At 43.0% G+C, this 71700-nt stretch overlaps 4 protein-coding genes across 8 annotated transcripts; all 4 read left to right on the top strand.

Moving 5' to 3' along the window:
• Positions 1 to 37511: 37511 nt before the first annotated feature.
• tlx1 (T cell leukemia homeobox 1) lies at positions 37512 to 43035 on the top strand. Its single transcript, XM_056436162.1, has 3 exons — positions 37512 to 37977; positions 40196 to 40433; positions 42825 to 43035. The coding sequence occupies exons 1-3, from the start codon at positions 37512 to 37514 to the stop codon at positions 43033 to 43035; spliced, it is 915 nt and encodes a 304-aa protein (XP_056292137.1).
• A 5488-nt stretch (positions 43036 to 48523) lies between these two features.
• sdhaf4 (succinate dehydrogenase complex assembly factor 4) lies at positions 48524 to 50195 on the top strand. Its single transcript, XM_056435763.1, has 3 exons — positions 48524 to 48685; positions 48998 to 49111; positions 49761 to 50195. Exons 1-3 carry the CDS (start codon positions 48607 to 48609, stop codon positions 49868 to 49870), a joined length of 303 nt encoding a protein of 100 aa, XP_056291738.1. The 5' UTR covers positions 48524 to 48606; the 3' UTR covers positions 49871 to 50195.
• Positions 50196 to 50754: 559 nt separating this feature from the next.
• On the top strand, positions 50755 to 62554 carry cep68 (centrosomal protein 68). 5 transcript variants are annotated; one of them, XM_056436032.1, is made up of 10 exons: positions 50806 to 50822; positions 52811 to 53017; positions 53929 to 54022; positions 54124 to 54417; positions 56107 to 57090; positions 58376 to 58610; positions 59291 to 59490; positions 59568 to 59690; positions 60770 to 60866; positions 60973 to 62554. In XM_056436032.1, exons 4-10 carry the CDS (start codon positions 54157 to 54159, stop codon positions 61134 to 61136), a joined length of 2064 nt encoding a protein of 687 aa, XP_056292007.1. In that variant the 5' UTR covers positions 50806 to 50822; positions 52811 to 53017; positions 53929 to 54022; positions 54124 to 54156; the 3' UTR covers positions 61137 to 62554. The 5 variants fall into 5 exon arrangements, with proteins under 5 accessions (XP_056292008.1, XP_056292007.1, XP_056292009.1 ...); XM_056436034.1 differs by lacking the exon at positions 50806 to 50822 and adding an exon at positions 50837 to 50989; XM_056436036.1 differs by lacking the exon at positions 50806 to 50822 and having other exon boundaries at positions 52145 to 53017; positions 54124 to 54247; positions 54365 to 54417.
• A 933-nt stretch (positions 62555 to 63487) lies between these two features.
• Positions 63488 to 71423, top strand: LOC130207056 (ras-related protein ORAB-1-like). The gene is made up of 6 exons (XM_056435456.1): positions 63488 to 63882; positions 66744 to 66816; positions 67132 to 67227; positions 67834 to 67929; positions 68530 to 68661; positions 70163 to 71423. Exons 1-6 carry the CDS (start codon positions 63869 to 63871, stop codon positions 70361 to 70363), a joined length of 612 nt encoding a protein of 203 aa, XP_056291431.1. The 5' UTR covers positions 63488 to 63868; the 3' UTR covers positions 70364 to 71423.
• The last annotated feature ends 277 nt before the right edge of the window (positions 71424 to 71700 follow it).

Raw genomic sequence — 71700 nt, 5'->3', positions numbered from 1 at the left:
TCAAAGCATCAAGCTACACACAAATATTCAAATCTCTAAACATTCAAGTCTGTTGAGCAATTTGCAGTCAATAAAGAGCGGATCGACCACGTCGTCATCTGGGACAATGTGAGAATATAAGTGTGTGATGGTTCCAGAACCGCCCACATGTTCCCATTCTACAGCTTCCACCTTATTCTCCTTTCCTGAATCCCATTGAGGGGTTCTGTTCAGCTCGGAGGTGGAAGGTATATGAACAGAACCCACAGGGCCGGGTCCCACTGCTCCAGGCCATGGAGGAGGCTTGTGGCAACATGAGTGTAGGCCTACACTGAGGCGTTTTCAATGCTGCACTTCAGTGTGTTATAAATGCTTAGTTGTGTGTACTCAATGAATGGTATATGTCATTTGAAAATATGAAAACTCAAGTTCCATTTTGTGAACAGTTACAGTTTTTCTCGATTGCTTAAACACATTTTTTGAAAGCATGCCTCATTTTCTCAAAACTCTAAACACAAATCCCAAAACCACTCACACAAAATGCAAAACGCTTTATATCTCCTGCAAAATGCTACTTTGTTTTCAAATGACAAACACAGCCCATTATATGAGTAGACATTCTAAGCATCGATAGAACACTGATGTGCTCAATGGAAAACACTACGATGAAATGGGAAAACACCATGAAGGCCTTATCAGGAGCATTATGCCTTTTCATGTCCAGTGGTACTGTACGCTTTCTCCTGTTGTCAAATATTGTAAATGTATAATGTTTTAACTCAAAATATAAAACAACACACAAATATACAACACAAATATTTCTTTCTTTTTTATAATTGTTTCACAGAATAAACAATAGAAAATAGACCACAACAGTCAACAAAAAAAGAAAGAAAAGTGTAAATAAAAAAGGACGAAAAAAATGTGTCTTCATCCTGTCGTCGGTTCCTGTCTGGCCACAGGACCTCATCAACATCCTCCTCCTCTTCCAACTCTTCCTCCTCCTCTTCCACCTCTTCCTCCTCATCTTCGTCCTCATATAGAATAGAATAGAATATACACTTTTATTTATCCCCAAGGGGAAATTAGTTCTCTGCATTTAACCCATCCTTAGTTATTAAGGAGCAGTGGGCTGCGGTGAAGCGCCCGGGAAGCAACTGGGGGTTCAGTGCCTTGCTCAAGGACACTTCGACTTGCAACTAATGGGGAGAGCGGGGATCGAACCCACAACCCTGCGGTTGCAGGACGGCCCTCTTACCCCACTGAGCTAAAGCCGCTCATCCTCGTCCTCTTACCCTTACTCCTCTGCCTCTCTGGTCTCCTCTACCTTCCATGTTTTCATCCATTCTTCTTCAAATCAGGAGGTCACCTGTGGCCCTTATATTGCTAAAGCCTTGATTCCAAATTGCACAACAGCCATGGAAATGGAAGTTTTGCCAATTGAATAGCAGTGTGTTCTGTCTAAACACAAGGAGGTTTTGGCATTGATGAAGTGTGCAAAGTAGAGAGGATGGTGTTTAGTGTTTTGAATAAAGTGTGGCTCACAATTGAAATCTGTGTCTAAAGCAGATACTTGTGCTTATAGTTTAGCAGAATTGGTTTAGGGAGTTGGCACATGAGTTACAGGTTGTGGTCATTGTGTTATAAGTTCCAGTTTTTGTGTGTAATCAATCGATAAAAACTGTAAGAGATTTGACAGGAAAGAGTCATCTTGCAAAGGGAGTGTGAGGTTTAGTGTTTTGTGTGTGAAGTTTTCAGTTTTGTGTGTGCAAGCTTTGAGAACGCCGTTATTGATTTGAGAAACGTGTCTTAACAATTGTGAAAAACTGTGACACAACTGTGACTTATTTTACCGTAGTTTTGTTTATTAACTTCCGTACTTCGCGCACACTTGTTACGTGAATTGCGTAGTTTACAAAACACACGCAATTATTTGAAAAAACTAAACTCAGAAACTCAGTTATTTTTACGTAACAATCAATTTTACTTTACGGAACTCTTACTTTACATAACTCACAATATTATTTTACAGAACAAAATAGTTATTTTTTATATAATAGTTATTTTACATAACAATGTTATGTCACGCAACAAAAATAGTTATTTTAAAATAACTATATTTGTTCAACTTTTATGCAACACACAATGTTGTTTTACCCAACACACGTTTTGTATGTAGGTGTGAAATAAGTATGTTAGTTACATATTAAAAGGTAAGGGTAAAATAAGACATGGTTGACATTTGGTTTCACATCGGACATGAACATGAGTCTCCAAAGTGAGAGTCATGGAGAGTTTGTTGCTCTTTATACACATCACCTGACTTCCTTTGCGGCACCACATCATGTCCAAGCGCACTATTACGTGGGTTGCTCAACAGTGCATTACTTTTCATAGGTTTGAGTAGGAGTAGTGGTTGAGGATAGCCTGAGCTTTTCAACGTAATACAATGTGTATTTTCAATAGTATGTGCAAAGTCAAGTGTAAATACACAGGTTGGTGGTGGTTGAATTTGTGTGAGAAAAAATAAGAATTCATGCATTTTGAAAGATGTGTTTATGTGTGTCAAAGCGAGAAAAGTGATACACAGTTTAGTCGACATTGACTAGGTAACCCATTTGGCCTACAAACTACAAACGGCCTCCAAAGAACTATGAGTCCTTTATCATCAGATAAAGGACTCATCTCTGTCCTGGTCTTGTTGACCTTAGTGCTGCATTCGACACCATTGACCATGACATCCTGTTACAGAGACTGAATCAGTCGATTGGCATTTCAGGCACGGCACTAAGTTGGTTTAAATCCTATTTATCAGATCGATCTCAGTTTGTATTTGTAAACGATGACGCCTCGATAACCACCAACGTTAGTCACGGAGTTCCACAAGGTTCTGTGCTTGGACCAATCTGATTTACCTTATATATGCTTCCATTGGGAAATATTATCAGTAAACACTCCATACACTTTCATTGTTATGCAGATGATACTTAATTATATCTATCGATCAAACCAGAGGAGTCCAACCAGCTCACTAAACTTCAAGCATGTCTTAACCCTTGTGTTGCCTTCGAGTCATTTTGACCCGATTCAATATTTAACCCTCCTGTCGCCTTCGGGTCAATTTGACCCGATTCAATGTTTAATGTCGGTGTTCTTTCGGGAGTCAACAAACAAACATAAAGTACCTCACACTTAAACTTGGAAATCAATATTAATTCTAATAATTTTCTGGAGATTTTAATAGCTGGGGTCATATTGACCTCAAGGGTAAAATATGTTAGTAAATATAAAGGTAACAGGAGGGTTAAACATTGAATCGGGTCATATTGACCCGAAGGCGACAGGAGGGTGAGACATTGAATCGGGTCAAATTGACCCGAAGGCAACACAAGGGTTAAAGACATAAAAACATGCACTGATGTTAAAGTTAAATTCTTCTCACTACTATGAGAATAATGACTACCTTTAACTGTATTTTACTAAGTAAAACGGTAAGCAACTTAAGTACAACTGTGGATACACTTAAAGTAAGAAATAGTAAAGCAAGTGTGCAATCAGGATATATGACAAATATATTAAAGGCTTCGCGATAGTCATGAATTATTTGTTTTACAGCATAACATGTCAATGTACAGACGATAAAGAGAAAACCCTTGGGTTCAGCCTGTTGTTGAGCGGCTGGTTTCTGCTAGTTTTTGTTTCCAGGGTTTCACCTTTTGTCTTTAGTAAAAGCTAAAGACAAACACATTGAATGACAGCGACCAAAAGGGTACACAGAGAATGCGATCTTTGAAAAGTTCTGTCACAAACAATACTGAACCAAACCAGATATAGAGGCTATCAGTTGTCTGTTGACTACAGGTTTTCCTTTAAGCCTTCTCACACATTTAGTCCAGGTGAATGCTACAACTTGGGCCCAGAGCAGCAGAGTTTGGGGCCACACCACATTTTGCTCTATTATGTATTTACAGACCAGCATCAGTTTGGCTCACTGAGTGTGTGAACTCTGTGCTTTCCAGCTCATAAATATCTGTGAACGTGACAAGTCTGAGAGGCACGCAGTCAAGAGCTTCCGACCGGCCCCAGGAAGCTGGAGAAACACACTCACCCCGGAGTTATGATAGCTTCTAACCCTCGACCTTGTCCTGGAAACTACGTTCCAAAACCATGTATGCCTTTTTTGTCTCTGTGACAGATATTTCCAAAGTGAAGACCAGAAACCGCCAGGGCTCCTTGAGAGGACTTCCAGAGGGTTCTCAGGGAGTAAAGATCAGTTTTAAACCGTTCTGTTTTCGTTCAGAACATAAGTAGAGTTCAAATAAATGGCCTGAGCTTAATGGACACATTTTGGAAAGCCTAAGTGTTGTATGATTGGGCGTTGAGAGCATCGCGTGCATCTCCTTTTATCACTACATGCATTACCAATATATTTAAGTGAGATACTAGCTGAGGGAAGGGAGCTCACCAGTCGAGTGTCCTCAAGTAGATCCATTGAGGACAAAAGAAATTATAGTCCAATGTTTGAATTCCTGCAAAGATCCCCAAAACTCTGGTTGACTGGCAACTCTGTGCTCTTCTTTAATGTAAGGGCAAAACTTACGAGTTTAACTTTTAAAAAAGTTAAACTCGTCAATCAGAGCCCTCGCCGTTTGAGACCGACACACCCGGCTTTCAACCGACTGTAAAAGTAATTTGCATATTATAAAGAGTTTGCACAAGCTGGACAAACACAGACTTTCACCCAGGGGACTGATTCTAATTTATATTGATAAATATCCACCTTTAGATCCCAGGACTGACTACCATCTCTTCTTAGGTAAAGACAAGACTTGACAATACTTCCTTCCCCTACTTGGTACATTATAATGGGAATGAACTACAGAGGATGTCTGTAATGTGTCTTCCCACTGGGCGAATTTTTTACTTTAAACTCTCAATCTGTGAAGGCCGTAGCGTATGATTCACCATTTGCATACTCATTTCACCATTTGGTGAGCTCCTGTGTCCTTAATGGAAGACTCTTTGTCCATTATGTTTTTACACTCATTTATTCACAATGTCCCTTTAATTTGCCGAGGCAAATGTTATGCCACTGACTTGACTTGAAAAAATGTGTTTATCTCACCCAGCAATACCTTCACCATGTGTACAGACTTCTGGGGAAGAAAAGAGGAAGAAATGCAAGTAGACATTGAAATGTGTGGACTTTACCTCACTGGCTTGCCATTTTTAGTGTCCACACAACTCAAGCTAAAGCTTCTGGTGATGTGGTAGTGGATACAACTTTTTTTTTAACCCCGTGCCACATGTGTACCCTGGTCACAGATGGCACATTGCCAGAATCACTAAGAAATAAACCTACAGAAATCAAACAAAAAATAGTGCTCTTGAAACATTTTGGGAAAACTTGCTTTCACTGCCTGACATCCTGAATATATATATATATATATATATATATATATATATATATACACACTACCGTTCAAAAGTTTGGGGTCACTTAGAAATGTCTTTATTTTTCAAAGAAAAGCACTGTTTTTTCAATCAAGATAACATTAATCAGAAATACACACTTTACATTGTTTATGTGGTAAATGACTATTCTAGGTGGAAACGTCTGGTTTCTAATGAAATATCTCCAGAGGTGTATAGAGGCCCATTTCCATCAACGATCACTCCAGTGTTCTAATGGTACATTGTGTTTGCTAATCGCCTGAGAAGACTAATATCTGATTAGAAAACCCTTGTGCAATTATGTTAGCACAGCTGAAAACAGTTATGCTGGTGATATAAGCTATACAACTGGCCTTCCTTTGAGCTTGAAGTTTGAAGAACAAAATGAATACTTCAAATATTAATCATTATTTCTAACCTTGTCAATGTCTTGACTATATTTTCTATTCAATTTTCAATTCATTTGATAAATAAAAGTGAGTTTTCATGGAAGACACAAAATTGTCTGGATGACCCCAAACTTTTGAACGGTAGTGTATGTATGCATATATATATATATATATTTAAATTTAAATTTTTTAAATATACACTTTTATTAATCCCCAAGGGGAAATTAGTTCTCTGCATTTAACCCATCCTTAGTTATTTTGGAGCAGTGGGCTGCGGTGATGCGCCCGGGAAGCAACTGGGGGTTCAGTGCCTTGCTCAAGGACACTTCGACTTGCAGCTAATGGGGAGAGCGGGGATCGAACCCACGACCTTGCGGTTGAAGGACGGCCCTCTTACCCCACTGAGCTACAGCCGCCCCAAAATATATATATATATATCCTTCAAATGCATATTGTTAACCCCTTTGTCTGCTTTGCTGGGACATTAATTTTGAATTTTAGGGAGTGCAGTTGGTGACAGTGTGGGCTCCATGGTAATGTAGCTCGGAAGACTTACATAGGATGTACCATACAGTATTAGTGTATAACATGGAGTGGATACTATACAGGTATGTGCATTTATTTTATATTGTATTCCTCTATTATTACTGTGATTCACATGACTAATGACCACTTTGGAAATTAATTACGCAATGCTGAGCTTTAATGTGAAGCATAACTGCCCTACTAACCGTGTGTGTGTGTGTGTGTGTGTGTGTGTGTGTGTGTGTGTGTGTGTGTGTGTGTGTGTGTGTGTGTGTGTGTGTGTGTGTGTGTGTGTGTGTGTATATGTATGTATGTAAGAGTGTGTGATAGAATTATGATTTGTTTGAGTCAGTAATAAGTAGGGGCAGCACGGCAACACTCAACAACATAAACAGTGTCAGAGTTTAAAATAGTCCAGACCTCTTTCTGCCTCACTGTCCCATCATTGTCTCTCTAGGTCTCTCTCTCTCTCTCTCTCACGCACACACACACACATACATCTTGTCTCCACCTTTGGCGGCTGGCACTTTTTATGTCATTGTCATTCTCCCACCCAGGGACAGCAAGTGTGTGTGTGTTTTCCTTGTAAGTGCAGCATATGCACAGGGTTGTCACACGCATAAGCACACACACACACACACACACATACTTAAAAAAGCACTTTGTGCACAAACACTGTGGCGTGTGTTTGTGTGTGTGTGTGTAGGTGTGTGTAGGTGTGTGTGTGTGTGTCTGTGTGTGTGTGTGTACGGGTAGGAGCTGTAAGTTTAACAACCTTTAATTGAACAAACTTTTGTTCGACATGCGAGGGAAACATGGCCACATCAATCTAGCGGCAATTACACGCGGCTCCATGCCGACCGGGCCCCCAGTCACCGTGACAACCTGGATGATTGATCACCAACAGCAACGATTCTCTAACCTGATCAGGCAAATTACCACAGCGACCGCCGGGGCCATCTGAGTCCCGCATCGCAAAATTAAATCCACTGAGCTCATCACCCCGACTCAGTGACACTTACAAAGACACACACACACACACACACACACACACTCATGCGCAGTGACGGAGAGACTGAGAGAGAATCTCTACCGGGGCCTCAAGAGGCCCCAAGCACCAGGTGATAGCAACGGTAGGGGGACATGAAGACGTATTAATGGACTAAAGACTTAATGAACCTCCATCCGGAGGAGGAGGAGTGGAGGAGGAGGAGGAGGAGGAGGAGGAGGAGGAGGGGAGGAGGCGGAGGGAATGGTGTTTACTTTATTACTTTACAGCAGATTAATGGGGATAATCATTTAAGTGATGGAGATGGATTACCCTCTCAAAGCTGGCCACGGCTAGGCACAGCCGCCCACCTACAGCCAGCACACACACACACACACACACACACACACACACACACAGCTGATGAACCAGGTGGAGGCAAGATAGGGATCGGAGATGCGGTCCGTGTATGTGTGCGTGGTCTGGTCTTCACATATGCGTCAGGTTATGGTGGCGTGTTGCCGCAGGTATATTGTGTTTCTATTGACGGTCTCATCAGGCTCAGTCAGGGTTCTGATGTGATGCAGTTTGATTGATTGCTTATTTATTGTTTCCGCGGGAGGACCTGAGCGTGAATAGACTGTAATGTAACCATAACAGCGTTTTTTTTTTTACAGTATATGATCATTATTGTTTTCTAAAGTTTCCCTCTTGGGTTAGGGTACCCACAGTGCACCCACAGTGGGGGCAAAAAAATATATAATGTGTGCTTTAAGAATTCAAATTTGATTGGACGATGGTCCATGAACCACTTCTCATGCAATCCAAGTACACCCCAAACCGTGTTGTCTCACCCACCTTAAAGCACGGCATGTTTCTTCAAGATTCACTCTTGATCTCCTGAGAATCCAGCTGCAGTGCGAGGTGAAATATCCCGCGATCCACGCTCAGCGGTAATGTTCAGTGCTATTGCAGAAAGAAGTGAGCCCTTCAAGTAGAGGCAGAGCCATGGATGTATAAAGAGAACTGGATACAACATTGGAGGCCATTCCTCGGAAAATTGTTAGTGGAGCATGAAGCAAAAAACGTCTTGACTTCTGAAATAACCAGGACTTTTCACCAACTCTCAATCTCGATCCGTGGGGCCAATAGATCAAAAACACTAGTGTTTCCAGGGTTGTGCAGAATAGACCAGAGATAAGATGAAACCATGTTTATAGTCAACGATTAATACTACTTAGCATTACACATGGAAAATTACGTTTTCAAGAAAAATATGCCAAACATTAGACACATACTAGTGGTTGATAATATAATTGGCACACTAGTGTTTCCTTTACTCCAGCTCCAGCCCTTGGCATCGTGCTCATTCACATACAAAGTTTGGCTAGTTTACATTTTATTTAAATTTATAGGAAAAATATGTTAAAAGTGACTGTCATGCCTTAAATTCAATTCAGTTTATTTTATATAACCCAATATCACAAATTAAGAATTTGCCTCAGAGGGCTTAACAATCTGTACACATACGACATCCCTGTAAATAAGGGCTATTCAAGTGTTTCTTGTTGGAAGTTGATTCAACTCAAACAGACGTCTCTTTCCCAATGTAAGTCTGTGGAAAAAGTTAGTTTGGACCCAATGAGATGGCGTGACGGAAAAAAGAAATTGTAATCCCGCGATTTGGCCGCGATGTAAAGTGGTTGTCTCCTATAGACCAGCGATTAGCCACAACCGCTTTCATAACCACAGTCAAGTGTTTAGATGCCCAGCTATAACCATACCTCCACCATAGTGTATTTACTGTAACCACAATTCCTTCATCTTAACCCTTGTGTTGCCTTAGGGTCTTTTTGACCCGAATCAATATTACACCCTCCCCCCGCTTTAGGATTAATTTGACCCCATTCAATGTTTAATGTCGGTGTTCTTTCGGTAGTCAACAAACAAACATAAAGTGCCTCACACTTAAACTTGGAAAACAATATTAATTCTAATAATTTTCTGGAGGTTTTAATTGCTGGCGTCAAATTGAACCCAAAGGGTAAAATATGTTAGTAAATATAAAGGTAACAGGAGGGTGAAACATTGAATCGGGTCAAAATGACCCAACGGCGGGGGGAGGGTGTAATATTGATTCGGGTCAAAATGACCCTAAGGCAACACAAGGGTTAATACTGTATCTGCCATATGCAGATATTGTAGAAAACATGAACACTTTATAATTAGATGGAACAAAACATCCTTGAACGTAATCCAGGGTTGTGCAGAATAGTCGAGCGATAGGATTAAACCATGTAGGTGAATGATGACATTGTTTGAGGGGTTGGAAGACTTAAAAAGTGCAATACAAGTCCACTCCATTTACTCAAAGTGTACTTGGGCAAGAAGCTGAAGCCCAAATTGCTCCTGAAGGCCGTCCCCTCGGAGCAGTCGTCTCGATCCTGATGGGCAGGGGGCACCTTGCATGGCATGAGTGTATGCATGTGTGTGAATGGGTGAATGTTGACATGTAGTGTAAAACGGTTTAAGTCCATTAACCATTCCACCTTTTACCAAGTATTCACCCTTCAAATAAAGTTCAGTCCCCACAATGTGACTGTTATCAGAGTAATGCCCCTATAATACAAGTAAAACACACGACCACACACACACACACACACACACCAACATGTTCATAAAAACACAAACTGATTGCCAATGACATCATTTACCATTTTTTTTAAATTCCTTAATAAGTGCACTTATTTAATAACTTTAATAACTTATTTAATAACATTTCGATGAAAACATTAAATATGCCACGTAAGAACTGTTCACAGGTAACTCTAGACCTAAACTTAATTAGATTAATAAATACAAAAACGCTGAACCTGTTTCACACACTTGTTTAGGGTCCAGCCTGCAGCGCTGAGCCTCCATCTGGAGCCCGAAGCGACAACTCGTCTTCATCTTTAATGAAACCTAAACAAATTCCAACACTCAGCCTCTTGACGTGGCTTTACGACGCTGCGCTCCTCGACTTAACCCACACACGACTTCATTAAAGTCATTTGGGATGAATCGGGATCGGGCCTCAGTAACGTAGAGAAGAAAAAAAAAGAAGAAGAAAGGCTGCTCGGGGTTTACGGCTGAGAATAAACATGAGGCTAATGGAGACGTGGAGCGTGGCGGGGGGGCCTGTCGCTCAGCCTGCTGGGTGATTGAGTTTAGCGCTGATGTGGAGTTGATGGCTCCCTGAAAGGAAATTAAGACGCCATTTTGTCACCTGCGTCTGGCCTTGTCGACGAGATATTGCTTCTATCCCGGGGCAATAAAAGTGTCAAACACACGCACACACACACACACACACTCACACAGGCTGGGTCACTTATTCTGACGCTCTAACATACACACACTGTGTTGTGTACGTATGCAGAGACATGCATGTGACTGCACACAAATGGTGGAATGAGTTTACTTCAACATCACACTGCACCCAGTAAAAGATAAATATGCATTTGCAGAGACAAAAACACACACACACAAACATGCATACACGCACCATGCACACGCACACACACACACAAGGTTTAATTACTGTCCTCTCTTTTGGTTTCCTTCTCTCCTGCCCACTGCTGCAAGATAGATCTCAGTGTCAGCGCAGCGGACAGATTGAGACAGAGCACAGGTACCACTGTATATGCACACACACACGCACACACACACACACACACACACACACACAAAGCATATGCACATGTGAGCGAAAAAAAGAAAAGCGTCTCCCCCTTTCTGTTCTTCTGTTTTCAGCATCCCCCCCCCCCCCACACACACACCCCCCTTCTCTTCCCCAAAACAAAAGTCCTTGCCAGTCCCCTCCCCCTCGCCATACCTCTGCTATGTCTCCCGTACTTCCATGGTTACGGAGGGGTGAGTGTATACTGCTCCTGAGTCATTATGGATGGTTTGGATGACTGCAGGGTCCACACACACAATTGCTCCACGTAAACACCACTTTAAAGTGTAAGAGGTCTACATACGTCGAGCTCGCTGTTGGTGGAGTGGACTGTAAAAAAGAGTCTGGGCCCCCACACACACACACACACACACACAGTTCTTCCAAAAAAATATGAGAAGGGGAAATTACTTTCTGAAAATAATTAGATTTTGATCAAATGTTTAGTCATTTGATGCTTTGGTGGTTAATATTGGGGCACTTTCTTGAGAGGAAGTTGTGGTTTAATGAGCTTTTCCTCATCTTTATGGTTGAGTTAAACCTCAGTGGGTGGAACCAAATGACTATATTTTGTCCAGGGGCGGCTTGTCCATAAGGGCGATTGGGGCGACGCACTGCCTCGGGGGAAAAGAAAAAAGAAGAAAAAAAGAAAAGAAAAAAGTCGCATTCTACCACTAGACGTCTGCTCTGCCTCTGTATGTCATTGTCCAATCAGGTAACAGTCATTCAGTCAGCCTAAAGTCGTGCTTCAAATGGCCCCGCCCCTTCTGGGGCGACTTTGGGCGAAATGAAAATCGCCCCAGACCTCTCCCATTGACTCCAATGTTAAACCCATTTTTTTCACAAAACAGAGCTCTCAATGCATTCTCTATGGCTTCCGGGAGGAGTCGCCCCTCCAGGTCTTGTCATAATTAATCGACGTAAAAGCGTCTCAGTGCGTCATACAGCTTCGACAGAGGCGTATTCAGTCGGCCAGTGCTCAGGGCAACAGCAGCGATTCAATTCTTTCTTTGAAAGAGACTCCTTTCGGTCGGCGTAACATTGAAGACACATCGGCAACAATAGAAGTAGGACCTCCTAGACCAGTGGTCACCAACACGTCGATCGGTCGACCTCGGAGACGTTCCCTGTCGCTCTCCAAAATAAAATGAAAATAAAATCAGAAACACATTGTTCCTCATTCTCGAACATTTTCTGAGGTGTCTTCTGAAACGTTTTCTTCCTGACTGGAAGATGGACGTCAGAAAAGATCTCCGCCTGATGTTAAAGAACGCCTGTAAACGGGTTCTCTGACAGCCGTGTTGTCAGCTGTGCTCCTGAAAGAGGAACGTAGGACTACAGGTGAGGCGCAGGGGAAATGCAGAAAGACCTTTATTGACAACTCCACATATTACACACGGTCAAAGTACACCGACATAAAACTAAGTCATGAATAAATAAATGTTGAAATGCCTGTACCTTAATGTAAATGTTTACGTTACGATATTTACAAGTTGTGCCTGCGCATGCGCGACAGCCGAGATTCTTGGCGACTTGCCAGGTCTTACCTCCGTGAGTTTGGCTTTTCTGCTGTTGCCCTTCAAAACAAAAGCTCAACATTTAGCTTTTTCTTGTCTGGTGGAGCAATCTGGTTTCTTGAAAGTGATTGCAATTGTATTTCTTCTATTATTTGAAAAAGCACAGATGCAGAAATCACAAATGGGGATCTCATATTTATTATTATTATAATTATTTAAATCTTGTTGAAAAAAATCACCAAATCAAAGACCAGGAGCTGGATTACTGACAGACAGCTCACAGACGGCCTCAGACTGTCTGTCTGCTTATGAACTAACTACAAGCTCACAGACAGAGTTCAGTCACAGCCGTCACACTGACTGGAGTCACATGACTTGATGGCATTGTGAGAAAGCTACACATAGACAGCTGTCTGAAGGTCTGTGGTTTTGGGAGGGTTAATCATTATCAAAAAAATTGCCCCCCCTGAGAATTTTTTCAGGAGCCGCCACTGATTTTGTCTGGTTAACGTATTAGTAGAAATGTAAAAGTATGGAACATTTCTTAATGGCATTTATGATTGTGGATGAGGAAAACTATAGACTCGAGCATGTGAGCCTTCATCGGGTTTCAGGACTGATGGTAGTTAATGGCGTCCATGTAGACAAACCCCGGAATTACATTCTTATTATTAGACAATTATTAAAGTCACCATTGACGACGTCTTATGTCAATGTTCACAGCCAATGCAGGAAGTGGTGAACCTTTATGTAGCAAGGTGGCACGTCAAGGTGTGTGGATTAGTGTCGCGCATCGGATTTCATGTTGTGTTGTCGGAACACATTTCATTGAGATTAAGGGATTATGAGGTCATTACTGTTTCCCCTGGGCCATTTGTGAATTTGTTGCGTATCTACGAGAAAGTTCTTCTCGCACGAGGCCTGCGTTTTGCTGACGTGCAAATTTCTTTTCTTTTTTTCACTTTTTTTTTTAACAGATGTTGTAACATTTGTTTATTTTGATAATGTACTATTTGACAGTTGTAATGAATATTCTAAATATTGAAATAAGATATTCTGATTCGCACCTGGATCAATTGTGTTTGCAGAAATATGCTACTGTAGGTCATTTGAGGTGCACCTTTTAATTGACAAATTACAGATTTGGCAGATTAGTACTCGACTAAAATCACAGATGACCACCGAAATTAAGAGTAAAAAGACTTTTCCGAAGTTCCCGGGAAATGCTAGACCTGTGTATATAAGTCCTAATAGGCATATCAAAATAAGCAAATGTTGACTTTTGATTTCATACGAGTGAGAGTCCTGTGTTTGTTTGACCCATCCATCCATCCAACCACAACCTCCTCCCTACATGGACAGACAGTGATGAGAATCATATTTGTGACATGTCAAAAACATAATGCCTGATTAAATATGCTTTCCCTGAAGAGTGACTGATAATGCAGTTTTGTTGTACACATCATTTTTAAAAGACCAGTCTGGATGTTGAAGATTGGCACTGGATGTCATTGAACATAATCTAAGGTTTTTGCAGAACCGTCCAATATCCCTGTTGTTTTCTGGTAATAGGGGTGTTGCAACATACCGGTATTGATCATAACTGTGAGTATTAAAAAATGAAATATTGATATTTTGATAATGTTAAAGGGTGCAACAAAGATGAGTAGATAACCAGATGACTTCAAAGTAATAAATAGGCACATATATTTTAAAGTACAACAATATCCAAGCAAAACAAATGTGGAAAACCAGTAATTCATTTCAATTCAGTTTATTTTGTGTGGCCCAATATCTCAAATTACAAATTTACATAACTGTGAATTTCCAGATTTTTTTCTTTTCTTAATTTTTAAATTGCCAAATCCTGCCTTTTCTATTCATCCTTCACTCTATTCAGGTAAGATAACAGTTGATGCTGTAACTTTGATTGCTGCATACAGTTAAGAGACGAGTTAACTAACAGTGGTTAGTGCAAAGTCCATGATGAGAACATTTAATTAAATTAAATTCAGTTTATTTTGTATAGCCCAATGTCACAAATTACAAATTTGCCTCAGAGGGCTTTACAATCTATACACAGACGACATCCCTGACCTTTGACCTCACATCGGATCAGGAAAAACTCCCAAGAAATAGAAAAAAAACGTTTTCACAGGGAAAAAATGTGAAGAAACCTTCAGGAGAGCAACAGAGGAGGATCCCTCTCCAGGATGGACAGAACAATAGATGTCATGTGACCAGAAGGAGTCATTACAGAGTTACATCACATTCAATGAGTAGAGTGTATATATAATAGTTGGTAGTAGGCATGGACCACGATCCAGACCTCCATGATCCATCAGGCAGATGGAGGTAGAGAGGAGGAGTGGGCGGGGCATCAACATGGCTGGGTTGTGTAACTAGGTGTGGATGGGTGAAATTGTGTGGCGCAAACAAAAACCATAAAGGCAGCAGAGGAAATGAACCCCATGTTGAGGTGGTGAGCTTTCATAGCTGAAACCTCATGTGGCTGATAACTATCGAGAAAAGATGAGGAACAAGGTAAAGTCTCTCTCTCCACCTCCCTAAACTCATATTTTGTATGTAGTTCATTTGCCAAAATAGAAAACAATTGATAAACCTCCACTCAATTATCAACCACCTGCACCCAGAGTTTCTCAAAAAAATAACGGCGTTCTCGAAACCTCACACACAAAACGCTAAACCTCCCACTCTCTTTGCAAGATGACTCTTTGCCGTCAAATCTCTGATCTGTTCACAACATGGAACTTGAGTTTTCATATTGTCAAATGACACACACATACCATTCATTGAGTACACACAGCTCAGCATTTATAACACACTGAAGTGCAAAATGGAAAATACAATCATAGAAATGGAACACACCATATAAATGACAGTGATTCTGGAGAAGGCCTCAGTGTATGAGGTGACTGTGTCTGCCTCCTGGACTGAAGCTGGAAGCTGGTTCCATAAAGAGGAGCTTGATAACTGAAGGCTCTGGCTCCCATCCTACTTTTTTTTAACATGAAGTGAAAGTTGTGCAAATTGTGCAGAATCTTCGCTTTTTGTGTGAAAAACTTTAACTTTAATGACGCGGGTGGGTTTCTATTGGAGTTAGTTGAAAGCCGTGTGTTGGGTGCCTCGATATCAGACACCGTTACAGGTTGGATCAAGACGTCTGTCTGAGTCCACACAGGGAGCGGCTCAGTAACTCTATCTGGCTGCTGTGTGGCAGTGTTGTGTCTAACGCCAACCTGTTTACTGGTTTGTTGCTCCTCTCAGTTCCCCTCGGCCTCTGATCTGGGCTGACTTGAGATCTGCTTTGTTTTGGGTCGGGACAGTCCATTAAGCCAATTAGAGCTGACCTTTGACATCTGGAAAACCAGGGAGTGGGACAAAGGGAAAAGTATATTCATCCATTCACTCACCACACACACACACACACACAGACACACACACATTCTTTCAACTCTCCCCTTCTAATCTGTGTGTTTCTTCAGTCTGTCTTCACCTTTTAGACACTCGCCACTTCACTTGTTGTGATGCTGAATTCTGAGTCCCTGACACACACACACACACACATACTTTGGATGCAATATTTTCCAGTTTGCACTGGGCTCAGTGACACGTGCTGCTCATTTTGAATTGTTTCTCTCTAATGCAACACAAGTGCATGAACTGTTTAACTGAAAACCATAGAAACCACAACCTTCAAGACAATGGAAAAACAGCAGTGACTGCTGCACTTGAGTTTGTCAGTGTGATTGCAACTTAATGACGTGACAGAGTGGGTCCTGGCCGGACTCTGAAAGATCTGTTAAAATGGTTTAGAGGAGAGAGAAGAGGAGACGGGATGAGAGGAGGAGGAAAGGGGGAGGAGGGGCGGAGTAGGAAAGAGGGGATTTGCACGGAGAGCAATGGAGGTAGAGGGAAAGGAGAAAATGGGGGAAAGCAAAAAAGGAGGAGAGTTGCAGCAAGAGGAGGAGGAGGAGGAAGAAGAGGAGGAGGATGTAGCTGCAGCTGCAGCTCATCTCTCCTCCCCGAGCGAGGCTAAGGAGACGCCGCAGCTCGATCTCGATCTGAGCACGTCATTAAGGCCGCTACACACACCCCTGGGGCTACGCAGGCACCAGCCAGTCTGTGTGTGTGTGTGTGTGTGTGTGTGTGTGTGTGTGTGTTGGGAAAAATGTTAAGCTTTTGGATCACTGCCCAACGATATGACACATTAGGTTCATTCATGTCGTGTTTATTTGGGGAGACACATTTAAACATATACAGAGCAAATTGCACGACAACTATCTGATGCAGTGTGTGTTGAATGTGTTGCAGTTCAAGGTTATTATAAACATGATTTGTTTTTTCACTGTATATACTAAACAAGTCCAATTAAAAACCTAGTTTCTAGCCTTAATGTCTGTATTTGTGTGTATGTGTGTGTGTGTGTGTGTGTGTGTGTGTGTGTGTGTGTGTGTGTGTGTTAGTGTCTGTGTGTTTAGGCTGCAGCTTTGTTTAGGTGTGTATTGCTGTGTAATTGGGAGTGAGGCCATGTACACACTGGTACTTGTACCATGTGAGGACAGACCTGAGTGTGTGTGTGTGTGTGTGTGTGTGTGTGTGTGTGTGTGTGTGTGTGTGTGTGTGTGTGTGTGTGTGTGTGTGTGTGTGTGTGTGTGTGTGTGTGTGTGTGTGTGTGTGTGTGTGTGTGTACCGAACCCTTTAACTTCTAATATCATTGTAATTTGTGTGTGCGTATGTGAGTATGGGTGGGTGCGCATGCATGTGTCTAGGTGTGTGTGTGTGTGTGTGTGTGTGTGTGTGTGTGTGTGTGTGTGTGTGTGTGTGTGTGTGTGTGGGTGTGTGTTGGCACACACAGTCAACACGTCCAATACATCTTCATTCGCCACAGCCTGACGTACTTTCCTGTGCGGGATCCGGGTAACAATTCTGGAATAAATCAAACACAGTCTCTCTAAAACAAATGCTAATCTGTCCTGTGTGTTATACACTCAGCAGAACGTTTAGCACCCTTCCATAGTAGCAGTGGTTCTCAAACAGGAAGAACAATGTTCATGCCCCTGCGCCCCATCCAAATGGTCTACGCTGACTTTGTATTGAAATAACTTTTTGTGACTCTTCCATTTGTGCTTTTTCAAATAATAGAATAAAGAAAATTGTAATCACTTTGTTAGAACCATGCAAATAAAGTTAGACATGTGCAAAAAAGCACACTGGCAAAGAAATGGCTTTTTGTGGCTGCAATTTACCTGTTTTACACTGGATATATTTTCAAGATAATAACAATAAGTGCAACCTGTGAAAAACTAAACAAAACAAGTTTTACACTGCATACATTTTCAAAACCGTAACATGCAACCAGTGCAAAACAAAATGAGTGCAGTGTGTCAAGTTGTATTCGTATTAGTGGCTGCAATGAGCCTGCTTTCCACTACTAATCTTTTTTAAACCAGCTTGATACGGCCTCTCTTAATTCATGCTCAATGTTGAGCTTTTGTTTTGAAGGGCAACAGCAGAGAAGCCGATCTCACAGAGAATGGCTTTTGGCAAAACACCAAGAATCAGATAACCTGTTAACGGCGTAATGTAAACATGTACACGGAGGCATTTCAACATCTCTTTATTAATGACTTATTTTTATGTCGGTGTACTTTAAACTGAAGTTCTTAAAAAAAGCTCTTTCTGCATATCCTCCATGCGCCTCACCTGTAGTACCACTGCGCCCCACTGGAGGGACGCGCCACACAGTTTGAGAACCACTTAGACTGGAACACTTCCTGTTTACGGACTAATTTCAGTATGGAACTGGATGACTGATGACTTTTTATATAATAGTAATAATAATGACAACAATAACTACTCTATACTCTTACCAGAAACCTTCTCAAGCCAAGCTCAAGACTGAAGAGAGTCGTACGTCGTGTGCTGTGGAGTCAGTCAGGGCTCTGGAGTCCAGCATGATGAACCCATCTGTCCCGCGGGAGGCTAACGTCTCCCAGCTGCCAGTCCTGGGTGGATGAATGAGAGCTGGAAACCAGAACAGTTAAGCACTCATCCCATACAAATTTTGACGCGAACCGCAGGAAGCGTGCACTCGACCCGCCAGGGCCTCGAGGACAGGACGGAGGCACCCACAATGCACCAGGAGGGATGGTGGGGGTCCTTGTGGCCTCTGGGTGCTGACAGGGGCTACCGTTCCACCCTGACGCAGTCCACCTGTTTTGTGTGCGTGTGTGTGTGTGTGTGTCGGGGTGAGTGTGACATCAAGATGTAAATCCAGAAGCTGGTCATCCTGAGTGATTTCTGTTGAAGCCGTTTGCTCTTCTGAAAAATGACGCTCACACACAGCTTCACTTTAATCCACAGTCAAACATTTGGATACAAATATATTTGAAGTAAGGGGATTGTCAAAAATGTATTCATGAGTTCTTGATAATTAAGTGCGTAATCTTTCGAATGTGTGTGCCGAAACCAAACCAACAGTGAATGCTTCCACTAACAAGTACAGTGTGTGTATCACAGCCAGATATCTCTTCTTCTTCTTCTTCTTCTTCTGTCGGAGGATATTACAAAGAAGGCCACTTCCTTTGAAATGCTTTAGAAACGGGAGGTCTTAAAAACTGGGGGGTTTTTTGGTCAATATTTTACAGCCAAATGTAATTGTCGACAAGACATTCAACCTTTGTTTCTTGATAATGTGTTTAATACTTGGCTACCATCTTTACAGGGCTTGTACAAAGGCAATAATGGAGGCCGTGAATATGAGAGTGAAGTTTACAGTTAATTACCATCCCTCCTCGGCCTTGTGGAGGTCAGTTTACGGTCTTTTGCCCCTTAAGGTGCGTTCACACCAAAAGCGATGAGGGACTTATCTATTCTCGTCTCCGTGAAGACCGTTATCATTTCCTTCATCCACCAGAATAACTAACCACTAGTTCTGCTTTATATTTGTCGTGGACGTCTCACACACTAACGCCCTCGTGTTTGGGTTGATGACATCACCCGTAGGCTCACTCAGCTCGGTCACTTTCACCGATGAAGTTACTGTTACGTCTGAAAGACTTCCGCTTCCAGCGCTACGAGAGCGGAACTCAAGAGCTGATTGGCCCGAGTTGCGAGATGACCGCCTCAAAGTTGAAATATTTCAACGAGGGACGAAAATTGCGCCGCTGTAAACGCGCCGCCCCAAACACACCGCCCGGAAAAATATCGCGTCTATCGCAGCCACACGCGTCTGTACGTTGACTTTGCATGGGATTCGGTCTCGCGAAAAAATCGCATCGCTTTTGGTGTGAACGCACCGTAACACTCGTTGTCTTTCTTCAGTGCATTTGGTTTGTACGCCCCCTCTGGCGTTTCAGAGAACAATAAAAATGATTAGCGCGTGAAAAGCATAAAAGCATTTTGTGCGTGCTCATAACTCGCGAGGCATCTTGTGGAGGAGGCTCGCGATGCGTTGAAGTATGAACAAAGCTTTACGGTCCACGGACTGTTAGAAGCACATCAATGAGCCACACCGTTCCCACTCACACTTTATTCATGAAAAGTATCATTTTGTATTTTATGCACATAATAAATTGGTAAAGCAACTGTGAGTCGGGACTGGTGACGTGATATAAAAAGAGTGACAAAGTCTGCGTCGGGTGGAGGACGAGGAGCACCGGACGTTCACCTCGGTGACTCGTCTGAAACCAGAAGTATTTGACTTACTATTTCAGAGAATTCTGCACTTAAATAACGTCGTTTCTGTATTTATTAACTCAAAACACGATATTCTCGTAAACCTAACCAAGTATTTGTGTTTCCTAAATTCTGCAGGAGCTAACGCACTAGTGCAGTGACATATAGGAAAAAGCATTGCTTTTCATAAGATATCATACGAACAGTTATATGATTGCACTATTCTACTGCACATGTTCATACATTACCATGAACAATCTTTTGTTTATTTTGAGTCAATCCCACATAAACCTTATGTTGTTGGGATTTTCTGCCCAAATACTAACCGGACTACCAAATGTGCATTAATCTGCCGCTGAAAGTAGTCCCCAACAAATGTGCTATTTCCTCTTTTTTTTATATAATTCTGTTAGAAACCACAGTGACCAGCTGTCTCGGAAATTTCTGGGCCATTTTTTTCTTTTATTTTTTCTTTCTTTAGTGGGAACCAATGGGCTTAGAGCTCAGACTCACGGACAGGGAGTGGAATTCAGACAGTAGCCAATGAGATTTGTTGATATTAAGAACAACTCTAAATAGTATTATCCTTGAGGTGGAATTTAACAACCTTAGTTAGGGTCTGTGAAGAGTTACATTGGCATAAAGAATTACGCAAAACTTACTCGAGTTTCTTGGAAAGATTCTCACACACTTAATATTTTTATATTTTCAGTTCAAACACAAATCAAATGGATAGTTACCCGTTTGGTAGGGAGTGAGTATTATAACGGCTGTCGTTGACACGCTATTAAAACACCTCATGACTGTGATGGATTAAGACTACAATTGTGTTGACTCAACGTCCTCAAACACATCATCACCACATCCAATAATTACCACCATGTGTCTGCTGCCAGTGGGAAAAAAACATATTAGAGAGAACATTTTATCCTCCACACGATTAAGAAAACAAAACCAGTTGGCGTTCAGTTCCTCCTGCGTAAAGGTTATTTGTGATCACCATGGTGGCCTTTGCACACACACACACTCACACACACACGCATCAGACTGATGGCCCCGTGATAGATTGTGTTTGGTCTAAAAAGGGCCGTTTCTCATCGGCTCCAGCGATGGACCGCAGAATCCCGGCTCAGTTGTTGTGTCTATGACTTCAGCTCTAATGACACATGTTGCTCTAATTTGGAACCACAGAGCTGAGTGTGAACAGGGTTGACAGATTGAGTGCCGATAATTATATTTTATAATTCAAACTGCCAATTTTTTTTAAATATGACCGTTTCTAATCCATTTATACACTATACATCTCCACTGTAACCCATCCAGATTCTTATTTTCAGTTTGCTGATGTAGAATCACACTGTGTGTTTTGATACAACAAGTTTCCCCCCATATAATGTCTAATAATGGTTTGTACCTTTATACATTTTAGCCAGAAACTTCCATCCATTTTTTAAAGATGGATGAAATTATTTGTAATCCAAAGCAGGTATCTATCCAGTGTGAATCAGTTTGAGATATGCTTCTCCGTGCAAAAGATAAAACATGTTGCTCAAGCATTACACACCTATTACCTTTGTACAATTACAAAATACTCTCAGATACTCAACAGTATACAATGTGATCTCTCCATTCTATGCAAGTAAACAACAGAACATGATTTAGATTCACAGAAAGACTTAAAATTAATGACTGAGAAGTCAAGTTTTTTAATTATTTTCCTTTTAATTGTGCTTGTGCTCAGGTTTCTATCATTGCAACTCAATGGATATATATATATATATACTGTATATATTCTGGATTTTGCAAAGAAATCTTCTGGAATCTTAAATAGAATATCAAATATAAAAAATATTTTGGGAAGCGCAAAAAGGACTTCTGCATTTGCAAAAAAAAATTATAGAATCACAAACAAAACTCCTGGATTTGTAAACAAACCTTCTGGAATTGTAACCAAAATTTCTAGAATTGCAAACAAGACTTCTGATTTCGAAAATAAATTTTCTGGAATCGCAAAAAGAGCATCTGGAATCTCAACAACAATTCCTGGAATCGTAAATATTACTTCTGGATTTGCAAACAAATCTTCTGGAATCCTAAAAGTTCTGGAATCGCAAACTAAAATGATGGAATCACAAACAAATCTTCTGGAATCCTAAAAGTTCTGGAATCGCAAACTAAAATGATGGAATCACAAACAAATCGTCTGGAATCGCAAACAAAACTTCTGGATTCGAAAATAAAACTTTGAGATTTGCATTAATACACATTTAATCGCAAATTGATGTTACTCCCATTAAAATAACCTTTTCGGTTTGCGTAATGGAGACACAAAATAAATGCTGTACGGTCCTTGTCGGTTTTTCTGAATTCATCAAGACAAAGTTACACACAGAGGACGTGTTTACTTGAACAAACGAAGAGTAAAGGCATATCTTTGGATTCACCTTTACAAATAAAGGCTTCGTTCTCTCTGCATGGGGTAGATAAAACAGATTAACTATTTCAGGATTCATATTTTTATGGAAGTTGCTCATGAAAACAAAACGATTGTTCGCGATGACACGCCAAAGAAACATCATGGCTCCCATTCCAGGCCAGCATTTAGAATTCAGTCAGTTTGATGAAAAGCCAACATTCAACTTACTGAGTGGAAATTCACACAGCAACCATCTATAATCCCACATGAGAGGAATCACAGTGAAATCATATCTCTTCATTAAAAAGTGTCATCTTCCATTCCCAAAGCTCGGGCCAAGCATCAAGCATTCCCAGTTTCCGCCCCATTCCTCCCATCAGCCTTTCAATCTGTTCTCCTCTAAAGATCAACGACACTGAGCCTGACTGACTGGAGGCCTTATATGGGGAAAGTATAGCAAGTTGTGGGTGAGAGGGTCTATTACTGTAAGTCTGGGTTCGAGGCAAAAAACAGAGAGAGAGAGAGAGAGAATTTATTCTGTAAAAACCTTTGAAAACAAGAATTTAGAACCTGGCTTCATCCGATGTTCAGATATCTGTTCTGGTTGTGTTTACAAATTAGGACATATGCATATTTAAGAAATATCCGAAATCTTTCACACACAAAAATTATTGTCTTAATGTAAGTAATCAACAATGGGAATTCCATGCTAATATCTATCAGTTAAATTGTTTACCATATTTATTTTGACCTACATATCTAAAATCATATATCTCAAGATCATGTCGTTCATCTTCACATTACTGCAACTGACCAGTTGTATTTATGCCTATAGAGTCTGCCAAGTTTATTACTTGAAAGTCTTTTTTTATTGGATTGTCGAATTATATACAGTAATATTAGGGTCCAATAAAATACCATGTAAGTTACTTTTAAGAAATATGTGAGCACGTCATATTACCTTGTGTTTTCAATGTTAAGCATCTTTTGGTAGTCGTCTTTTTGTTTGTGACAAAGATAGTCAAATGTGAATCTTATACTTTCCTAGTTCCTTATTTGTAATCTATATAGATTCATAAGGTTTCATATATAAGTGTACCTGGGACCTGCTTCACATTTAAATACTGCTGTAATAACAATATGTTGAACTTACACATAAAAAAATTCCTGCCCAGATTTGAATCACTGTCCCGGAGCTTCTCTGGTCCCCGATGCATTTGGGAGAGTTGTCTGCTTTTGCTTTCTCGTTGACCCACTCTTTCACTCTCTCTGTCTCTCCATTCGCTGACTGGCTTCCATCAATCACCCGAAAATGGGATTTTCTGGAAGTCCCTGACATTCGGATGATAAGTGCACTGATAGGGAACTGTCAATCACGCCGCAGGAAGGAAAACAGCGGTCCTTTGCCTCGGAGGAGAAGAGGACTGTCACAGTGCCAGTGTTGTCCACACGAGACGGTGGACACGCTGGGTAAAAATGTCAAGTGGGAAAGAGAAGGGGAGACAGACAGAGAGAGGGGGGGGGGGGCACAGTAGACCACACTCCCAGAGACCTATTGGAATAGTTCTTACTCAAGCCATGTTTTTTTCTAAATAACAGGCCAGACCATTTCAATGGTCAAGACCAACATTTGACTTATTTCTAGCTGCTTATTTCTAAGACAGGGCTAAACTTATACGGTTGGGTCTAAGAAACATGGACTTTCAATCAGGACATCTGATAGCCGAAAGTGTAATTACTTTCCATAAGGAAGATACTTATTTCAACCCGTACCACAACCTTTTTTCTCGGCCTAACCAAGCAGTTTTGTTCCATAAACCTATACAAGTCAAACTTGACGTTTTGGGAGTGAGAATATCTTAAATGCTAAACAGTCATTTGTAAACTGGATGTCGTAAGAAGGGGATTTTCAAGTTTTTTTTGTTTACAAATTGCTCCGTCAAGGATTGTTTCACACTTTGATGCACCCGAAGTCAATGGCAAAGCCCTCAAGAGTGCCCCCCCCCACCCACACACACACACACACACACTTGTCCAAAGCATTCGAAAGTGCTTGAGGCAAAATAAGGAGTATTTATCACTGATATGAGACCAAAGGATGGTGAAGTCTAACAACTGCCCACAGATTGCCTGCAGCAGACCACCAAAACAGCCTGTTAGTCGACAACATGACCATGCTTGTGTGTGTGTGTGTGTGTGGGGGGGGGGGGGGGCTTTCCTCAAGCTTGGGGCTCTGAGGAGTCGATACAATGCAGGTTCCCCATGGTGGCTGCCGCTTTTCCTGTGTTACTAAACAAACAGGATGATCACTCTCTTATCTCAGGACCTCAAACTGTTATTTCAGACATGACGGAGATATACTTTATGAACTTCTGTCAGTCTCAAATACTCTGGAAAGGTTGCGCATAAGTCTGGGTCATGGCGACGTCCCAAAAACACCTAATGGCAACGGCCAAAAAACAAGATGACAATGGCCATAATAAACTAAGACGGCTGCCTTTAGAGGGCCGAGATGGTGTCAGCAGAATACGATGATGGCGACAGACGAAATGGGCGACATCACAGTGTCTACGTCCACTTCGTGCATTCATGCATTCATCACTGTTTCTACTCTGCTCGTGAACACCAGTCAGTCCTTCAGTGTGTATTTTAAACACGTCCTGCTTCACCCTTTGAGTTTACTGTTGTCATTTTTATTGGGGTGAGTAAACAGCTATTCATTTAAAAAATGAAATATTGATATTTTGATCATGTTAAAGGGTGCAACAAAGATGAGTAGATAACCAGATGGCTTCAAAGTAATAAATAGGCGCATATATTTTAAAGTACAACAATATCCAAGCAAAACAAATGTGGAAAACCAGTAATTCATTTCAATTCAGTTTATTTCGTATAGCCCAATATCTCAAATTTACATAACTGTGAATTTCCAGATTTTTTTCTTTTCTTCATTTTTCAATTGCCAAATCCTGCATTTTCTATTTATAGTTGTATCCTTCACTCTATTCAGGTAAGATAACAGTTGACGCTGTAACTTTGATTGCTGCATACAGTTAAGAGACGAGTTAACTAACAGTGGTTAGTGCACAGTCCATGATGAAAACATTTAATTCAATTCAATTCAGTTTATTTTGTATAGCCCAATGTCACAAGTTAAAAATTTGCCTCAGAGGGCTTTACAATCTGTATGAATACGACATCCCTGACCTTTGACCTCACATCGGATCAGGAAAAACTCCACAGAAAAACTTTCACAGGAAAAAAAAGGGAACAAACCTTCAGGAGAGCAACAGAGGAGGATCCCTCTCCAGGATGGACAGATGAATAGATGTCACGTGACCAGAAGGAATCATTACAGAGTTACAACACATTCAATAAATATGACAGATATATGAGACGACTCCACAAAGTTGCCAGACTCTGATCTAGCCAAAAGGTCAGAGAGAAGCTGATGGAGCCGGCACCAGTGAGTTACAAGTCAAAGGTCAAGGGTCAAGGACTCAGGTAGACCCCATCCTGCGCCACACACACACAGGCACACACACACACACACACACACACATATAACAGAACAAAATAGAGACATAACAGGAGCTGCAAGCTGCCTCACCAGCCCGGTCTCGTTAACTCAAGTCTTGTGTCATCGCTAGGAATTTTCTGCTTTTCGTGTCTCATTTAACGCCACGGCAACAACACATGAAGTTTAGCCAGGATATACCACTGTTTGTGTCTCTTGTGAAACGACCCTTTTGTTAAACGTACCTAGGAAACTTCATTTGACTTCACAAACGTCCTTATTTTGACCCAAACCATGATCTTTTCCTCAACTTAACCAAGCAGTTTCTTTTTTATTTTACTTCAACCACACGTTTAAAAGCGAGAGCATCGGTATGTGATCAGTCTGAGAACGGCGTTAAATGGCACGCAAGAAGTGTCTGCTCATGTACACCAGTCAGTCCTTCAGTGTGGATATGTTTTGGGATCGAGAGGCAGAAATGGAATATGACACATTAACTATGATATTTAATTGTGCATAATCCCCTGAAACTAAGAACCTCTGTGTTGTGTTAGCTTCCAATAAGAGCCTCATATCTGCCATGTGGTTCTTTCAAGGTTTTCGAAGCATTTTTGGCATTGTCTTTTAATTTCACCTCCCATCACTTATATTTTGAGCGTAATTCAATTATTCGTATTAGTATTATATTTGCTATTTTATACTGTTGCTATAGATAATGCAATAATAGTGTTACTGTATTGAAAATCACGATAATAAAATTATGATATTGTGATAATGAGCTAGAACCCTGTATCAACTTGTGTATTATGTTGGCAATATTCCATGGTATCTACACTCAGCTGGCAGTTTATTGCAGTTTATTTCATACGGAACCAGCTAAAAATGGTTTGACTTTGAGACATGACCCTGCAGTTGAAAGTGTTTTAAAGTGGCGATCTTTAAGCTACCTTTTTGAGGCTGTAACTGTAATACTGACACATCTTTAATAGTTTTCCAGTCCACTGTACTTACTGTATATCAGTAAGGGCAGTTAAAATATGACTTCCTAATAAAACACAATAAAGTTTACTTGCAACACGTACAGCCACGGATGATAATAATGTTGAGTCAACGTCTCTGTAGGGAAACACAAACACTGAACAAATGGATTTATTGCAGGACTGGAAGCTTTTCAATTCAATTCAGTTTATTTAGTTTCGCCCCAAATTACAAATTTGCCTCAGAGGGCTTTACAGTCTGTACACATTGACATCCCTGTCCCAGGGGGCATCAGCAGGGCCACGGAGGCAGGAGGCCGGCCCACCGGGCGGGAGGCAGCGGAAAAGAGGCCGGACCAATGAGATCAGGCCTTTGAGCCAGGAGGCCCAGAGAAGGAGGCAGGGCCATTGGGAAGGAGGCCGGGTCCAGGTCAGAGGATGCAGGAAGCGGGGGCAAGGGCCCAGGACCCTTTCTGCCTGTCTTAAATAACAATGTTTGTTGTTCACAGCTATTAGAAAACAGTACACCAGCCTGACACATTGTGAAGCACATTTTGAAAGTTAAAAAAAACATATATTGTGTAAAAACCTGAAGGTTTCTTCCTTGTTTTCCTCCCAGATGAAATGTCCAATCACCTGCACCTTCTCTCTCTCTCACCTATAGCCATTGTGAAGCTGAAATGAGAGACTGAAGATGTTGCCATCTTGGCATTGACGACTCCGCCTAACTCTAAAACATGTGCAAAGAGATGGTTCTTCGGTGCATCAGAGGCTGACCCAGTGACCTGGTACAACAACCACCTGTCACTCAAAGCGGCCAATAATATCATTTAAATGTGAGTTATATAAAGGTTTACCCACGTTACAGTTGCCTTGAACCCTGCTTTAAATGAGACCAAACACGATTTTGTACCAGGCTGTAAACCTGTTTAATTCTGCTGTACAGTTGGGTATTTTAACAGGGGTGTCTATGTAGATCTACTCGTTTTTCGAGCCGGCCTCAAGTGGCCATTTTGAGGAACTACAACTTGGTTGGCCCTTCCGCATCGTCTTGATTTCTCACCACTGGATGTTGTTGCTTGAAAAAAAGTTTGAATAAATCCTCTGGACTCTTTAACTACATGTGTTTTTTGAGAATACTGAATCGTACATTTAAATTGATCTTTATTTTTCTATTCCCAGTATCATTTGTTTTTCTGTAATTCTTTAAAATGTTGAACCACTGGAAGAACTGTTAGGACTGAGTGGTGTCTGAACCCAAAATGCAGTACTCCGAAGGCAGGGAATGAGGTAATGCCTAACGAGGCGTTTTAATGTCCAACAAGGCAAAATAGATGTATATCTCTATATATCTATAAATCTACCTGAATACATAAAACTCACAGGCTGTTGTTAAGCATACGTATTCAGGTAGATCTATAAGATATAAAATATACTTAGGGGCATTCGGAAGAGTAGTCAGAGTCCAGGCAGGGGGTCGTGGCACGGCAGGTCTGGAGTGGAAAAAAGGTGTCAGAAGAAAATGCAGCAAAGTACTGAAAACAGCTCTACAAAGTACGGACAGCAACAATGTAGCTCAAAGCCTCTCCTGGTACTTGCCAGGTGAGTCTATGGGATGATCTGGCGAGGAGCAGGAGTGAAGACCGGGTTCTTGTAGTCTCTGGAGTTGATTCTAATTGAGAGCAGGTGTGCAGTGCCAACGCCCAGTCAGCTCGTCACCAGGGAGGAAGGCTCAGATGAGCCTGAGTGAGCGTGTGGACGGCGCAGTGGATAGCGCACAGGAACTCCAGCCGCAGAACGCAGAGGTGGCGGGTTCGAACCCGTGGCGGGTTCGAAACCGTAACAGGACCCCCTCACGGGAGACCCCTGGCGACCCTCCAGGTGCATCAGGATGATCCCTGTAGAACTCTCGCAGGAGCTCAGGACTCATGATGAGGCCCGGGAGACCCAACTCGCTCCTCAGGTCCATACCCTCCCAGTCGACCAGGTATTGGTACCCACGACCACAACGGTGCACTCGCATTAGCCGCACTGTCCACTGAGGATGCCCATCGACCATCTGTGGTGGAGGGGAGCAAGGGTGGAGGTGTCAAGGGACATGAAGAGATGGGTTTTATCTTGGAGACATGGAATACTGGGTGGACCCGCTTCATGGAGGAAGGGAGCTGGAGACGCACAGCAACGGGATTGATGATAGGCTCAATCCTGAAAGGTCCCAGGAACCGGGGCGCCAGCTTCCGGGACTCCACTTGTAGTGGCAGGTCAGACGACGAGAGATACACCTGCTGACCCACCCTGTACTGCGGGGCCTTGGTGCGCCGACGGTTGGCCCCTCGGCAAGCACGGGTGTTTGACCTTAGTAGGGCTGCACGGACAGTCCTCCATATTCTCCGGCATCGTTGTAGGTGGGCCTGCACCGAGGGGACGGCAACCTCCGTCTCCTGGGCCGGAAACAGGGGAGGCTGGTATCCCAGAGAGCACTCAAAGGGTGACATACCAGTGGCATCACAGACAAGGGTATTCATCGAGTACTCCACCCACGGCAGGTCCTTACTCCAGGATGACGGATGAAGAGCAGAAACGCATCGGAGGGCTGTCTCCATGTTCTGATTGGCCCGCTCCGCCTGTCCATTTGTCTGCGGGTGATACCCGGAGGAGAGACTGATGGTGGCGCCAATGCCCCTACAGAAAGCCTTCCAAACCTGGGAGGTAAACTGGGGGCCACGGTCACTGACGATGTCGGCTGGGAGTCCGTGTAGGCGATATACATGTTCCATGAGCAACTCAGCGGTCTCCTTCGAAGAAGGTAGCTTAGGGAGGGCCACGAGGTGCACAGCCTTGGAAAAACGGTCTACCACCGTGAGGATAACGGTGTTGCCCATGGACGGGGAAAGACCGGTGACGAAATCCAAAGAAATCTGTGACCAAGGACGACCCGGGACAGGAAGCGGGCGCAGGAGACCAGCAGGAGACTGATGGGACGCCTTGCTTCGAGCACATACCGTGCAGGCAGAAACGAACCTCCGAACATCCTCCACCACTGTAGGCCACCAGAATCTCCGGCGCACAAATGACAGGGTGCGGGTGATCCCTGGATGACAAGCCACCCGGCTGGCATGGCACCATTGGAGAACCTGGGACCGGACCGCATCAGGAACGAACAGTCGGTTGGGGGGTCCAGTCCCCGGATCAGGTTGAGTGCACTGAGCCCTCCTGACCGCTGCCTCGAGATCCGTGGTGATCACTCCAATCACCTGGGAAGCGGGGAGAATGGTATCCGGAATCCCAGGGTCTCTCTCCGCTGAGTGCATCCGAGACAGTGCGTCAGCCTTAGAGTTCTTGGAACCCGGCCGGTACGTCAGGGTGAAGTTGAACCTTCCCAGAAACAGGGCCCAACGTGCCTGACGGGAGTTCAACCGTCTGGCCGACCTGATGTAGGTGAGGTTCTTGTGGTCGGACAGGACAGTGGTGGGATACTCTGCACCCTCCAACCAGTGCCGCCACTCCTCGAAAGCCTCTACAACAGCCAGGAGCTCCCTGTTGCCAATGTCGTAATTCTCCTCAGCTGGAGAGAACCGGCGGGAGAAGAAAGCACAGGGATGCAGTCTCTCATCGGAGTCAGATTGTTGTGAGAGAACTGCACCGATGCCAGTGTCAGAGGCATCCGTTTCTACTACGAAGGGCCTTGAGGGGTCAGGGTGGAGCAGGATCGGTGCAGAGGTGAATCGCCTCTTTAGGGTGTCGAAAGCGGTGCTGGCTGCAGGTGTCCAGGAAAATGGACGCAGAGATGAAGTAAGGGCTGTGAGGGGGGCTGCCACCCTACTGTAGTTTCGTATGAAACAGCGATAAAAGTTTGCAAAGCCCAGAAAGCTCTGTAACTGTTTCCTGTTGGTCGGTTGAGGCCACTCCACCACCCTCTGGATCTTCCGTGAGTCTGGCCAAGTCTGTCCACCCTCAATTATGAATCCCAGAAACTCTACTGAGGGAGTGTGGAAGGTGCACTTCTCGACCTTGATGAAGAGGCGGTTCTCCAGGAGGCGCTGGATGACTTGGCGGACATGTTGGATGTGTTCCCTCTCACTCCTGGAGAACACCAGGATGTTGGGACTACTGTGGAGAGGGTGAGCGGGTATAAATACCTGAGAGTCCACATCACCGAGGATCTGACATGGTCAACGAACACAGACACTCTGGTGAGAAAGGCAAGGCAGCGCCTCTACCACCTCAGGCAGCTGAGGAAATTTAAAGTTTCCCAGAGGATCCTTCAGTCCTTCTACTCTGGAGCTGTAGAGAGCGTCCTGACAGGAAGCATCACAGCCTGTTTGGCAACTGCTCCGCTCAGGACAGGAAGGCTCTGCAGAGAGTAGTGCGTTCGGCTGAACGCACTATTGGAACTACACTCCCCACCCTGCAGGACTTGTACACCAGGAGGTGCAGAACCAGAGCCGGCAGGATCATGAAGGATCCTCACCACCCCAACAACAGACTGTTTCAGCTGCTGCGGTCAGGCAGGCGCCTCCGTAGTCACGCTGCAAGAACAGAGAGACTGAGACGGAGTTTCTTTCCTCAGGCCATCAGGATTGTGAACTCCGACCTCACCAGGACCCCCACATCTGCCCCTCTTAGGCACACACACACACTTACTGTAAATATTGTGTTGTTTTTTATTGTAAATAGTGTGTACTTGTTGCCCTTGCACATTCCTGCTGAGCATTGCCACTTTCATTTCACTGCACACCCTGTGTGTGTATGTGACAAATAAAACATCTTGAATCTTGAATCTAGGTAGAGAACTACAAAAATGTCCAGCATGTCCCTCAACACGTCGTTCATCAATGCCTGAAAGACTGCAGGAGCATTGGTGAGGCCGAAAGGCATGACGAGATATTCATAATGCCCCCGTGGAGTCTTGAACGCAGTCTTAAACTCATCCCCCTCACGAATCTGGACGAGATGGTAGGCGTTCCGAAGATCCAACTTTGTGAAGATGGTAGCGCTCTGCAGAGGCTCAAAGTTGGAACTGATGAGGGGGAGAGGGTACTTGTTCTTGACCGTGATCGTATTAAGTCCCCTGTAGTCAATACACGGCCTGAGGTCTCCCTTCTTCTTGACAAAGAAGAAACCCGCTGCCATCGGGGACCGAGAAGGACGGATGAGACCCTCGGCCAAGCACTCAGAGATGTACTTGTCCATGGCTGCCTTCTCCGGGAGTGACAAGTTGTACAATCGACTAGCGGGATAGGCTGCGTCCGGGAAGAGATCAATGGCGCAGTCGTACGGACGATGGGGAGGCAGAGAACGCTCGGTCCATACTAAAAGCCTCCCCCAGGTCATGGTACACAGGCGGAACCGTAGACAGGTCCGGAGGGGAGGGAGTGTCAGACGGAGACTGTGAGGTGGAGTAGGTAGCAGCACGGACACATCGGGCGTAGCAGGCGGTACTCCAACTAAGTATGCGCCCAGTACTGTAGTCAACATGGGGGACATGCAACTCCAACCAGGGTCGGCCTAAGATGAGAGGTGTGCCAGGGGACGGCAACACATAAAAACGAATGTCCTCGACATGATTACCGGACAAAGTCATCCTGAGGAGTGCAGTCTGGTGAGTAATAAGACCGATCTTGTGTCCATCAAGAGCAAAAGCAGGAATGGGCTCAGTCAAGGCAATGAGAGGAATGTTAGCCTGACTGGCCACTTCCTGGTCAATGAAACTCCCATCGGCACCGGAGTCAATGAGGGTGCCGACTGTGAAACCCTCCCTGCCAGTCAAGATGGACCTTGAATCCATCAGGGCCGGTGGGTGTGGGAGAACGAGAGATTCGGCTCACCTGGAATCCCCTGGTCTCCGGTGAGCCTAATCTTTTGGCCGATTGGGACAGTCGTCTCTGATGTGACCCCTCTGGCCACAATACATGCAGAGACCCTTGGTCCTCCGGTGCTCCCTCTGCAGCAGACAGACGTAGTCGGCCGACCTCCATTGGTTCAGCACCTGAGTCTGAACCGAAAGTCTCAGATGGACGAGAGAGTGGGAGTCAAACGCGAGGAGCCTTGATGTGAATGTGCCCTGGTCCTCCTGCGCTCACGGAGGCGTTCGTCAACATCACTGGCAAGGCTGATGAGACTATTGAGATCAGCAGGCTTATCTCTAACCAGCTCATCCTTCAGAACCTCCGTGAGGCCATCTCTAAAGATACAGCGCAGAGTGGAGTCCTGCCATCCCGCTGGCTGCAGTATGCGGAACTCGATTGCATAGGCAGCAACAGTGCGAGAGCCCTGCTTGATGTGGAGTAGCCGTGAGCCTGCATCCTGACCGCGACGGGTGATCAAAACCCTCCTGAACTCCTCCTCGAAGTTGGCATAGTTGTGTCTTGTCCCGGGTTGAAGCTCAAGAAAGACTGGACCCAACGAAGGCGTCCCGGTAGTATGAGTGGCAATGTAGGCTACCCTGGCCGCATCGGCGGAAAACATGCTGGGCTGCATCTCAAAAACAAAATTGCACTGCAACATGAATCCCCTAAACTCTGTGAAAGCCCCGTCATAAGGTTTAGGGCTAGCTAAGCTAGGCTCCCGGGCTATAGGACCCGGAGGGGGAAGTGGACCCGGAGCTGTAGTGACAGGAACTTGCGGGGCTGGTGAGGCTGCGGCACCCAGAGCATGAAAACTGGGTGGAAATGGTGTTCAACTGAGTTAGCAGGGCCTGTTGGTCGCTGGCTAATTGCAGTAGTTGTTGAGTGGGTCCGCTGCTCCCCAGCAACGCTCTGCATCATACCAGAAGCCTCACGAAGTAGCCGGGCGTGGTCAGCAAGCACCTTGTCTTGGCGTTGAATAGCAGCATGGGCAGAAGAGAGAGGCCCAGGTGGAGAGGCCTGATCTCCGGAGTTAGCTGAGTTCATGTTGGCCAGATCATCTGTTAGGACTGAGTGGTGTCTGAACCCAAAATGCAGTACTCCGAAGGCAGGGAATGAGGTAATGCCTAACGAGGCGTTTTAATGTCCAACAAGGCAAAATAGATGTATATCTCTATATATCTATAAATCTACCTGAATACATAAAACTCACAGGCTGTTGTTAAGCATACGTATTCAGGTAGATCTATAAGATATAAAATATACTTAGGGGCATTCGGAAGAGTAGTCAGAGTCCAGGCAGGGGGTCGTGGCACGGCAGGTCTGGAGTGAAAAAAAGGTGTCAGAAGAAAATGCAGCAAAGTACTGAAAACAGCTCTACAACGTACGGACAGCAACAATGTAGCTCAAAGCCTCTCCTGGTACTTGCCAGGTGAGTCTATGGGATGATCTGGCGAGGAGCAGGAGTGAAGACCGGGTTCTTGTAGTCTCTGGAGTTGATTCTAATTGAGAGCAGGTGTGCAGTGCCAACGCCCAGTCAGCTCGTCACCAGGGAGGAAGGCTCAGGTGAGCCTGAGTGAGCGTGTGGACGGCGCAGTGGATAGCGCACAGGAACTCCAGCCGCAGAACGCAGAGGTGGCGGGTTCGAACCCCGTGGCGGGTTCGAAACCGTAACAAGAACCATGTGTATAAAATGTGAGCATAAAGTGATAGCCAATAGCCTGTTGTTGAGTCTGATGTTTTGTCAGATATGAGAACGACATAATATGGAAGGGAACCATGTGTACGATTTTATCATGGATCGTAATTTTACAAATACACAATTCATTTGATGGTATTTTTTATTGGGATGACATCGTGAATCTCGATTATTTTATACCAGGACATCACACCATCCCGTACCGTTAAACTGCCATCAGACTAGTATACAATGAGGGCTCTACAGTTTAGGCTGAGCCTCTGATGGACCGTGGCAGCCTCCACCACTGGGGTCACTCGGCCTGCGAAAGGTGTGTGTGATACTTGGAGGGAGGAGAAATCAAGTGAATCCTTTTGAAGTGAGGAGATTTCTTCTTTTCTTACTTTCCTTTTTCTTCTTTTCTCCCGCAAACCCCATCAGAGCCTGGAGCCCCGGGATGAAAATGGTCGCTCGATAAATTGAGTTAAAAAAGATGGCAGTGGTACAGCCTGATACCCCAAAACGAGGTAGATATGAATACTTGCAAAAAAATATGAATTATTGACTATAAAGCATCACTCTCCACTAATATTGGTATGTATGTATTGTTTGTTTGTTTTGTATGTGTTTGTTAAAAGAGTAATCATCTGATTATAACTAAAAACACCATGGATGCAAAATAAAAATCCATAGCACCGCCTGCATGCAGCATTAGTCCACTCTTGCGTTCCAGTTCGGTAATGTATCCGTTTCCCGGTCCCTAATGTTCATTATTGGTCCATGTCTGAACCGGAAAGGTGCGGATAGGCTATCCCGGCCGCATTCCAATGTGATGCCGGTCAATTGGCCAATGAGAGCGGCTCGAGGCCTATCAAGTATTAATGCCCTCGCGTTAAGTAATTAAGTCCCAGTAGCTTTCAGAGGAAAGGGGAGAAAAATCAATGGGCCACGTAGTTACATTTTTTCCATTTAATTGTTGGTGAAACCGGCGGAAAACCCCGTTAATAAAGCGCTGTTACGCACAACGCCGCTCGTTATTTCTGATATACGTTTAAATGGCGTTGCATCCATTTATTCTGGTGGAATGAACACCCCTCTAATTTAAACCCGCTGCATATATTGAGTGATCATCTCGGATGCATATGTAATGTGTAATGAATGCAAGCTAATGCCAAAAAATGACCTATTTGTAAATAATGACCGATCATTTATTTATTATTAAAATCCCACTTTAACTCAGAGGTTTCCGCTACTTTTAGTCCTGGATAAAATCCCCAAATTAATGAATACACAATTATATATATATATATATATATATATATATATATATATATATATATATATATATATATATATATATATATATATATATTGCAGCTCCGTTCTGTTCCCACAGAAACAAATTAGAACGCATCCGCGTTTGCAGCCATGTCATCACTCTCAACATGAATTAATAATGACGCCAGCTCCATAACAATAAATGAGTCGCCTGCATTACATCAATCATCTTTCAGTGATTTATAACGTACAATATGAACCCGTTGGGGTCAATGTATTAGGGTGTGCAACATTCTGCAGAATGTATCGAAACGCTTTTTTTTTTAACTGCGTTTTAGATTTAAAATTAAACTATGCAGTGTTTTACTGAAGACGGTCTTTATTTGCTTCGGCTGAATAATTATATTCATGTCATCTCTGTCTGGCGTTTAGAGGGAATGAACAACGGGCCATTACCTATCAGAGCAATATTCTATTTTATTATTTTTCATTTATTTATTTCCATGTAATCTTTATTTCATAATTGTATGTATTCATTATTATTGGAATTATTTTGTTATTTTGTTATTTTTATTTTTATTATTATTATAGAGAAAGAATAATGAATGTAAACACTGTGCATGCTGTATGACCCAAAATAATGCAAAAATAAATATTAGATTATGACGTGTCGCCAACATCAATGGCTGAATACATTATTTGATTGCTATGACAGAATTCATTAGTGTACCAAAAAAATAGGACATAAACAGTTGCAAAAATGTACGATAATATTGTCAATGGGACAACAAGCTGTTAGGAGAACAGAGAACTCAATAAACCTGTGAGAGCCCGACATCAGCGGAGCTGACGGGAGCGCTCGTTTTGTTCAAGGTGCTAAACTAAAGCTTGAGAATAAAATACTGTCCTGTAGACATTAGCGCGTGTGTGTTCGCCCACAGAGGGCGGGGTGTGAAGCAGAGGATAGTTATGTTATTGATCTTTTGTCCAGCTGTTAATCACTATTTTATGAAGTGTGCCGTAAAGTCTCCGTAGAGCTCTCGGTCTTTAGCGCATCGAGTTTCCGGGCCTAAAAATTGGGTCTTAATCTCGCGCTGTCTATTTGGCACTTTGATTGATGTCCTCGGTGTGGAGGGAGTGTGTGTGTGTGTGTGTGTGTGTGTGTGTGTGTGTGTGTGTGTGTGTGTGTGTGTGTGTGTGTGTGTGTGTGTGTGTGTGTGTGTGTGTGTGTGTGTGTGCGCGCGCGCGCGCCTGTACGGATGTGCGCGGGTGCGGGATGGTGTGTGTCTTATGTGTCTGTGTGAGAGTGTGTGTGGAGCGGGGTGGGGGGGGGGGGGGCGGAGGACAAACCTCCAGCCTCACTCTGCTGCCTTAACAGACGCACACAAGTGCGCACCACAGATAACGGACCGCGGCCGGAGCAGAAGGAGCCCAGTATAAGTCAAAGAGTCCAGGGGTGCGGCGCGTGGAGCGACCTCTGTTCCTCGCGCCGGAGCTGGGGGGGTGGGGGGGGGTCTCGCGGAAGGCCATGGACCACATAGGGATACTGGGGGCGCATCTGCAGCAGCACACGCACGTGGAGCCCATCAGCTTCGGCATCGACCAGATCCTCAGCAACGTGGAGCAGAGCTGCATGATGGGCGCGAGGATGCACGAGCCAGACTACGGACACGGGGCGTACAACTGCGGCGCGAGCAGCGGCATGAACGGCGGAGGCGGCGGCGGCGGTTACGCGTACGGCAACGCCGGATACAATGGCACCGGCGGCTCGTGCGGGATGGCCTCCCTCGGCGGGGCTTATCACATGAACATGGGCGTGAATGCGAACGGGACTAACGTGAGCTCCGCTGGGGTCATCCGGGTCCCCGCGCACCGGCCCCTGGGCTGCGGGAACTCCTCGGGGCAACCGGGGAACGGGAGCGGCAACAACCTGACCACGCTGACGTTCCCCTGGATGGAGAGCAACCGGCGCTACACCAAAGACCGGTTCACAGGTAGCCATAGAATATGATATATTATGAAATGTGTCAAAGTCAGGACAATAAATACTATTTGAATAAAGCAACAAAATATAATACATTTATATATATATATATATATGTATGATTGATGTAATATATATATATATATATGATTGATGTAATATATATAGATGTTATATATATATATATATGTATACTATAATATAATGTATCTTTGACTATTTAATAGACAACTGACGCAGCCTCTTTTTTGTTCCTAATCTTCTTTAGGAAAGATGATATTACTAATGACCTATTATAATTAAATCATAGCCCATAATTACTGTGTGTATCTCACCATTTACCTGCGTGTGTGTAGCGTGCATGTCGTTAGGGAATCGGTGATTAATGACTCAATAAGTCAGTCATTATAAGAGGTCGATAAAGATTCACACATGTTCTACATCAAAATGGGAGGGAGCTCGTGACACATTTCACCATTTTTATTTATTGTTTACTTAAAATGTAATAAATTAGACAGAAAAAATGGTTATTTCCAAATTTCATATTTTTTTCTCGATGGCTATTGTATTATTGCAGCTTTATTTACTTATTATCATTAAGAAACTCGGCATAAACCAAATTGCTATTATTGTTTGTAATATATAAAGTCATTAAACTCAATGAATAATAATGAGAGTGCAATAGATTTTATGAGTGACACAATCTTCAAGCAGTAGATTTTGAGATCTTGAGACTGCAATCTTGAGTATTATTGTCATTACTAATTTAACTATAGACTGCCAGTATTCTTTAAGGGTGATATTTGGCATGTGGTCATTGTTGTGCTTGTCAATAATGTTACGGAGACAAGGAAATGAATGAAACAAAGTCAAATGCAACCCCTTTCTGATTTGACTGACTGTTATGGAGTAATAATCAAAGACATAAATTATTGTGATCAATTACTGCATCAAAAATGCACGTCGTGTATAGACAGAAAAACAGGTTCTCCGTGTGTCTTTGATGAGACATGTCGGGGATTAAATGTTTTCAAACTGAAGTTATTTGATGGGTTGAATAAATAATGTTATGGTCAAAGAAGTAAATAGAATAACAATTGAATAACACAAAAACACACACACAAAGGTGTTACGACCATTAAAAAAATATGTATAAATTGACAGCATCGGATTTGAAAACCGAAATAGTTGTAGATTAAAATAAAGGACATGTAGGCCGTGCTATAGCACCTCTTCACTATAGGTCTGTCAGCACTCTCCCTCTCATGGTCTGTCAGTTGACCTAAATACCTGCTTTGACCCGTCTCGTCTCGTCCTGACTTTTACTATGACCCTACCTGACCTTTCCTTTCCTTCCCGTTCCCCTCCTGTCCTCCTATCCTCCTACCTATCCTCATACTGTCCTTTCCTTCCTTGCCTTGTTCTATACTTGTCCTTTCCACTGTCAATTCCTCTCGTCTCTGTCAATTCCTTTCCTTTTCTTATATTTTCTTTTTTCCCCCTTTCCTCACTCCTCTCTTCTCTCCTCTCTCTCTCCTCTCTCCTCTCCTGCCCTTTATGTCCTGACTTGTCCCCTCACTCTCCTCTCTCCTTTCTGCTCTCTCCTCTCTCCTCTCTCTTCTCTCTCATATCTCCTATCTCCTGCCCTGCATGTCCTTACGTGTCCCATCCTCTCTTCTCTCCTCTCTCTTCTCCCCTCTCTCCTCTCTCCTTTCTCCTGCCCTATCCTGACGTGTCCCATCCTCTCCTCATTTCTCTCTCCTCTCTCTTCTCCCCTCTCTCCTCTCTCCTTTCTCCTGCCCTATCCTGACGTGTCCCATCCTCTCCTCATTTCTCTCTCCTCTCTCTACTGCCCTGCCCTGTCCCCTCCTCTCCTCATTCATCTCTCCTCTCTCCTGCCCTGTCCTTACGTGTCCCATCCTCTCCTCTCCTCTCTCCTCTCTCCTGCCCTATCCTAACATGTCCTATCCTCTCTTCTCTCCTCTCTCCTGCCCTGTCCTTACGTGTCCCATCCTCTCTTCTCTCCTCTCTCCTGCCCTGTCCTTACGTGTCCCATCCTCTCTTCTCTCCTCTCTCCTGCCCTATCCTAACATGTCCTATTCTCTCTTCTCTCCTCTCTCCTGCCATGTCCTAACATGTCCCATCCTCTCCTCTCTCCTCTCTCCTATACCCTGCCCTGTCCTGATTCTCCCATCCTCTCCTCTCTCGTCCCCGTCCTCCCTGCCCAGTGTCCCTCTCGCCCCTCACTGTGACGCGGCGCGTAGGTCACCCCTACCAGAACAGGACGCCCCCGAAGAAGAAGAAGCCCCGGACGTCCTTCACGCGGCTGCAGATCTGCGAGCTGGAGAAACGTTTCCACCGGCAGAAGTACCTGGCGTCGGCGGAGCGGGCCGCCCTCGCCAAAGCCCTAAAGATGACCGACGCCCAGGTCAAGACCTGGTTCCAAAACAGACGCACCAAATGGAGGTGAAGTCCTGTTTTTTTGTTTGTTTTTTTACTTTTGACTATTTTATCAATGCATTGGCCCTGCATTCTGGAGGCCCATGGCTCCATAAGGGGCCCTCTTGTGGGCTCCAGGATGTCCCATCAGTCCCTGTTAAGACTGGTTTCATTGTTAGCTCCCTCCACACGGTGGTTTTCTGATACGAGCCCTTATCTGACAGTTCAACACGCTTTCTAACCGCAAATATTCACTTTGCTATATAGCAAAATGCATCGAATGAAACAGCCCTATATAGTTAATCTTTATTGGTGTTCATCTTAAACTGTCTTTTATTTAGTCCATCCTCATTGATATAAATGGGGTGGGCTAAGAAAAGCATATTTATTGCAGGAGTGTCGACTGCATGAGTTTTAGCGATAGCTGCAGGCAATAATGGGCTGAATGCTGACACACAGAATTCTTCAAATGGACATTCGCTGACTGTTATGAAGAGTCCATTTCCACGCAAAGCAGGAGACATGGCACAGGGAACAATGGAGTAAATACATGGTGTCAGTTCGAGTCACAAAAGCTCAAATAGCTCATAGATATAGAGGCCTTTAACGGTGCTGTTTTTTTGTTTTTTTTAAATGGAAAAAAATTTGTTCACTTAACATTTTTGTTCTGCAAATCATTTGTCAAAAAGTAATGTGCCGGGTTAGTAGAAATAATATAATGTGTTTCACATGCTTACATTTGAGATTCAGGGCTATTTAGCCTCTACATGTCTTCTTTCAGACTACTGAAGAAAACTACTCAAAATAGACATTTAGAGTGAGTTTATTTTTTTACTTTGTGTACTAGCGTCTGAAGATTTCTCCTAAATTCACCAAAGGCTATTGGTAAACTTATTTGCACTTTGCTTATTTAAACATAACATTTCAGATAACTTGTAATACAAAAAAAAGAGTTGTCTTAATGTGAGTGATCAACTAGTTTCATGGTGATATCTATTCTTGGACTATTCAACCGAGAGGCTTTCAAGATGTTTGTCATTTGACAATACATATCTCATATCTTGAATGGCCGTTTTCTCCAAATATGTTTTCTCTTCCAAAACGTTCCTCATTCTTTTAATATTCTGAAGGTTTTCACAGAGGTTCGTCATTCAAATCCTGATGTTTACAACATTGTATTTCTAAAGAAATACTAACATGGTGAATTTATTTCCATTGGCTTCAAAGCAGTATTTTCTGATTTATTTAATGCTAAAAATATATATTTTTTAATGTAACCAGAATGTTGAACCTGGTTTATATCCAATTTTCAGATTATGTGAAGTGGTACCCAAATCTACAAACAATTAAAAAAAGAATACCTCGTTGGAACATTCAGTCAAACTCCTAAAACAATAAATATAAATATCTCAATGTAAATATAGTCAACTGGCGAGGTCGCATTGCAAAATATATTCGTTAATTATGTGTTGACCTACAATATTTCCCATAATAATCATAAATGGATTCAGCATATAGAGCTTTTTACTGCAAAATGACGTTCTGGTATAATAAAAGTTCATATTAAACGAGACGTGCTATAAAAAAAGCCATTTTATTTTAAATTGTTAAGAATCTGGTTATGTAAAATATATATTTTGTGCACATAAACATATCCAGGGCACTCAATAAGAATCGATCAAATGTTAACAGAAAAGCTTGTTATTGTTTTTTGTTTTTTACTTATTAAGAAATAATCTGAGTATTTATTCGCAGCCTCATATTGTCATGTCACATAATCAGATAGAGACCTAAAATAGTCAACATCAACATACGTTAATAATTATTACATATCTGTATATGACCAAAAAAAATACCAAAGAAAATAAGAATGTATTTATTTATTTCAGATTTCACTTGAAGTTATTATAGTTATGTACAATCCTAATTTGGTTGTATATTGACTATACAAATATAATGGAAATAGGTTTGCATTTTTCAGGGAATATACAGACAATGGCGGCCATTAATATTGATAGAATTGTGCTTTTATCACAATGTTGTCTCTTAGCACAAACACATATTAAAATAATGAAATTCCGAATGTTCACAGTTATGATTTTGATTTTAAAACAACGTTATAGTTAGATTTTAAATGCCTTTCTTTGAATCTCATTTATTTATTAATTAAACTTTGGGAATTTTAATAATGATATTCACATGCAGATTATGAACATACTTGTATCGAACTGAAATATCGGCGAATCGTTTTTTAGTTTAAAAACATGACAACACTAGTCTGCGGTAGTAGTTCACAATGTAAAGGCTATATACGATTTTTTAAAATAATAATCCGATTATGATACTTTATATGTATGCGGCCTGTTTCCGGTCCGGTGAGTGAAAGGCTGCGCGGTGTTTTCCTGTCGCTGTTCGCAGGCGGCAGACGGCGGAGGAGCGCGAGGCAGAGCGGCAGCAGGCCAACCGGATCCTCATGCAGCTGCAGCAGGAGGCCTTCCAGAAGACCATCAACCAGCCGCTGACCCCGGACCCGCTGTGCCTGCAGAACAGCTCGCTGTTCGCCCTGCAGAACCTGCAGCCGTGGACCGAGAACACCGGCAAGATCAGCGGTGTGTCGGCCTGCGAGTAGAGCGCAGGCACGCGCGGTCCCTCCAGCGAGACCCGGGCGTCATGCGCCGGTATTCGGCAGAGACACGCGCCGCGCAGAGGAGACCCGGTCTCGGTTATCGGGATATCTGTCTGCGCATATTACACGGACACGTGGTGCTGGAGCTAACAACAGCCTCAGGCGGGGTCCATCAGCACCACCCATCTAATGGGGGTCCACTATCTGATCTGGATCCCTTGAGAGGTCTTCAGCCCTGCGGACTGACATTTTTGGGGGAAATATTTCGGAGGCAACGTGATGAACAATATACTCCAGAAAAGCTTACAAATAAATTAAAAAAAGGTCCACGAGAGGACCAGGACTGGCTGGCATCAGTGAGTTGTTGTATCATCGTTTACCTCAAAGGGACTTGATGTTTCATAAACAGCATATTTTCATATGTGTGCATCAGCGTCTGTGTTTACCCATGATCGTGGACTTTTTTTTGTCTTTTACTCAACTGAAAAATAACAGAGCACTTGTTTTTAGCACCTTTGTATATTAATTCAAACATAATCTGACAGAAAAAGTAAAAAGGAACTCCATGTGATGATTTACAACGGACCATATCTGTCTATCTTAAACAAATTATATGTAATGGCACATTTGACCACAGTTTAATACATTTCACATTCCTATATGGACTCTTATTTTTTTACAAACTGTATTTTCTTATGTTGTGTGCAGCAGATCTCAGACCTGGGAACTGAGACCAAACACAAACAATGCGTGCATGCTTCATACTCATGACAATCGTATATTTTGGACACTGACATTGATTTAGTTCTCCCATAAATCCAAAGTCTATCCAGCATTTTCAGCCATATATTACTTTGATTTTGTAGAAGTACCTTTTTTTTTTTTTTATCCAATTTTTATTTCCATGCCACATATAGATTGTGTCACAATTGAGTAAGCCTATAAGGCAGAAAAATAGTTCCTTGTTCCCACTGTAAATGTTTCACTCAATGATGCTTTGCTATGTTTTCAATCATCCGGCATACCACAACTATATAAATGTGACACATTATTCATATCCTAAAAATAATGACAAAATTAGGATGTGTCCAGTCTTGAAGTTACAACAATTAAGGCATCTTTGTATTCATATTTAGAAAACAATAAAGTAAAACAGCCATTTGTGAGAACAACCAGGAGTCAAAACAATCTGATAAACACACACAAAGATGTCATCAACATCACGGACGGCTGACTGCATGTTCCCACATTTTACAATTTTATTTGGAAACGTGGGTCAAGGTTTTACACAAAAAATGGCTTTTGCCCAAGCAGAAAAATATGATTCATAGGAGATTATCTTGCTCTTTAATGAAGAACAAACAAACTGTCAAATACTTTTAACGTGAGTTCATAAGGTCCTCCTGCATAAATAAAGGATAAAGAAATAGCAACATTGCTTGAGTCTGTTCTTTCTTATGTGATAATTCTGTATTCAAGTTTGAGCATATTCACGATTACCCCGATATTGGAAATCCACTGTCTGTTTTTTACTACAATTTGTGATTGGATCCCGTATTTCATATCACCTTTTAAGATTATATTCAAATTAAATAATTTTTGTGTAGTAGGTTTCTGGAAACCATGGGACACATTGAATGTGGATGTTTCCTAACCATAAACAAGTTACATGTAAACAATGCAGCATAAACAATGTGGCGTAAACAACGCGGCGTAAACATAAGCAATGTAGCGTTAATATAAACAACACAGTGTAAATGTAAAAAATGTAGCGTAAACAATGTAGCGTAAACAATGTAGTGGAAACAATGTAGTGGAAACAATGTAGCGTAAAACAACCTAGCGTAAACAAACTAGCGTAAACAACGTTGCGTAAACAACGTTGCGTAAACAACGTAGCGTAAACAACGTAGCGTAAACAACGTAGCGTAAACAACGTAGCAAACTTTCTCATAAAACGTTAAGTAACAGGCGTAAAGTCAACTTTTTTTTTTTGCGTTACAATAAACAGTGGAGTCCGAGGAGAAAGTCCTGTGTTTGTTTGACCCACCCACCACCACCACTACTCCCACCCTCATTGGATTTTCTCACTTGTTATACTTTTTATTATTCCATGTAGCTTTCCGTATCCTCTGCTCCTCTATCACTTGTTTTCACCGAATGCACAAAGGTCCACATTCGACGTATCCTGGGTTTTATGGAAACGTACAATGCCACATTATCTTCCGGCGACCGGCTGTGGCCTCTGATCTTTAGGCTCGCTCTCCAAATGCGGCTCCTATGTTCTAAAAGATCCCAAACGCTGTTAATATGAACGTGAATCCAATCATCCCATTCATCACAAACTGTTCTCTGGGTGGCTCTAAAAGTAGCATTTTGAAGTGGAGGGGGGACGGGGATGGGGAGGATGGGGTGTGTGGGGGGACGACAAGAAACAGGTCGTTATGCAGGAGAGCCAGCTCCCAGATATAAGGATGGTATTTGTGCACAAAAATGAATATGTTCAAGTTTACAATTTTACAAGTGTATGTGTGTGTGTGTGTGTGTGTGCGTGCGTGTGTGTGTGTGTGTGTGTGTGTGTGTGTGTGTGTGTGTGTGTGTGTGTGTGTGTGTGTGTGTGTGTGTGTGTGTGTGTGTGTGTGTGTGTGTGATGACATTCTCCAGGACTGCTTTCTAAAAGGTCGAAGAAGAATGTGAAGGAGAATTTCATCACCACTCACCACAATATCTGGACTAAGCTGCTGGAGTTGAGCTGAGACTTGAGAAAGTGGTCACTCACCAGAACTGATAAAGATGAAGCAAGTTGAGAAAAATATATACCACTCTGCATGGCACATGTTTTGTTGTTGTAGTTCTTTCCCTCTCAGTATTTGACACAAAGAGTGTGCTTATGAACATATAAAACTGTTCAGGATTGACTATCCTGTTTATCTTTTTCTTTCTATTAAAATACACTTGCCACTTTGATAATGCACTTGGTTTCTTTGTTTGTTTGTTTACAATTTTCCAATACATTTAAAAATTATTCCTCATGTGTATTGCACTGTTTTCTTTGTTTTTGTTTATTGTTATGCACCTTTCACCAAAGCAAAATCCTTGTATGTGGAACGTACTTAGCAGTAAACAGTTCGGGTTCTGATTCTGATTCTGCTCTTTGTCATCCTTAATAGCGATAAGCTCTTACACGTAAGGGGTGCTATTCTGGGTTCTAAACTTCCTGTGTGTTATGTGTGTAAAATGCTATTTCTTCGAGCAATCATTTTAATGTTGAGCCTCAGATTGGATTCACGAGCACACCCGAAGTCAACTGCAGCGCGTGTAACCCTTAACTCGTGCTCCTCTCATTTCTTATTCATTTCACACCCGTTAATATGGAAATGCATCTGTGTTGTAACAGCAGAGCTAATGTGATGTGCTCTTTTGAGGCGACCAGCAGAAAGCCAAAAAGTCATTCCAGTGTCGACTTGTAGCAACAGAATTACACGTTTGCCACCAAATTAGTAATTTGATTTCATCAATCCACAGATATAATATATAATGTGATTATTAGTGAGCTTTGGAGCTGCTGATAGGTGTATTTTGTTTACATTTTTATAGAGTCGGGCTTTCTGTTTCCACCTGTTTCAATTCAATTCAATTCAGTTTATTTGTATAGCCCAATTTCACAAATTACAAATTTGTCTCGGAGTGCTTTACAATCTGTACACATAGACATCCCTGCCCCAAACCTCACATCGGACCAGGAAAAACTCCCAAATAACCCTTCAGGGGGGGGAAAAAAGGGAAGAAACCTTCAGGAGAGCAACAGAGGAGGATCCCTCTCCAGGATGGACAGGTGCAATAGATGTAATGTGTACAGAAGGACAGATTTAGAGTTTAAATACATTCAATGAATATGACAGAGTGTATGAATAGTTCATAGTAGGCATATTCCACGATGGAGACCTCCATGATCCATCAGGCAGATGGAGGTAGAGAGGAGGAGTGGGCGGAGTCTCAACAGTGGGCGGAGTCTCAACAGGACAGTGGCGTAGTCGGTAGCAGGAATTCCACGACCCAGACCTCGATGATCCATCAGCAGATAGGATCTATGTCGTCTCATAGGGTCCGATGACCCCATGAGATGTGAAGTCAAAAGGACTCCGGGGAGAAAGCAGAGTTAGTAACGTGTGATTGAGAGATGAAAATTCATCCCTAAGGAGAGAAAAAAGAGGAGATAGGTACTCAGTGCATCCTAAACGTCCCCCGGCAGCTATAAGCCTATAGCAGCATATCAAGGGGCTGGACCAGGTGAACCTGATTCAGCCCGAACTATAAGCTCTGTCAAAGAGGAAGGTCTTAAGTCTACTTTTAACCCTTGTGTTGCCTTCGGGTCATTTTGACCCGATTCAATATTTAACCCTCCTGTCGCCTTCGGGTCAATTTGACCCGATTCAATGTTTAATGTCGGTGTTCTTTCGGGAGTCAACAAACAAACATAAAGTACCTCACACTTAAACTTGGAAAACAATATTAATTCTAATAATTTTCTGGAGATTTTAATAGCTGGGGTCATATTGACCTCAAGGGTAAAATATGTTAGTAAATATAAAGGTAACAGGAGGGTGAAACATTGAATCGGGTCAAAATGACCCGAAGGCAACACAAGGGTTAAATGAGGTGACTGTGTCTGCCTCCCGGACTGAAGGTGGAAGCTGGTTCCATAAAAGAGGAGCTCGATAACTAAAGGCTCTGGCTCCCATTCTACTTTTTAAGACTCTAGGAACTACAAGTAGTCCCGCATTTAGTGAGCGTAGCTCTCTAGTGAGGCAATATGGTACGACAAGCTCCTTAAGATATGATGTTTCCAGTCGTTATGCTAAGCTAGGCTAACCACATCCCGACTCCAGCTCCATCTTACACAGACTTGAGGTTATTATCCAAACCGTAACCCTGAACCTCTCATGAGGTTGCTTTTCATTTACATTAAATGATCTGTTCTGGAATTTATAACTTTATTAGTGAGACAACTAATTCAATTTTATTGTTAATGCTTTTAGCCCCCTCACAAAATGGTTGGATCAAAGAGATCCTAAATCACATCAAACTAATTTATTGTATTTTATTTTATTTGCCCATTCAGACAGCAGAGGTCTAAATCATTTGCCAAGAACTGGAAGCCATATATTGAATATCTGAATTAAGCTACCATTTTCGATATGATAACATAATAAAAGTAGTTAAGCGATTTGGAGGGAAAGCATCAATCAGGTATGGTGTGAAACATAAATATCTATTTTCATTTCTCAAAATCATTTATTATAATAGAACAAGCAGAGTTTCTAAATATGAAGCTTTACTAAAGCTTAAAATATACAAACAACAATGGGAACGCAATGATTGCACTGTATCTAGAGATATGTCTCCCCCTACTGGCGCTAAATAGACATTACATCCATCGACATTTTCCGTCGCGAGGTGATGATGACAGTTGCGTGAGGAAGCGCGACACACTCCAACAACAACAACAGAGCCCCGGTTGCACAAGCGTCCGAGGAGGACAGCAGGAAGACAGGTCTCTTAGAAACTGCAGACATGTCTCTTCTGCGGTTATCTGCTCCGGCCAGCAGGCTTGTACTGTCCAAGAGTTTAGCTGCAGAATCCGTCTTTAAAGGTCAGTGTGCGCGTGTGTGTGTGCTATTAATAATGTCGCCTTTTTTCTTGTGAGCCAAAAGTAAATTTGCAAACCGGAAGTTGTAACTTGTTAGTGTTGTATACTCCCTACGGCGTGATACATAATGACTAGCTAACGGTTACGTAATATATATTGTTGTAGCTAAAGTAAGTAACGTCTGCTAAGGTTAAATGTAGTTAGGTCTTTTATCAGTCACTGTATCCGACATTGTGCCGCTGACTGCTGGTTATTGAGTGGGCTTTTATTCTGAAATCCTCGCCATCCACGCGGTCTCCGGTGTGTATCGCGCAGGTTGTTTCCGGGCAGCCAGCGGAGCGGTGAAGGACAAGGAGCCGCTGAAGAAGGCCAAAACCCCGCAGGGTCGGTTTGACGGCCCCGAGGAAGCGAGCCAAGCTGCTCTGCAAAGTGAGAACCAGGAAGGGGGGGGAATTCTCTGGATTTTTTTATTTGGCCTCAAATGTGTTACTCAGGGATTTGCAGGAACAAACTAAATATCTAACGGAGCACATTGCAAAAGGGGGAGAAACAGTGTTGTTTGTCACCATGACGAGCACAAACAACGCGTCTGAGGCTGTGCTCACATGGTCATATTATATAGACACTCATAATAATAATTAGAGATGCGCAGTATTTTTGTGGGTGACGTATTGTCTTCCAATAAATATAGAATTAAATGTTTCAATCTAAAAGTTGAGCCTTTTCCAATTCCCATTTCAATAACATATCGGACCAGTTGTTGGACCTCAAATTCCATATCAGTGTAACCAGTAAAACATGTGTATTTGCTTATTTACGTAGAATCTGATCATAATGCCTCATTATAAACACATGATGTTCACATTGTCCCATATATACACATGAACTGGTCGTTTTGTACAGTAAATACACTTCGGTGCACTTAGCTCAAACAAATGCAGTCAGTGTAATAGAAGATTCCAGCAGTAAATTCAGATCTAGTTGCAACTGTTTTTAGAGGCTTTAGTTCGCTGAAGCAGTTGCGGGAGGAAAATCATCCAAGTTTTTCAAGTTGAATATTTCTCTTGTTGTCCTTCAGAGTTCCCCGATGACGTGAACCCCAAAACCAAGGAGATGGGGGGTCCTCGGGGACCAGAGCCGACCCGCTACGGAGACTGGGAGAGGAAAGGCCGCTGTGTGGACTTCTAGTTCCATACATGTAAAAAGAAAGAAAATCACACCTGTGTTATGGAGATGTATATTTTAAACCAGTGCATGTTTTTTCCGTTCACTCAAGTTTGAGAAGCGAGGTGAGACTAAGGTTGAAAGTGTTTATTATTGGTACTGTATTCATACTGACAGAACATGTACACCAGTCTGCAGACTAATGGACAGCTTAACATTGTATAGATCCGCAATGTTTAAATTATTTTTTAAATATGTGAAGCTCCAAGACCTGTTTTGTACATTGATTGTTTGACCATGTGGAGTTACCAAAAGAATGTCTCAAATAAAATAAAAAAGTAAAACCAGACCACATCTGTTTGTTTTTTTACAGAATAAATAAAGTTAAATCAGTTGTCCTACTAACACTCTCAAACACATCCTTTATTGATAGGTTACAGGTTGATGTTTTTTTTAAAGGTATTTGGTGTATATGTTCTTGTTTTGTTGTGTGTGGGTGGGCCCTAGTTTCAGAAATAATATATTTGCAATTGCGGGGTGGAAAACTGCAATATGCAGTATTCAGATGTATATGCACTTGTTATTGTGTCTGCTAAGGGGCAGCAGAGAGCCACACATGCCTACTGCTGTTTCGTATTGAACTCGTGTTGCCTTCATGTACCCTCAGCAATATTGTAACAATGTATATTTTAACCCTTCAAATCTGTACAAGTTGTACGAATGTTGCGCTCACGGAGGCGACGGAAAAGCGATAATTTTCGTACGGTCCCTATCATATGTAACGGGGGTGTAACTCAATCTCAGGAATACAAAAGTAAAGACATACACGACTAACAAACGCGGGAAAGACGGAGTTAGAGGAAAAGCACCTGAAGGCAGCACGATGGACGAGGAAGGGGTGGGTGGAGGCTGCAAGCAACAAAGCGGCTGTGAAGCTTCAACAACTGGACGCGCCGAGCTAACGGTGTTACACGTTGTAAGTACCCGCCATTTGTATTGTTCCGACACCGAGGCAGAGCTGTAGCTGCAGCCTGAGCGGGGTGTTGGTCTGCCCGCGTGGGTTCTCGTTAAATGTCCAACGTTATTGTGGTTGGTCTGACCATCCCGAGTGGCCACACACTTCTGGTGAAAGGGACGCCGAATGTAAGAGACGCTTCCAAAAAACAGTGATGGAGCTTAAGTTTGCTTCCTTGTGGTTGTGAGACGCACCAATTACAAGATGTGTTGTCAATAAGTTAAATACGTGTTGGACATTTTGTGCAAAATCTAAAAGCAAAACAATATAGTTGCTGCTGCATTTTTTCTTTTCGGTTTTTATGTTTGCTTGCAGCAGAGTTACCGGCGTTACACCGGTATTCAAACCTACTGGTTTCCCTACGCGTGCGTGCGTTGTGTTCTCTTAACATCTGCAGCGGGGCTCTGTCTCGCTCACCAGATTCGTCACACATTCACAAACATATTGATGGAGATCTTCAAGCCACCGTTCATATCCATTTCGGCGATTACGATTGTATAAGTGAGCAGTGCATCACAGCCACGGTATGCAGAAATACATTTTCGAAAAAATAAAAATTAAAAGATCGCCCGACCTGGTTTCGATCTCTTTCACGCAAAAGGAGACTGCACTCAAAGACGCGCAGTGCCACCAGATATTAGTTTCAACTCAAGTAATTTATATATTGATCCATTAAGTCACATTTATTATGTTTTCATGGGAACGGTTTGGTCGAAGGGATCTGAAACAACTGGTTACCTTGAGCGGATATGTACACTTTGAAACATGTTGAGCGATGCTTGTTCGCAACGCAACAACCACACAATACCGACGCATTTTGACAACAACTAATTGACTTATTCAGCGATGCTTTTATAAATAATATTCAGACTATCATAATACAAAAATTGTATTGATAAACTGTATTTACATATTCCACGAGTTTAGCAAATGCTTCACGTTGTCAAAATGCGTCGGTATTGTGTGGTTGTTGCGTTGCGAACAAGCATCGCTAAACATGTTTCAAAGTGTACATATCCGCTCAAGGTAACCAGTTGTTTCAGATCCCTTCGACCAAACCGTTCCCATGAAAACATAAGAAATGTGACTTAATGGATCAATATATAAATTACTTGAGTTGAAACTAATATCTGGTGGCACTGCGCGTCTTTGAGTGCAGTCTCCTTTTGCGTGAAAGAGATCGAAACCAGGTCGGGCGATCTTTTTATTTTTATTTTTTTCGAAAATGTATGTCTTCATACGTGGCTGTGATGCGCTGCTCACTTATACAATCGTAATCGCCGAAATGGATATGAACGGTGGCTTGAAGATCTCCAGCAATATGTTTGTGAATGTGTGACGAATCTGGTGAGCGAGACAGAGCCCCGCTGCAGATGTTAAGAGAACACAACGCACGCACGCGTAGGGAAACCAGTAGGTTTGAAAACCAGTAGGGGTGTAACACCGGAACAACCCGTGGGTAAACTTGCGTGGACCGCCATGACTTCTAATACACATGACTCATGACAACGGGGCACATGAAGCATTTCAGTTTCATCTGGGATTCAACACTATTTTTGATAACGTGAGGTTATTATGCATGTTACATTTTCAAATATTACTACGGAATATGAGAAGTTTACCAGTTTTTGTTGTTGTAATTGTACCAAATAAGTGCCCCCTAAGATGTGAAATGGAAAGAAAACAAATATATATTAATAGAGATACTGTATTTAAAATGCCTATGTATGTAATAGATCATAAGCATCTTGAGTGTCTAGAAAAGTGCTATATAAATTATAAGATGAAGCATTTTAAACTAAAATGTATAGTTCAATGTTCATATATCTGTCATTTTAATGCTCAAACAGTCCCTGCATGGTGTGTCGCAGACACTGCTGTCTTTTACATATTTATAGGCACACAATGCAGCTGAGCCAGCACCTTTTTTCTTAAAAACATCACAATAGTGAATAGGAGACAATAGTCTGTTGGGTTCTCGACGGGATGCGTCCAACGTCTCTGACTGGTTCGCCGCGGCGGATGGACAGCCGCTCTTCCTCTCGGTGCAGTGAGCACGGGCAGGTCTGAGCATGCAGTCTTAATGAGATCGGTCAGGTGAGGAGCGTATCGTTTCGCTGCCTGGACCCGGCTGCTTAGTGACCCCACACCAACAGGTAGAGAATCTCTCTCTCTCTCTCTCTGTGTCTGTCTCTGTGTGTGTGTGTGTGTTCCACTATGTAACCATTGTTTACATGGAGTGCGTTATTTATATGATGCACACTAAGCAGCACATTTTACGGTGTGAAAATCGGATCAGCCGTGTTCTCTGGGGACACTGTTTCTAAATGACATGGTCAAGGTTTCTAGGCTGACATCGTTTTCCTTGTGGCTCGAGGTTTAGCTCAATGTTTTGGTTGTGCAGCACGTTACCATTGATTCAGTCACTTTAGAGCCAGCTATTTCCCTCAGGAGTCGGTGGCTGCCAAAAACGGAGCTAAAAGAGAGTGAATATGTCCGCATCTGTTGTAGCGCATCGGTTGGGTCCATCTGGTTTTGTTGCGTGAAGTTTGTGGCTCGGGGTTCATTATGAATGTCCCCTATTTTTTATTTTTTTATTTGCGCAGCTGAAACCAAATAATTTGTTCCCTAAAAAGTTACTGAAACAATAAATTATCAGAATTGGTGGCAGTTGGGTCTTAAATTCGCAATCCTCAAGATTGGTTGATTTCAAATGTACTCCTTTTTACGAACAGTTTGTCCAAATGTGTATTCATGTACCTCATAATGCTTTTTATATTTGAGATGTTTCTCTACAGGGCTTGTACAAAAACAATACAGTAGTCCATGTGTATGCGTTTACAGATAGTTGCATTGTGGAGGTTAGATATTGGCTTTCCACCGGTTACACCTAAAGTCTAAGTGCTTATACCTGTTGCATTTCTGATTCTTCACAGTTCATTTTGTTTGAACGCCCTCTGGCGTGTCAGAGAATAATGCAGCTCAGAGAGTATAAAGACTTCAGTTTGTAAACAGGTCACAGTTATATGTCAGATGCCATAAACTGTTGTTTCTCGTCTCCTCACAGTTCTCCTGTGCGGGTCTCGACTCCGCAACATGACGGTCGTTCTTGAGGAGACGTGGGACGAAAAGCCACGCCACAAGCTCTCACTTCCTTCAAGGTGCACCGATGAAACCAAAACGAATCCAATAACGCAAAGCAGCCAATTGTAACTCTTTTTTTAAATCTGAAAGTTAATGAGTTGTTCTGTTCCCTCTTTAGTTGACAGGACCTTCCTTCTTTTAACTTTGTCCGATGGAACGCAACCCGAGGTGGAAGATGCATCTCCCAGAGTTTAAACCTGGCCCGGGATGGCCGAGTCCTACTCCCAAAGACGTGGAGAGAGGTGAGGTGGAGAGAGGGCGGGACAGAGGAGAACCGCACAAAGGTGTCACCATGGCGCCCACGTCCAGGTGTCTGACCGGCAGACGGTACGTAACGAGGAGGCCTCTGTTTCCCGCAGAGCAACACGCCTCCATCTTAAAGAAGACGCATCCACAGAAGCACACAGAGAAGGTGAGGAGGATTTATTTACTCATTTAGTTACCTTCGCATTGAAAATGCGGAAGGTTATGTTTTGATCGCCGTGTATTTATTTATTTATTTGTATGCGTGTTCCTCGCATAACAAAAAAAGTTTTAAACCGAATCGCATGAAATTTGGTGGGATGATTGGTTATTATCCGGGGACCATTTGATTAAATGTTGGGATCGATCGGGTCAAAGGTCAAGGTCAAGGTCATGAAAAGGTCAAAATCTTCTTGAATCGCATGAAATTTAGTGGGATGATTAGTTATTATCCGGGGACCATTTGATTAGATTTTGGGATCAATTGGGTCAAAGGTCACGGTCATGGAAAGGTCCAAATCTTTTTACCATAGCACGGTAAATTTGTATCCAATTGGCATGCAACTAATGCCAACATGTTCATAATTCAATGCCCAATCTTGTGATATGCGAAGGTATGCGCTCTACCGAGTGCCCGTTCTAGTTGAATATGTTTTTTTCTTTTTTCCTTCACCTCACTTTTCTGTAAAAACCTAGTCAGACGTAGTATTTCCCATATAACATGGCTCAAGTGTGTACTGAATATCATCGCACTAATATAAAGAGATTACTTGTGCACACACACACAGATATTTTGTACCCGTCTTGTTTCGTCAACTTTCTTCATCATTTATTTTGCAAAACAGACGGGAAAAAATGTCTTGAAATATCCCATGCACGATCTATAAAGGAATGTTATAGAAAATATATCTAACAAAATAGAGAATCAAAGTTCTTATTTTAAAATATTCGTAATCTTTACAATAATAGTCATTTTACGCTACAGAGTCATTGTACTTTGAGAAAGGGGTGTAATATTCAGAGAAAACATTTTTTTTTTAGATATAAAACTTGTGCATGAGCCATTAGTTATGTCTGTGTATTATATATTTGAGTGTGGAGCCAGTTGACCACAGGTGGCAGTGTGTATTCGTGTGGTGGTTAGTTTATATGTGGGGCACAGGTGCAACTGACAGAGGTAATGATGTATGGGTGACGGGGAGATCCCACGGTTTCTACCGCAAGCAACACACACCAGAGGGAGACCAGGAAGTTAATATATATACAGTAGGGAACTGTAATTATACGGGAACCTCACTCAACGACACAAACGGCCTGTAATCTCTTTGTTAAAGTGAGTAAGGAACAGCATCTTCTTCCGCACCCAGCAAAGGGATTATAAATCAGAAAAGTACATTTTCGAAAGTTGGAATGTTTTGCAAGTTTAGTCATAAATTAACAAGTAAGGAACTGCAGCTCTTCACTTTACATGCCAGCTAAAGCGAGTGCACCCATAAACACATTTATGGTATATGACACAAAATGTAGCATCTTTTTACGATATCAGTTTAGTCTTTTCTACAAGTTTTTTTTTAGATTTAAAGCTATGATCTCGGATTTGTTTCTCTCTGAATATTACCCTCCTCCCCCTGCTCTGTAATTCATTAATTAATGTATTTATTACAGACCATGACCCTTATATGCCATTAAAGTTTTTCTCATAAAATAAAATAAAACATTCCAAGTTTCTCTTCTATTTTTAACTTGATTCTTTCGGTGATGCCGGATTAGAGCCATGACAGAACTTTTATATTACTGAGTCTTTAACAGACAGCAGTGTTCCAGTGTTGTGTTCTAATGTCAGTTTCCTGCCTCGTAGGAGAAACACTTGGGTGTTGGCAGCGGAGAAGACGAGCAGCAACGCGCTGACGCCAACATCTTAACCGGACCAAGAGTGGAGCTGACCCCAGAGAGCTTCAGCCTCTCTCACAGTGACGTCTTTAGAACTGAACCGGGTTCAGCCCTGGGGGTCTCGGATCTCGGGGCCACGCTGCGGGTCTCGGATCTCGGGGCCAAGCTGCGCCATGAAGAACACGCTTCTGGACACCCCGGCAGCAGATCCGCTCAACGGAGCCTCTCCAGCTCCGCCCTGGAGGTCCAGAGACTGAGCCCACCTCGTAGGCCGCAGCTGACCTCCACTGTCCTGTATCCTACCTACACCCCTCGCTCAGGGCACTCCACGCCAGGCCAGACCCAGGTCAGACTGAAGGGGAGGGAGAGAGGGACCTTCTCTTCCGGGGGAGACGTAAAGGGACTCCCGATGTCCCCGCATCAGGCGAACTACTGGGCCTGTGCCATCCCCAAAGCTTTGCCTCCATCTCCAGACAGACACTCTGCAGGCTGGGACCCAAACAGGGAGTACCAGGCCTTGCTGGACTACACCTACCCGCTGAGACCAGGACAGGTGGTCTGTGAGGGGGACGGCTCCAAGCTCCGGAGTGACTCCCTCCTCCAAACAGGCCGCCACCTGCAGGACTCTGGGATCGAACTGGACCACCTCTGTAGCTCCACCAGCCTGTCGGGGTTGGACTTCTCTCTCGGCGCGGGTCACAGGTCACTTGACAAGCAGGGGTTCAACAAGTCATCAGAAGGTCCAGACCCCATGGATCTGTCCCTGGACAGTTCTGACTGCATTAGGAACGAAGGTGGAATGAGTCTGTCTGACGGCCACTCCTCCAGCTCCGCCGCCTCCTCCCGATGCGCCAGCGCTCTCCCGCGGCCCAGGGGTGCGTGCAGGGAAATGGACGAGGAGTTCCGGCCCCTTCCGGATCAACTGGAGGAGCTGCAGCTGCTGTCCAGACGGGTCAGTGCTGAAGGACACACTGGTGCCCTAACCCGTTCAAACCCTAACCCACTACCTACGTTGCATTAATGAGGATATCTCAGAGAATGCAGACTCAAATAATGTTTTATAAATATGTGTGTGTGTCTAGAGATGATTCAAAATGTTGAATTTGCATTTGGTAGCTGGTCCAGGGAACTCTCAGCATGAGGACCAGAGAGGTGTCATTGCAAGTGAAGGAGGCCATGAGAAGGACACAACTCGGCAGCTTTATTGTCAATTCCTCGACATGTACCAAACATACAGAGGAGTTGAAAAAAGTGTTCCTCTACAGTCCAACATATAAAGTAGATACAAAATAAACTAGAACGGGCACTCGGTAGAGCGCATACCTTCGCATATCACACGATTGGGCATAGAATTATGAACAGTTTGGCATTAGTTGCATGCCAATTGGATAGACATTGACCACGCTATGGTAAAAAGAAGATGTTGACCTTTTCATGGCCTTGACCTTTGACCCGATCGATCCCAAAATCTAATCAAATGGTCCCCGGATAATAACCAATCATCCCACCAAATGTCATGCGATTCAGGAAGATGTTGACCTTTTCATGACGTTGACCTTTGACCCGATCGATCCCAAAATCTAATCAAAAGGTCCCCGGATAATAACCAATCATCCCACTAAATTCCATGCGATTCGGTTTAATACTTTTTGACTTATGCGAGGAACACGCATACAAATAAATAAATAAATACACGGCGATCAAAACATAACCTTCTGCATTTTCAATGCGAAGGTAATGAATAAACTATCATTTCTGTATTTAGCTGCAGTCAGACATATGGAGTCTTAAAAGAGAGGAGGGAGAGAGTTCAGCTTCCTAGCCTGGTGTTTCTGTTTCTGGTGGTGCGAGCACGGGGGCTCCGGTATCTTCTCCCAGAGGCCAGGCGGCTGAAGAGACTGTGTGTGTGTGGGGGGGGGGGCTGGAGTCGCTCACAGTCATGGTCACTCTGCGGGTGAGGCGGGTGTCATATCTGTCCTCCAGGGCGAGGAGTGAAGCACCAAGGATCCTTCCAGCCGTGTTCCCTATGCGCTGCAGTGCTCTCCTGCTGTAGTCAGTGCGGCTTCTTCCGCCCCACACAGTGATACAGTTTGCCAGGAGGCTCTCAATGGTGCCTCGTGTATCTGGGTGTACTTGTATATCATGAACAGTGAAACGCGACGTTATTCAGCTTTAATCATCAGCCGTCTCTGCGTCATCTCATGCTGAAGACATGAGTGTTTGGTCCATGTGTGCAGGTGAGGGATGTGACTGCCCAGCTGAGCCGGCCTTTCACAACCAGCTGGGAGTCTTTGGAGCCAGGCGCCACCCCCACCCTGTCCCCCATCCCGCCTGAGAAACGGGAGGCCGAAGACGATGACGAGGAGGAGGAGGAGGAGGAGGCTACAGTCAGAGAGCTGGCTGGTGGCAATCAAGACCCAGATGAAGGAAAAGATGAGATGGGCAGAGAGGACAGGAGTGCTGCTCACACCGGTATGATGGAGACTATTCCATCTTCAGTAATGAACGGGTGTAATTTAAATCTGGAAATAGAACATGGAACATTATTATCAGTAAGATTCTGGCCTATATTGTTGAATGGGTGAATAAATGTGCTGTTGGCTTATGCTAACCTATATTGATTCATATATATATATATATATGAATGCATATATATATAAGAATATGTAGACCACTGGCCAAAAGTTTTGAGTGATACCAATAATCATTTTCACAATGTTCGCTGCTTGTGTTTTTTTTAGATCTTTTTGTCCGATGTGAGCATACTTTGTGAGAATTTATATTCGTTTCACTCTCAAAAGTTTTGGTCTGTGTTGTATGTTTGTACATGTATTTATATTTTAAAAAAAATCTCCCTGATTTTGAATCTTTGTTCTGCATGTACAAAATAAAACAACATTGATTCGTAAAGAGGACTTTCTACAAGCTAAAAGCATGAAAGTAAATTCGAAAATATTGAGTTGTCCCCCATCTGACTGTAACGTGTGTATATATATATATATATAATAACTTTGTATGTATAGTTCTGATTTTCTTTGTCTAAGTTTGGTGAAAAATACGTCTCTGAAGTTTCTGCCTCCACCAACAACATATTGCAGGAGAGTTGGTTTGAGTTTGTTAAAGATGACCTCAATCTGTATCTTCTCCATCAGCAGCTGATCACAGGGACTCCGAGACAGTGAGGAGGACTTCTGGAGCCTGTGAGGAGCCTGGAGGAGACGGACGGGGGCCATTCAGTCCCGGGGAGGTGGAGGTTTTGGCGGAGCAGCTGTGCGGCCTCACCCTACCCGGCGGCCGGACGAGCAGCCGGGACGACCGGGAGGGAAGTGACTCCCTGATGCAACACATCCAGGTAGAGGCACGACCTTCCGGACGATCGTGTGACTGCAGTCCTCCGTACAAATGTGTGTGTGTGTGTTCGTGTTCCAGGTCTTCGGCTCACACCTGGAGCAGCTCATCCAGCAGCTATACGCGGTGTCTGAGAAGATGGAGCAGCTGGCTGCTCCCACGGTGGACATAGACGACGTGAAGTCGTCCCTTGCTGAGTATCAGGTGAGGACAGAACTCAAGGCCCGGGTATACTCCACAACGGATGCACATGTGCTTCTGTTGCTACCGCTTGATTTTCACCGGTGGGTTTGCGAAATAGAAAGATGTCTATAAGAAGAAGAAAAATATATATTAATTTTTTTATCAATGATGCAGTCAGCCCAGGGTTCGTACGGTCATGGAAAACCTGGAAGTCATGGAATTTTAAAATGGTCATTTGCAGGCCTGGAAAAGTCATGGAAAAAACTTAAATCATAAAAGTTTGGGAAAAGTCATGGAAATTTGTTATAATCACATATTCATTTACGCCGAGTTTGAAATAATTAATACTTTTTTTTTTAAAGAAAGACGCTCAAAATATAAGCCGGCGTACGCTATCAATACGCACAATTTTCAAAAAATGTCATGTTAATACCGAGATTTCAGTTTGGTCATGGAAATTTGGTTTAAAGTCATGGAAATCCACTGGTCAAAATGTGTAAGAACCCTGTCAGCCAATCACAACCCACCCTGAGACACAATAACGTGTTTTTTACTTGCAGCGACCTGTCGGTCACTGTAAGGCCGCCCGAAAGCGTACTCTGCTTGCTGGTTTATTTGACTCTAAAAGGAGCATAATTTACTAAATAAACATCATGCTGTATTGAAGAAGCTTTGAAACTAGAGATTAATAAGCTTTTGTTTATAATGTTTCCTGAGGTATTAAATCAAGTGAGAAGTAGGCTATTTTTTTCATAGACTTCCAAACATTGACAGCTTAACAAAACCAGTGGTTGGTTAGTCATTCCAACAATCACCAACTGTGGTTCGAGACATTTTTTTAGGAGATTTTTATAAGTAACAGATATAAAGATGGAGGTAACCATCGCGTTCGTGACGTTGAACGTGACAAAACAAAACACAGGAGTCTTTTTAAGTGTTTAAATAAATCTGCAATAAGCACTAATCTCGCTGGGAGAAACGAATGTCATGAAGAAACACATTTTCCTCTGCAAACCCAACCCGACATGGTGAGTTAATGAACCGCAACAAAGTGTCACTCACTTCATGCACATCCTGTTCTGCTGGCTCCTCCTTGACAGAGTTTTCAGAGAGAGGTGAGCAGCCACCAGCCCCTGACCGCCTGTGTTCTGCACACCGGATGGCTTCTCCTCGGCTGCATCAACAGCACGTCTCCACGTCAGTCCGCTCTCTCGCTCAAGTCATTAAGAACAAAACAGAAACGCCGCCCCGTCTGTTTATTTCCTCACTGTTGTGCTCTTTTTTGCATTCTCTGCATTCCCAGTTTTGAGAGACGCCCTGCTGTTGATCGAGAGGCGCCGCGGAGCCCTGGAGACCACCACCGAGCACTTCTTCTCCTCCATCCTGTCCGCCATGGACAGCCTCACCCGGCCCGGCCCGGTGCAACAGAGCAGGGGCCCTGCGGGGGCCCGGGGGGCCACTTTGTGAAGAGGCCGCACGCAGGACTCGTCTGTGACGGGTTTTAATCCACTGACCGCGTTGTCGTTGTCTTACATTCATTCAAATAATTCTGCTTCATAATACAAGGCTCTCACTTATGCGTCTTATATTTTCAACATGTTCGGGTCATGTGTGCCGGTCGGGTTTGATAGTATTAACGTCTGCTTGATTCTTGCTCTCCATTACGACGAGAAATCAGTAGGGAAACTGTTTAGCGTCTACACTGAACCGACCACAGTGATTGACAATGCATGGCAAATGTTCTATCATACTTTTGTTTACTCATGATTACAATCGCCATTGCTAATTCTGTAACTTCTAATGGACACAGGAAAAACAGTTTGAACATGTTGAGTGGAATGATGGGTGTTTATTTTATTACTTTGTCTATTTCATCTGAAGATTTCTCCTAAAATCACCAAAAGATACCATTTGATGATTCCTGATTTGCCTATTTAAATACAATTCAATTCAGTGTATTTTGTATAGCCCAATATCACAAATTACTAATTTGCCTCAGAGGGCTTTACAATCTACACATACGACATCCCTGACCTTTAACCTCAAATCGGATCAGGAAAAACTCCCAAAAAATAGAAAAAAACCTTTCACATGGAAAAAAGGGAAGAAACCTTCTTCAACGTGTAATACAACGAACGTCTTAATGGAAGCAATTAACAAGGAAAGCTTCACGGTGATATTTATTAGTACATTTTCTTGCCCTATTCACCTCTAGTGTCTTCAAAATGTCATTTTACATCCTCCAGCCTCCACTTCTGGGGCACTTACCAAAAAGTTCCATTCCGATCTTTATTCTGAAGGTTTTGGTTTCAGATGTTTTTGTTCCTACATCACTTGTGTTACGGAATTAAAGAATATTGTATTTCAAAAAACATTGGTAGCTTTAAAGTCAAAATAAGAACATGGTAATAATGAATTATTACCAATTTAGATTGAACTTTTAGCGATTGTATCATTTCTATCAACACATTTTTTTTTTTTAATGGATAACTATTGTGGTGGCCAATCCATATTTGAGGACACGAACAGCTCTGTGCCTGCATCGCTCAGGTATCAATGACTTTGTAATGTGTTCTTATCAGCTGGTTTAACAGGACCGGTGGCCACCTCCCACCTGTCCAACATTACACCCATATCCTTTTGAGACATTTTCACTCATTCCAATGTCATGTGTTAAGGTAACAAATATGTTGAAGGCTCAGCTCACCCTGCGGCTAGAACTCTATGACGTTGCTGCCTCCACCACAAAAATATGTACATGATTGGAAGTTAGTTTGTGGTTCCCATGGCATTGCCAAATGATCCACCATGTGATTTATTTCACTCATATCCCCTTTGGTTTTGTCTCATTGTCTCATTAAATCAAGCAGTGTTTTTAAATCGTGCACTTGCTGTATTGTGTGCTATCTGGTAAGGTTGCTGAACTGACAGGCCGATCCGGTCAAACTCGCTTATGTTTTTTAAAACATTGGTGTCGACTTGGTTTTCGGGTAATTTGGGAAAGCGTTCGCTTTGCATTCCAGATGGAGTTTTGGTTTCGGGGATGTTGGGGTTGGAGACTTGTGGCCCCCACGCGGACATCAACACAGACAGGAAGACGTGGATCAGAGACATAGTTGAACCAAGTTATTGTTTTGTAAGTCTCAAGTCTCGGCACTCAAGCAAAGTCATACACTTTTGAGTTTTGAGTCCTAGACTAGTCACATTGCGCTCATCACCCGATGTAATGTAATTTTAACAACGAAGAGTGTTAAACTTGTAAATTCACATAAATCACACAGCATTGAAATGAGTTGTACAATGTCTCCTTACGTGTGTCATTGCTGCGAAAACATTTGTTTACTGACTCCGCCTCCGGGTTACAGGTGCTGCCATGAGCTTCCTGTTCACCCCTCCGCCCTAAAACAATCAACCCTGTGACGTCACAATCATGACTCATGACACGCAGGTGAATTGGAACCGACGTGTTTGCGATGACATGGCAGTGTGTATTTTATTGTCACTAATAAATACTGTTGGCGACTAAAGGGGCAATAACAAATTAAAGCCACGGATGTAATAAAAAGGGAACCAACGCGTGCAGTTGAACTGTGATAAACTGCAGAAAGTTGGTGCGTCAAGGTGCTCGAATGCAACTGGGATGTGACCGGAAATAATGCGTCGTTTTGGGGTTTTCTAGCATAAGAGAATTGCACAAAATACTCCTCATTAAGTTTTATGTTGAAATATTTCACCGGAAGTGGTGCGTAACATGCAGTTTGACACGGGGCACTGACTCCTCTTTGCCACGTTTCACTAAATGACGTAATCCTTCCCAGCGCTTGACAGTTCGCTGTTGCGGTAACGACACACAGTCAGAAAGAGATAGAGTGTAAGAGAGAGAGAGAAGGGGTCGCTTAGCTAGACATTAACAGATATCACCGGAGTATTTGCTGTAGAACAGTCTGACTTGAATAGGCTAGTTAAAGCTACACATTCGTGTTGTGTTGTTCCTGACTCGGCTCATGTTCGCTGTTTCCTGGTTGGAGTAGCAGCCATTTTGGATTTTTTTACCGACAAACAAGTAGCCGTTCGTGGTTGTTGGGAGCAGTGCGAGCTAGCCAGCGCTTCCGTTGACGCATCTGAACACCGCTGCTCGTCTGCATACAGGGGAAAGGAGACGTTTGACGAGAGGGGATAGACCATACTACGAGTCAACTATGAATCCCGAATAGTAAGTATCGTACTCGAGAGCCGCTGCGTTATATTTCGTCCAGCTAGCTAAGGGGAGCTACGCGATAACAAGTAGCGCTAATTTAGCACAAATAACTTGAAATTAGCGGTGGAACTAAATTAGCTGCTAACACCAACTGACATTCGCCCTCACGCCCACCTGCGTGCCCACCTGCCTGGCTGAGACACCGTGACATGTTCCCAGTCATATCTGCGTTAAACACTTATCGGTCGAAATATATTTGCAAACAAAACTACAAATTGCTCATTTTGCTGCATGCTTATTCTCATTTTAAGCCAGCTGTCGGGACAGCGGCCGGAGCCTCGGTGGCTCGGTTCGGCTCGCTGCGTTTCACGTCGAGGTGTAACCTGAACGCAACTTCAAACGTTACATCACAAAGGCTCCTTACTTTAACTGGATCGCCTCTATTTTTTCCTCTTTAATAGTCGTTTCTATTTGTATTTAATTTATTTCGTTTGGTGTTTTTTGCGTCATTGTCACCGTGTCATTTTTACGTTGCACATTTAGCTACATTAGCTAGCTAGAAGTAGCTAAATGAATCTTCACGGTGAAAAAAAAAAAAGCTCCGGCTACGAGGGTTCCCTTATTCACCGTTAAACAATGAATTATGCTCTCCAGGGTTATACTTTAGTCTGCGTGTGTCATTGTGATAGCCCACTTGTTTCTTATTGGGGTTAATCTGTTGTTTGCGCTCCAGGTACAGCCAGTGGTTGTGCGCCACTACCTGGTGTTGGGCATGACTCAGTTCTCAGTCATATGGTCTGGAGCTGCAACAGCCTCTCAGTCATGTGTAGGTCACATGCTGCAGGACAAGCCTCGATTTCAACACAGCAGCATTGAGCAATTTCACCCGTCTTTGGTTTTGCATTCACGCACGTCAGAGTTTCGTACGGTCATGGAAAACCTGGAAAAGTCATGGAATTTTAAAATGGTTATTTCCAGGCCTGGAAAAAACTTAAATCCTAAAAGTTTGGGAAAAGTCATGGAAATTTGTTAGAATCACATATTCATTGACGCTCAAAATATAAGCCAGCAATTTTTAAAAAAAATCATGTTAATACCGAGATTTCAGTTTGGTCATGGAAATTTGGTTTAAAATCATGGAAATCCATTGGTCAAAATGTGTAAGAACCCTGACACGTTAACATGGGGAAAACATTTCTGAGTACAGTTTGTCCTTGTTGGACGCTCTGTTGCTCTACTACTCATCAATCTAAGAACTCTACATCCCTTTATTATCTTTGAATGGTGTTATTCAATCCCTATTCCCCATTTTGTATCAATGATTCACCTGCTTGGTGTAGCCTAGATGGTCCTAGGAAAGGTCCATGATCTACGTTTTGCTCGGCGAGAGTCGCTGTCCAGATTAAAAGGAGAAGGATGTTTCGGGCAAATGATCAACAAACGGTTTCTTTTGTTCTTTCTGTATTTTGGATGCATTAGGAGTAGGTTTCTTATCTTCTGTAGTTTCACATTGCATACAGTATAAACTGCCCTTTCAAGTGTCTTTATTTCGCGCCTAAAACGTTCAATCCCAGTAGAACATAACTTGTAACTTCAAGCCTTCTCAACACATACAATAGTCATCATGACTAAACTTTAAATAATATGATTAAGGGAACAAACTAATTTCACAGAATTGCAGAGAAACAGGTCAGATGAACATGATTGTATGAATATTACTGATCTCCAGTCAGTTCCGGTAACAAATCACTCAAACAAATCCCAACACCAGATACTGGCTCTTTCACTCAACATATGTTGATAACTTAAAGCCCACTGTTAACATGTTTATTTTAATCAACAACTACCCTCTGCCCCTTTACTACTTGCTATTTTACAACAATAACTTTTAGAACAATAACTTGTATTCATCCCCAGAAGGGGAATTTGCTACTGCAGGAACACAGAAACCAAATTGCAGGTTTAAGTGACTGTGATATGCTCGTTATTACTTTGACTGTTGGACGTTTGGGGTGATTACAAATATCACATATGCTGTTTTTTGTGAATGAGATGTATGTGGAAGTTTCATGTCCAGGAATGTTTTTGTAACCATTTTGTAACCATTTCCTGCTTCTTAAGAAGAAAAAAAGAAGAGAATCCTTCTCGCTTCCTGCTGTTGCATCCCGGCTCCCATACAGCGCTTCTTCTTTGTTCCCGTGGCAGCTCGACTTCCTCACGTCTCGCTGCTCGTCGCCTCAAGAGACGGACGAGGAGAGACCGATGTTCCTTGGTCAAGAGATTTATGTATTTGAGAAATCCAGTTTCATCAATGGGTGTCCACGCTTGATTTAAATCAAAAACCGAGCTGGAAGAAGTACTCTGACGGTTTCATTTGGTAAAAGTAGTTGGATTGCAATGTAAACGGTCTTCTGTTGAACGTACAAGTCCTGCATTCTTCTGTCGACGTGCTGCAGAGCACGAGCCAATCAGAAGCTGTCGAGTCGTAGAGCTTTCTATTGGTGCAAGAGGCGTCATGTGGCTTGGCACGAGTTGGTAGCGTGTGTTCAGCGTTAGGAGTGTGGTGCTGCAGGTGTTCAGGAGGAAAAGTAAGAAACAAAGAGGCTAGAAACTAACAGGTTGTCATCAAAGAGGCTCATAGCTGCCTAATCCGTTGTGAAAGATGATCATTATCTTGCCTAGTTTTATTTGTGTATAACAACAAGAGACGCAGGATGCAGTTTAGACTTGTGTGTTGGCTGCGGGCGCTCTCGACCCGCCGTGCTGCATGGCGGTGGGAAGGTGGGTCGCTGGGCTTTATGGAGTGGAACGCCCTGCCTTAGTCTGCTCGTTGCTCTGTGCCACGACATTTACTTCCCTCTTCCTTTCCCTGACAGTGACTATTTATTCAAGCTGCTCCTGATTGGCGATTCCGGCGTTGGAAAGTCTTGCCTTCTTCTCCGATTTGCAGTAAGTTTCCCCAAACATTACAAACAGTGTGTTTTATATAAACTCCATGTTAGCCTTTTTTTCAAGCTTTAACTGCGAAGTGATTTCATTCACTCTGTCGAAGGCTGGACAACAGCAACGCACGGCTATCTTCACTGGGCTTCTCATTAACTTAACAACAAGCTAAGATCTACCAACCAGGATGTGAAGCAGTCGCCTGTATCTCATTCATTCACTGCAGTGACTGCTGGCGTGCGTGTTTGTTTGTATTGAAAGCAGAAAGGAAGTGAACCGGATGCGTGAGCCAACGAACTAACTGACGCTTTCTCTCTGCAGGATGACACGTACACAGAAAGTTACATTAGCACTATTGGCGTGGACTTCAAAATACGAACCATAGAACTAGATGGAAAGACCATTAAACTTCAGATTGTAAGTAACCGACCGCTTCAACGTCACATAAGCGTCCTTCAGTAACCGTGGCTCAGTTGTTTATTCAGGACGGGTGGAGTTTATTTTTTCTCTCTGTGGGGACGTCAGTACAACTGGCTACATTAAAGGGAAATTGATTTATTCTGCTAGTCTAGATTTTTCCTATTGTAAACTAATTCCTTTCAGAGTCGATGGTTCCTACTGAAGATATGACCCTCAAATATATAGTTTCAATTTGAAAAAGAGCTTCTTTTTTTTTAAACAGCTCGTCACTGTCCAGCTAAAAGCAAGAGGAAATCATGCATTTGCTGGGACTATTTTCAACAGCAGATTATTCCACATTTGGTGCATTAGTATTTGTGGCAGCAGGCCAGTGTAAGAGAGGTGGAGTCATAAGAAACTAGTGGATTTGTTGACAAACAAATAATAGAATAGCAACAGCCTTTTCTTTTATTAAAGAATAAAAGTATTACGTACTTGACTTTCTATTTGTCCATTTAGTGGTAAACTAAATATTTCAGTGAGAACATTTGTGTTTTTGTCACTGGCGATTGTCAAAACCAGTCATCATCATCATCATCAACGGTCATCTTTTTCCTTTGACAGTGGGATACGGCGGGTCAGGAGCGGTTTCGTACAATCACATCCAGCTACTACAGAGGTGCTCACGGTATCATCGTGGTGTACGATGTCACAGACCAGGTCAGTGCAACTCCGTTTTCTACCAATAAGAACGACTCCTCAATCCCTCAACAGGACATGTTCAATTACTCACTAATGTTTTGAACTTCCCACGATTGGCGAGACAGAATCTTATTATGAACTGAAATGCAGAGGGATGCTGGGGTCCCCCTTGAACCCCTTGTTGGATATTTAGACACCGCCAGTTCTTTCAATTTGAGAAAAAAGCATGTGTTCACTTTACTCCCATCCTTGCTTTTCTGCTCTCATGAGGGGAAACGGGTCCTTTTTCTTCTATAGATTCTCACGCTATGACTTGTTTTTGTTTGCTTGTCTAAATGGATTCACATTGGGCAGGTGGTGAGAAAAAAATGACTGCATACACAAACGCACAGATGGAGATGGACCTGTTAGATGTCAGGTACACAACGGTGCAACCAATGACGATGTCTAGTTGCATTTGACCGATTCCTGGTTGGTGCTGCAGGAAGTGTCTGGGTTAGAACCCGTCTGACTTCACTCCGAAGTGTTGTCCCAGTTTAACACGGTCCATAACGACAGCCTTGTGTTCGGTCCTGGAGCTCACTCCGTACTGACGTTCAACTCCTCCCCGTGTCTCAGGAGTCCTTCAACAACATCAAACAGTGGCTCCAGGAGATCGACCGCTACGCCAGTGAAAATGTCAACAAGCTTTTGGTTGGGAACAAGTGCGACCTGACGACAAAGAAGGTGGTGGATTACACAACGGCAAAGGTAAGGCCACCTGGGGATTCACTGCAACGCGTTCATGCTGCCGGCTGTTTGTGTTCTGCCGGTAAGGGAGTCGCCGTCATTGAAAAAGTCCGACCCGTAGTCGATGGTTCAAAGACCTAGAGGGGGTCACGCCTCCTCTTGTGACCCAGAGTCGCAGCAACGCCTACCTGCATTGCTCCATAACCTCTAGAACTAAAGTAAATAGAAACTATTTAAATGAGTTTTTCAGCCTTACCATCTCAAAATCAAACGTGGACCGCCCAGAATATATGCTATATCATTGGTTAAAAATAATTGATCTTTAAAGTTTTATAAAGTGATCTTTGCCATAAATTAAACATTAAAAGTCATTGGGTTCTTTTACATTTCTAAATGAATAATGCCATCGGCTGTCTAGTTGCCAATTGATAAAGTATAGTATATATATATTTATTTTCCATTTCAAAATTTATTATTTAATCCTAATGTTGATAATTTTAATAAAAAAATAGTCTTGATCCGTTTGTTATTTATAATTTGCATGTTTTTTTAATGTTAAAGCAGCTGATATATAGATATTTTTTAAGTGTAAGAAATTGTAATCTTTTGTTAAACAAGATTTAGTATTGGCCCTCCAGTCATGATGTGTGTGTGTATAAATATATATGTGTGTGCACACAATAAATAAACATGATCACCATCTGGGACGATTAACCATAACAAGTAAACACAAACACGTTCAATGTATTTGCTTGAATATTAAGATTATTATTATTATTATCTGAATAACATTTTTCTGGTGTCTTGGTCAGCGGGATGTATCCAACTCTGTTTTTAAAAGGCCTCTAGACGGCAGGAAGTACGGGGAAGAGGGAGGAGCTAAATCGAGGACTATAACCTCAGCTGCTACTAAACAAAGAGGAGCTCATATGACACACTCCCTCTATTGCCAACCACACACCTGCCTAACCTGAGCCGCCACCATACACACACACACACGATTTATATGCTGTTCTCAAAGCCACCGGCTCCAGTCAACAGACATCTTACTCTTTGATCATCGTAAAAACAACAACAACACTTCATTCAAACTCTATCCATCCATACCGCTTATCCTCATGAGGGTCAAACTCGGCAGGAAAAAAAAAGATATTGCATCGGGTAAAGGTCAGTGCAACAGCATGGCATTCTGGGAAAATAGTCCATTTCCTATATCTGGCAGGTTTTCCCTTGTAAAAAACCCATTATATGCGCTGATTGTGGTTGGACGAGGCAATAAAAGCGACGGGGTTCACATCGAACGCCCTCTTTCCCCGTATCGTGTTCACAGAAGCCAAAATGTCCCATTAGACGGACACAATGTTTAGAATTTTTTTTAAAGTCCAATATTTCATAATATTTGAGCTTTCCACGAAAACACTTGGACAGAAAAAAATTTACTAAAAAAACTTTAACAACTGGGGTGAAAAATCCATAAAAGAAAGATGCCTGAACTGCCATTGCTCTCCTCCATTGTTCCCAGGAGTTCGCAGACTCTCTGGCCGTCCCCTTTTTGGAAACCAGCGCCAAGAACGCCACCAACGTGGAGCAGGCCTTCATGACCATGGCTGCCGAGATCAAGAAGAGGATGGGCCCCGGGGCCACAGCCGGAGGAGGGGAGAAGGCCAACGTGAAGCTGACCCCCGGCACCAGTGTCAAGACCTCGTCAGGAGGATGCTGCTGAGAGATGACGCCACGTCGCCCCCCCCCCTCCACTCCCCCGTGCCCTCTCACTCTGCAGGCCCGTCGAGCGTGCCCCCCCCCCCCCACCTTCAAACTCCACCCACCACACAGTTCGACAGGACGGGACAGGGGATAACGTGGATCCCACATCTCCGCGAAGAACACGATGAAGTTGGCCGTATTTGTACTGTACATAGTATAGCCGCACTACCAAAAACAAATAAAGCATCCTTCTCGTCCTCCTGTCCCGTTTACCGATATTCTGCAGATAGGCGATCATTCAACCCGGCCCCCCTCCCCCTCCCGGCCGTCCCCCCGCCATCTCAGACCTCTCAGAGACTACTCTTTTATCTAGCCCTCTGAATGCAGGTTCGTGAATGTGTGTGTGAGAGAGAGAGTTTCTGTTTCTCTGCATTCCAACAGGTTAATGAATCGGCTTCATTAAGGTTTCTGTCCTTTTTTCGGTTTCTTTTTTCCTTTCAGTGATTTACGTTGCGGTTCGTGTTGGCATGTGTCTGTCAGACTGTCCCCATTTGAACGTGTGTTTTCTTTATGTTTTATTCCTCAACAACCTCCGCACAGCAGTGTCTCACTGTCTCTCATCTAAAGTGCAACAGGCGTGTGTGTGTAATATGTGTATGTATATATATATGTGTGTATATGTATACACATATGTATGCACACGGTTTGCCAGCTCTGTAGTGTTCAATGCTTCATTGGGCTCGTCTTCACTCTTTATCTCTGCATTACATTCGTGTCTGCAAGACGACTGTTTGTTGCTCAACATGTAACACTTGAACAAAAAAATAAATATTGTACTACCAGACTGTATGAAATGGGCGGGGCCTGTCTGCGATTCTTGGGTGAGATGTGTCGCAAGAGAGAGGAAAAAACAAAACCTGTTTGAATTATTTATTCTACATTTCGTTTTGGCGTATCGACTGCCAAGTGAAAGGGTCTGTTTAAGTGTAATATCCGTGAAGAATTGCATCTATAAAATAAAATGTTCACTTGTTTTCATAATAAAGGCGACTGAACTCAGTTTGAAATTTGAAAGGAAACCACGGGGACTGGTGTTTGAATAAGAATGTCAGAACAGTGAGCTATTGTACAGCTGTGTGTGAAGGTCGGGTCACAACACAATGGCCGTGTGTGTGTGTGTGTGTGTGTGTGGAGATGCACTCATTAACCTAAACTGCGAGAGTGGCCCTGGATTCTACCCACTGAACGAGCGGCCTGGATCCACGTCAGGAAAGAGGAAACTTAGGAGCCGACACTTCTCTAAACATCTCGTTGCTCAACGGGACACGTCAGTAAAGCCAAACACGCTGACACACG

The sequence above is a fragment of the Pseudoliparis swirei genome, chromosome 17, assembly GCF_029220125.1.
Source record: "Pseudoliparis swirei isolate HS2019 ecotype Mariana Trench chromosome 17, NWPU_hadal_v1, whole genome shotgun sequence".
NCBI lineage: Eukaryota > Metazoa > Chordata > Actinopteri > Perciformes > Liparidae > Pseudoliparis > Pseudoliparis swirei.
This window is presented reverse-complemented; position numbering and strand designations above follow the sequence as displayed.

Excerpts from the sequence above, each read along its gene's own strand:
- LOC130207056 (XM_056435456.1), top strand. Across the intron at positions 66,817-67,131 it reads GCCTTCTTCTCCGATTTGCA|GATGACACGTACACAGAAAG; the intron begins GTAAGTTTCCCC and ends TTCTCTCTGCAG. Across the intron at positions 67,228-67,833 it reads AGACCATTAAACTTCAGATT|TGGGATACGGCGGGTCAGGA; the intron begins GTAAGTAACCGA and ends TTCCTTTGACAG.
- cep68 (XM_056436033.1), top strand. The coding sequence starts at position 54,157 with ATGGAACGCAACCCGAGGTGGAAGATGCATCTCCCAGAGTTTAAACCT. Across the intron at positions 58,611-59,290 it reads CAGGAGTGCTGCTCACACCG|CAGCTGATCACAGGGACTCC; the intron begins GTATGATGGAGA and ends CTTCTCCATCAG. Across the intron at positions 60,867-60,972 it reads CATCAACAGCACGTCTCCAC|TTTTGAGAGACGCCCTGCTG; the intron begins GTCAGTCCGCTC and ends CTGCATTCCCAG.
- tlx1 (XM_056436162.1), top strand. The coding sequence starts at position 37,512 with ATGGACCACATAGGGATACTGGGGGCGCATCTGCAGCAGCACACGCAC. Across the intron at positions 37,978-40,195 it reads CACCAAAGACCGGTTCACAG|TGTCCCTCTCGCCCCTCACT; the intron begins GTAGCCATAGAA and ends CTCCCTGCCCAG. Across the intron at positions 40,434-42,824 it reads AACAGACGCACCAAATGGAG|GCGGCAGACGGCGGAGGAGC; the intron begins GTGAAGTCCTGT and ends CGCTGTTCGCAG.
- sdhaf4 (XM_056435763.1), top strand. The coding sequence starts at position 48,607 with ATGTCTCTTCTGCGGTTATCTGCTCCGGCCAGCAGGCTTGTACTGTCC. Across the intron at positions 48,686-48,997 it reads TGCAGAATCCGTCTTTAAAG|GTTGTTTCCGGGCAGCCAGC; the intron begins GTCAGTGTGCGC and ends TGTATCGCGCAG. Across the intron at positions 49,112-49,760 it reads GAGCCAAGCTGCTCTGCAAA|AGTTCCCCGATGACGTGAAC; the intron begins GTGAGAACCAGG and ends GTTGTCCTTCAG.